Raw genomic sequence first — 65,468 nt, 5'->3', positions numbered from 1 at the left:
ATAATAGTGCATGGCCATTAAGGTTAGATCGTTCTTCAAGATGTTCAAACATTCATAGATGACCAGTGGTTATAGGAGGGTGCAACAGGTCAGCACCTCATGAGAAAATGTCAGTTGGATTTTCATAACCAAGGATTTTAGAGGTACAGTAAACTGAATACAGTAGATTACCGTAGAATGCACAATAAAATACTGTACATTTGTTTTACAGCACACTGTAAGACCGTTCTGTAAATTCAACAGTAAACACTGTATAATGCACAGTAAAATACAGTAAATATGTTTTACAGTATTAATTATATTGTGGGGAAATGTTGTGGGCGGTGAAATACTCTGGCTAATTAACATATTTTAAGGAGTGTCTTGTAAGAGTCCCATGAGTGAGATTGCTGTACCCCCACAGAATATGGTAATATACTTTATTTTAGGAATTCTACAAACCTTGTCCTGAAACTTTACAGTAACTTACTGGCCAATTGATGTTAGTAATTTATTGTAATTCAGAATACACTACCATACCGCATTTTTGGAGTGCCAAAAACATTTTGAACGCTAGTGAGTGCATGGTATTGTTGTTTCTCACGAATACTTTTGAGGTGTGTCTTGTAAGAGGCTGTATCAATTGAAGTGATATGTGGGAGTGGTTCCCTATTAATTCCATGTATTTAGGGGACAGATCAGAGTGGTAGAAAGTCTCAAGACTTTATTGATTGAGTGTCTAGACATGTCCTTTTGATCTGTTTTGACCTGTATTCACTGTCAGTCTAGAAGCCTTTGTTAAGGCCTAAAGTGCAAGTGATATTTTCTTACACCAACATCAGTTGGTATACTGTAATATATAATACAATATTCACTGTTAGCAATTGCTCATTTTATTTACAATACAATTCAACAATAAAGTACTGTATTGCTGTTTTGCTGTATATTTACTGCAGCATACTGTAAATGATGATGCATTTTGGAAAAATATTGTGGGAGGAGAAATAATGGTTGGCTCATTAACATATTTTAAGGCGTGCCTTGTAGGTGGCTATATTTGAGCCCTGTACCAATTGAAGTGATGTGGCATAGTAGTTCTCTAACAATTAAATGTACTGTATATAGGGACCAGATCAGAGTGTATTGGGTTTTAAAAAATGTAATGGTTGATTATTTACCCATTTGATCTGTTTTGCCCTGTAATCAGTTTGGAAGCCTTTGTTAGGCCTCTGGAAATGAAAGTGATATAAAACACATAGTATGCATTCATGTGCTGTAATATGTAAATACCTACAGCCAACCTGCCTTCTTTCTGTAATCCCCTGTAATTATAGTAAAATACTGTAAAAAAAATCGTATAGTTTAATAGTCACTTTTACTGTATCGAGTACAGTTACATGCACACTAATAATACGGTATTAAACTGATTATGGCAGTAGGCCGAGTATGGCAATAGTCATGTAAACACTTTACTCTGTTTATCCTAATCGGCGTAAGGTCATAATCAAAGTAAGCATACGCCGATTAAAACACCTGGTTTTCTAATCAATCTTTCTAATTACTAGGACATGTAAACGGAAATCCAGTGGTGTATTTGATCTGTGCATATGCCTGAACTGGTAGCGCAAGCCTCCCTCTTATGTTATGCACGAGTGAAGTGAGTTCGGAAAAACAGAAATAGCCAGATATACAGTGCATTCGGAAAGTACTCAGACACCTTAACTTTTTCCACATTTTGTCACGTTACAGCCTTATTCTAAAATTGCTTATATCGTTTTTTTCCCTCATCAATCTACACACAATACCCCATAAAGACAAAGTAAAACTGTTTTTTATCAATTTTACCATATAAAAAATATAATAAAAAATGAAATATCACATTTACAGAATTATTTAAACCCTTTACTCAGTACTTTATTGAAGCACCTTTTGGCAGCGATTACAGCCTCGGGTCTCTTGGGTAAGATGCTACAAGCTTGGCACACCTGTATTTGGGGAGTTTCTCCCATTCTTCTCTGCAGATCCTCTCAAGCTCTGTCAGGTTGGATGGGGAGAGCCGCTGCACTGTTATTTTCAGGTCTCTCCAGAGATGCTTGATCTGGTTCAAGTCCTGGCTCTGGCTGGGCCACAGAAGAACATTGAGAGACTTGTCCCGAAGCCACCCCTGCATTGTCTTGGCTGTGTACTTAGGGTCGTTGCCCTGTTGGAAGGTGAACCTTCTCCCCAGTCTAAGGACCTGAGCACTCTGGAGCAGGTTTTCATTAAGGATCACTCTGTACTTTGCTCCGTTCATCTTTCCCTCGATCCTGACTAGTCTCCAAGTCCCTGCCACTGAAAAACATCCCCACAGCATGATACTGCCACCACCAAGCTTCACTGTATTTTTTAAAATTGAACCTTCATTTAACTAGGCAAGTCAGTTAAGATCAAATTATTATTTACAATGAAGGCCTACACCAGCCAAACCCAGGGCCAATTGTGCGCCACCCTATGGGACTACAAATCACAGTCTGTTGTGATACAGCCAAATTTGGTGCCAAGTTGCCAAGTTTCCTCCAGACATGACACTTGGCATTCAGGCCAAAGAGTTAAATTTTGGTTTCATCAGACCAGAGAATCTTGTTTCTCATGGTCTGAGAGTCTTTAGGTGCCTCTTGGCAAACTCCAAGTGGGCTGTCATGTGCCTTTTACTGAGGTGTGGCTTCCATCTGGCCACTCTACCATAAAGGCCTGATTGGCGGAGTGCTGCAGAGATGATTGTCCTCCTGGAAGGTTCTCCCATCTCCACAGAGGAACTCTGGAGCTCTTTCAGAGTTACCATTGGGATCTTGGTCACCTCTCTGACCAAGGACCTTCTCCTCTGATTGCTCAGTTTGGCCGGGCGGCCAGCTCTAGGAAGTCTTGGTGCTTCCAAATTCTTCCATTTTAGAATGCTGTAGGCCACTCTGTTCTTGGGGTGCTTCAATGCTGCAGACATTTTTTTGGTACCCTTCCCCAGATCTGTGCCTCAACACAATCCTGTCTTGTAGCTCTATGGACAATTCCTTCAACCTCATGGCTTGGTTTTTGCTCTGACATGCACTGTCAAACGTGGGACCTTGTATAGACAGTTGTGTGCCTTTCCAAATCATGTCCAATCAAGTGAATTTCCCACAGGTGGTTCAAATCAAGTTGTCAAAACATCTCAAGGATGATCAATAAAAAAACGGATGCACCTGAGCTCAATTTCGAGTCTCATAGCAAAGGTTATGAATACTTACATAACTAAGGTATTTATGTTTTACATTTTTGATACATTTGCAAAAATGTTTTTTTTTTAATGTTTTCGCTTTGTCATTATGGCGTATTGTGTGTAGATTGATGGAAAACATTTATTTAATAAATTTTATAATAAGGCTGTAACGTGACAAAATGTGGATAAAGTCAAGGGGTTTGAATACTTTGTGAATGCACTGTATATCATAAGGTATCTATTTGTAATTACAGTTATTTTGAAGATCAATGTATCCCTAACTACAACAACATTTTGAGTCACTGTTACAGAAACATTTGACTTACTATGACTGTGATATGTTTTTTTTTAAATCAACCTTGGTTGAATGCACTGACTGTAAGAATGCCAAGCTAAATGACCAAAATGTAAATATTAAAACATGCAAAGAACACTGGGTAATATGTTGCTGCCTGGGTAATTCCAGTAATATACTGTAAATTAAATGACCATAAAATGGATTTCTGTAAAATAAATTACAGTAACTTACTGGCCAATTGCTGCCGTAAATTACTGTACATTTTACATTAAATGTTTTACAGTGCAATATCTCCTCTTTTACACTCAGCTCTCGTTGGTATTTTCCAGGGCAGAGGGGAGAAATCATGACTGATTCAGTTTGAAGGTTTTTCTCTGAAAACGGCTGGTCTGCTCCTCAGCTACTGTGATCCTTCAAGATCAGCTGAAGGGCATCAGATAACCACACAGCCATTTAGTGAAGAGAGAGGGAGAGAGAGAGTGTGTGTGTGTGTCCTGAAAAACAGTGGGTTTGTTTATGAACATCAGGATTTTTATTCCAGAAGACAGTATACCTATGAGAGTATAGTACATGTAGTGCCTTCGGAAAGTATTCAGACCCCTTGACTATTTCCACATTTTTTTACATTACAACCTTATTCAAAAATGGATTTTAAAAAGTTTCTCAAACTAGACACACTAATGTACTTGTCCTCTTGCTCAGTTGTGCACCTCCCACTTCTCTTTCTATTCTGGCTAAAGCCAGTTTGCCCTGTTCTATGAAGGGAGTAGTACACAGCATTGTATGAGATCTTCAGTTTGTTGGCAATTTCTCGCATGGAATAGCCTTAATTTCTCAGAACAAGAAGAGACTGACAGGTTTCAGAAGAAAGTGCTTTGTTTCCGGCCATTTTGAGCCTGTAATCGAACCCACAAATGCTGATGCTACACATACTCAACGAGTCTAAAGGCCAGTTTTATTGCTTCTTTAAACAGAACAACAGTTTTCAGCTGTGCTAACAGAATTGCAAAAGGGTTTTCTAATGATCAATTAGCCTCTTAAAATGTATAAACTAGGATTAGCTAACACAACGTGCCATTGGAACACAGGAGAGATGGTTGCTGATAATGGGCCTCTGTATGCCTATGTAGATATTCCATTAAAAAAATATTTAATTGAATATACAACATTAACCATGGCTACACTTTATTTCTGATCAATATGATGTTATTTTAATGGACAACAAATGTGCTTTTCTTTAAAAAATAAATAAATAATAATAATTCTAAGTGACACCAAACTTTTGAACGGTAGTGTAAGTATTCAGACCCTTGCTATGAGACTCGAAATTGAGCTCAGGTGCATCCTGTTTCAATTGATCATCCTTGAGATGTTTTCATAACTTGATTGGACATGATTTGAAAAGGCACACACCTGTCTATATAAAGGTTCCACAAATGTTAGTGCATGTCAGAGCAAAAACCAAGGAATTATGCCGAGAGCTCCGAGACAGGATTGTGTCGAGGTGCAGATCTGGGTAAGGATACCAAAACGTTGCTGCAGCGTTGAAGGTCCCCAAGAACACAGTGGCCTCCAACATTCTTAAATGGAAGAAGTTTGGAACCACCAAGACTCTTCCAAGAGCTGGCCGCCCGGCCAAACTGAGCAATCGGGGGAGAAGGGCCTTGGTTAGGGAGATGACCAAGAACCCGATGGTCACTCTGACAGAGCTCTAGAGTTCCTCTGTGGAGATGGGAGAACCTTCCAGAAGGACAACCATCTCTGCAGTACCACCAATCAGGCATTTATGGTAGAGGGGCCAGATGGAAGCCACGCCTCAGTAAAAGGCACATGACAACCCACTTGGAGTTTGCCAAGAGGCACCTAAAGACTCTTAGACCATGAGAAACAAGATTCTCTGGTCTGATGAAACCAAGATTTAACTCTTTGGCCTGAATGCCAAGCGTCACGTCTGGAGGAAACCTGGCAGCATCCCGACGGTGAGGCATGGTGGTGGCAGCACCATGCTGTGGGGATGTTTTTCAGTGGCAGGGACTGGGAGACTAGTCAGGAATGAGGCCAAGACGAACGGAGCAAAGTACAGAGATCCTTGATGAGAACCTGCACCAGAGCACTCAGGACCTCAGACTGGGGTGAACATTCACCTTCCAACAGGACAATGACCCTAAGCACACAGCCAAGACAATGCAGGAGTGACTTCGGGATAAGTGTCTGAATGTCCATGAATGGCCCAGCCAGAGCCGGACTTGAATCTGATCTAACATCTCTGGAGAGACCTGAAAATAGCTGTGCAGAAACGCTCCTTATCCAACCTGACAGAGCTTGAGAGGATCTGTAGAGAAATGGGGGAAACTCCCCAAATACAGATGTGCCAAGCTTGTAGCATCATACACAAGAAGACTCGATGCTGTAATCGCTAACAAAGGGTGTTTAACAATGTACTGAGTAAAGGGTCTGAATACTTATATAAATGTGATATTTCCATTTTTTATTTCTAAGAAATTTGCAAGAATTTCTAAACCTGTTTTTGTTTTTGTCATTATTGGGTTTTGTGTGTAGATTGATGAGGGGGGAAAAAACGATTTAATCAATTTTAGAATAAGGCTGTAATGTACCAAAATGTGGAAAAAGTCAAGGGGTCTGAATACTTTCCGAAGGCACTGTATATGAGAAACATATAAATGGTAAAATACTGATACTTTATTTAACAAAATGGAGCAGAAAGTTCATACAGTACATACAGCAAAGACTCCTTCCATCTGTTAAGGCAGAAACTGAAAATATTTTGAAAAAAAATCATCTTTTAATCTAGCCTATGGTAGTATTTCAAATAAGATTCATTGTTTCAGATCCACTATTTCAGCTTTCAGTATATGATTTCATCTTAGTTTTATTTTATGGTTCAAAAAGCTCACAAATGCAGGATTTGTGTCGGGACGGATTTTAATCGCAATGTTTTAGACTTCAGTATGATTGAATTTGGGTCTCAGGTCAACTGATCAGTTTTGTCTCTGGGAGACATGATGGAAGTAGGTAGGGTCAGGATCAGGGTTAGAAGACAGGGTTAGAGGTAAGGGGTCAATAAGTGTAAGGACTGAAATAAGAGTTCACAGACAGGTTGAGGGTCCAAGTTAGGATGTAGGTCAAAGTTAGGATGAGGATAGGGTTAGAGGTCAGGGTCAAAGGTTACAGGTCAGGGGTAAGGACAAAAGTATGGGTCCATGGCTGAGAGATGGGGCCAAAAATAGACCCAGTTCCATGTCCCAGTACAAGTTTCAGATCAGGGAAGAGGTTGGGCATAGATGTGGTCAGGGTTAGTGTTAGGGTCAGGGTTTACATCTTGTTAGATGTGGTCAGGGTTAGTCAAGCGTCAAGTTACATCTTGTTCTGGGGACCTATACATTTATAATCAACTCAAATTCAAACCTACGGTCGTTAAATAACATATTTGAATGCAATAAAACAGTAAAAGCTTTAAATCTTACCATCTTTTCTCCATTATGTTTACAAGTTATTTACATATTTGAACAGACTGCTGGTTGGTAGATCTTCGGACTGTTGAACTTGTTATTGTTGAACCATTCAGAGGAATTTGTCCCAGGTGCTATGAATACAGTCTGTCTCTGTCCATCTGTTGTTCTCTGTCTGTCTGTGTGTCTGTCTGTCCTTCAGACTACATCCCTGGCCTGGCTGAGCACAGAGCTACTGCGAACATTGATCCTCTGAAGGATTTCATTGCAATTGAAATATTCTACATTCACATTTCACAGGTTCTTCAAGTTGTTCCCAGAGGGTTCAGTCAGTAGTCTGATCTGGACATCACAGCAGCCCCGCTCCAGGGCAAGTCACGTGGCAACTTCAGCCATTTCGGGACGCAGCTTATAGAAGCAATGTTTCCATGATGTATGGACCAAATTGGCAGCCATATTGGATGTTCTCATTTATAATGTTCTTTTTACTGATGCACATTACTTAATCTCCCAGAGTTCATCACTTCCGCTCCCTCATTGTTCTATTCATGCATCACGGCAGACTGGATCGTTCCGCCATCTTAGGTGCTGGAGAAACTATCCTGCATCGTTCTGCCCCATCTCTGTCTGTGGTTATACACGTGTGGTAGAATGTGTGTGTGTGTTGGGGTGTGTGTGCGTGTGTGTATGGGGCAGGTGAGTGTTACTGTAAGGACTATAGCCCTGCATGGGCTGCACCCCCACAACAGATCCAGGGGTCATGGGGGTGGCAGGGTGAGAGCCAGGGGTCATGGGCAGGGACCTGGGGGTCATCAGGGGCACATCGTCAGGGGAGCGTCTCAGGGTCAGGGTGTAGTCAGGTGGACAGGTCAGTCGCAGGGTGTCCAGAGTGTTGTAGATGTCCTGTGTGTCCAGCGTGTCCAGAGCCTCCAGTGTGTGGTGTATGTTGTGTGTGTCGTGTATCTCCAGCGTGTTGTGTTGGTGCAGAGCCTCAGCCTCCAGCTGCTTCAGAAGTCCCTCCCCCTGCAGTTGGTGTGTGATGTCAGCGTTCATGATGTCACGGCGTGGAGGTGGGCGTGGCAGCCTCCGGTGTTCCATCTTGCGTTTGTCCTTCTTGTAGAGCAGAGCTGCAAAGGCCAGGATGTTGAGGAAAAGGAGTGAGGCTCCCACTGCGATGGTAACACTCAGCTCAGTGGAGTAGTCCTCCATGACGGGGTGGGGGACCTGCAGCTCCTCCCCCTGCAGTGCTGGAGCCTGGGGCGTGGCAGGGGGGTTGGGGTTGGGGTGGCGCGTGCTACCCAAGCCCAGGCCTTTAGACAGCCGCTTGGTGTAGGAGTGGGGGGTGGTGTCCTGGGGAGGGCTGTGGGTTGCAGAGGACACATACTGCAGCAACTCGTTGATGTTGTGGAGGTGGGGCACCAGCTGTAGCCAGAAAGCTGTCTTGGCGGCTCTGGAGTCAGAATCATCATCCATACAAAGAAAAAATACATTTAACAAGGAATCGGATAATATACACAATAACGTAAGATAACATCATACATTATAAATTATAGTTATTATACATTAAACAGTCAGAAGGGGAAAGTGGCAAGTGCTGCTAGCATGAAGTGCTAATACTGCAAAGTGGTTCATTATACATAATTTAACAAGATATGGAAGCAGCAAGATATATATTGCTCTTGGAAAGGTAGGCAAAGGAATATCTACCTGTAGTGGTCTGTGATTATCTGATCTACCTGTAGTGGCCTGTGATTATCTGATCTACCTGTAGTGGCCTGTGATTATCTGATCTACCTGTAGTGGCCTGTGACTATGTGATCTGTCTGAAGTGGTCTGTGATTATCTGATCTACCTGTAGTGTTCTGTAGTGGACTGTGATTATCTGATCTACCTGTAGTGTTCTGTAGTGGACTGTGATTATCTGATCTACCTGTAGTGTTCTGTAGTGGACTGTGATTATCTGATCTACCTGTAGTGTTCTGTAGTGGTCTGTGATAATCTGATCTACCTGTAGTGGTCTGTGATAATCTGATCTACCTGTAGTGGTCTGTGATAATCTGATCTACCTGTACTGGTCTCTGACTATATGATCTACCTGTAGTGGCCTGTAGTAGTCTGTGATTATCTGATCTACCTGTAGTGGCCTGTGATAATCTGATCTACCTGTAGTGGCCTGTGATTATCTGATCTACCTGTAGTGGTCTGTGATAATCTGATCTACCTGTAGTGGTCTGTGATTATCTGATCTACCTGTAGTGTTCTGTGGTGGACTGTGATTATCTGATCTACCTGTAGTGGTCTCTGACTATGTGATCTACCTGTAGTGGCCTGTAGTAGTCTGTGATTATCTGATCTACCTGTAGTGGTCTGTGATAATCTGATCTACTTGTAGTGTTCTGTAGTGGACTGTGATTATCTGATCTACCTGTAGTGGTCTCTGACGCGTGGCTTCAGGCCGATGTGCAGGTACAGCTGTTCCTTGGGGGTGTACTTGGCCCAGGCCACCTCCTCAAAACGGTTGGGTTTGGTGTGGATGAACTTGGTGTCCTGGGGCACCGGCTGGTTAGGATCTCTGAGACACAGCACAAACACAATCAGAAAACGTGATCTTAAACGTGAACTGTTGTTACTTTACCATTCATTAGAGGAAAGTAAGATATTTCTTAGCAAAGAAGTTAGACAAGAGATTTTTCTCACCCTGTCTTGGCGAAGTTGGTCCAGTATGTCATGACCACGGCGCTGAGCATCACATCGTTCTTAGAAAAGTTACAGTTGAAGAGGTCCGTGGGGCCGATCAGCGGCAGACCGAACACATACGGCACCTCATCTCCATGAGCGGAGTCAGCCCAGGCGGGCGACGCGTCACTCTGACAGTGGTGGTAGAAGGAGTAAAAATATGTTGGCGATCCGTACTGGGCATGGAGGTCTGCTGTGGCCACCGCCGGCGCCACCCACTGGTGATCAGTGAACAGTGCGACTAGCGTCTTCCGCCGCGTTTCAGGGTTCTCCCGGTCGGCCCAGTCTGTGTACATGAACTTGATGCTCTCTCTCAGCGTGTCCTGCCGCAAGGATAAAAACAAGGTAAAAAATCATTGTCAATAAAGCACATGAGAGCATAGACAGATTGCAGTATGCAGAGTGTAGTTCTACTTTTTGCTGAACTTATTATTTGCCCTCCAGCACCTTGCTTAGAAACACTGGATGGGCATATATATTTTCCTACAGCCTACCTTCCCCTCTGGGTAGCCGTAGAGACTGTCCACGAAGTCCGACACGGCAAAGTCAAAATCGTCGCTGGAGACACCATCCTCACTGTCCACCATCCCGTCAACAAACTGAAGCCCCTCCCCCTGGTTCACACCCAGCATGATGTCATAGTTGAGGAACTCTCCCTATGTGTGACGAACAGGGTTGACAATAACAACATTATGCATCCTTATCCCTGACTCAGAACCAAATCTTGCTAAATCTAATAAACCATATTTTATTATTAACTTTTATTTAATCAGGGGAGCCCAATTATATTATTATTCTTTTTTTACTCCATATAAAAACTTATACGAACATCAACTTACAGACACACAAAAAATTAGTACATTTCATCTGCCCGGACCAGCATGCTCACACCCCCATCCCTAGTGCCTGCATTATTGTTTGCTAATTGGCCTGCAATTGTATCGATTTGTTTTTCTCAGTCGCCAATGCTATTTATATATTTTAATAATAAATCATTCGATTTTTCCATTGTGTTAATGATGGCGGATTGATTTATTTCCAAGTTTTTACAATAGGTTTTTTCAAGTGATGAGAAGATAATTGTCCAGTCCATTGGTATCTAACTACACCCCAATATGCCATGTCTTGAAATATGCAGACGGATTAAAAGTAAGTTACATTGAAATACTTCTGACAGCAAACTTTATAGCTCCGCCCACAACTTCCGGACTTTATAGCATTCCCAAAAAGCATGGATTATTGAGTCATTATTAGTTTTACACGTAAGACATGAATTTTGCATCTTGTATAAAACATTATATACAGTAGTGTATACCTCCATCTTGTACCATCATCAGTTCTTTATAAGTCTTGGTTGCAATAGTTGATATATTTTTCTAAGAGACTATTTGCCCATATAAAATCTGTAATGACCAAGTATACTTTTTAAAAGAATGTCTTCGGTAGGGTACTTGGTATTAAATCCAAAATCATTGGCAGCCATGCCATTCTAAAGAGGTTTATCCTACCTGTAAGATTTATGGGAAGATATTTCCATTTAATTATACCTGCTTTCATATAGTTGAGTAATGGAATAAAGTTATTTGTTGTTATTTATTAACTATCCTTAATATTTCATATTTTTTGTGGTCCACTTAAAGGATTCCTGTAGATCGTGACTTATTCTTTTACTTTTTCCTAATGCCATTATTTCATTTTTCCCACATATATTTTTGATCCTGAGATTTGAGTATTCATAAAATATTTTTAGCAAAAGGGGGCAGTGAGTTTTCAATATTGGTCAGGTATATCAGGAGATCATCTGCAAATAAGTAAAATGTTTTATTAATGTTTACCAATAATGATACCTGTTACGTTTGGGTCCTGTCTAATTCTTTCTGCAAGTAGTTCAATAGCCAGTGCAAACAGGAGTGGGGAGAGGGGACATCCCTGTCTTGTGCACCTTTCTAAAGCAATTTCAGCAGATAATTTATTATTTGTGTATATTTTGGCTTTGGGACATTCATGCAATATTTTTATAAATGTATTATTTCAGCTGGAAAGTAGAAAGCTTCCAAAGTTGTGAATAGAAAAGACCATTCAAGATGGTTGAAAGCCTTCTCGGCATCAACAGACATTATTGATAAATGTAAATCTTGTATTGAACTGAAACATGTTCTTGTATTTCTTTGTGTATATTTTCAATAAACCTGGTTTAATTAATATATACTGTATCAAGTCTGTTAAGATTTTTGCCATTCTATTGCTTATAAGCTTTGTTATTATTTTATTGTCACAATTTATTAAACTTAAGGGTCTATAATCAGCAGGGGACTCTCCAGGTTTTCCTGGTTTTAATATAACTGAAATATCCGTTTGATACATGAAACTAGGAAGTATTGAATTGAGTGACATGTGCTTTGTCATTTGTGTGGGGCTACAGTGCCTTGCGAAACTATTCGGCCCCCTTGAACTTTGCGACCTTTTGCCACATTTCAGGCTTCAAACATAAAGATATAAAACTGTATTTTTTTGTGAAGAATCAACAACAAGTGGGACACAATTACGGTATTTTGTCCCAAAATGTTGAATAGAATTCTATGTGAAAGCCATCCATTCCTGAAGCTTTTCTCCATGTGAATGTTTTAACAGTATCTAATATTTCTTCTTGGGTGTTATCTGTTTTTTTCAATGGTGTCCTGAGGACATAAAATATAAAAAACAAGTACATCACATTAGAACATCACAGGCATCATTAACAAATTATTAAAGTCAATCAAAACAATTGCACACCTCAGTGAACTTATTCATCATCAGAGTTTTAAACTGCCCTAGTGGCACCAGGGAATCCAAATGTAATTAATTTTGTAAGTGATTCCAAAAATGTGGAGCATTAAAACAAAAAACAGATATACCTAGTTTGGTGGAGACCAGCCCTGTGAACGGGTTTGGTATCTCATGTTTTTATACTTTAAAAAACTAAGTTAGGTAAGTCAAGAGCTTGTATAGTAGAGCTTTGAACACAAAAAGGGACTCATGAAGTGATCTACGGGACTTTAATGAGAACCAGCCAACTTTTTAATACAGGATGCAGTGATGCGTATTAAAACTATCACCTGTGATAAAATGAAGGGTGCTATGGTAGACGGCATCCAAAGAGTTAAGAGTAGTGCCTGCTGCATTCCAATAAATGGTCACCTTAGTCAAGCTCTGGCAGGAAAGTTGACTATACAATCTGCCTCTTGTTGATCAGGGAGAAGCATGATCTATTTCTATAAAAGAAGCCTACTTTAAATGTCAGCTTCTTAACTAGCTCATCCATATGTTTTTACAGACATATTGTCAGTCCAAAAGCCCAGATATGTATAGGTGGGAACCTGCTCAATGACCCAAGCCCAGCTCAGTTAATCCCTACCATTGTGTCGCTGAGTCATCATAATGCTTTAGAAAATGTACATTATACCAGGGGCATTGGTAGACACAATGTAAGTAACCTAATATATGTCCCTCTAACTGCCCTGAATGCCTCTGCTGAACCTACAGCTATTGTATGCAGCAATCATCTGTCTATGAACCAGATTTATGCTGTTAGCAATGAGGTGGTGTGCCCTAGTAGGAAGTCCACTGTGTGCAGCTACCCCTGAACTAACATAAATACCATGAGAATATCTACTTCTGCTAAGCTTCCCAATAAAGCTATGAAAAGAAGCAAGCCTCCCAGAAAAGTGCTCAAAATAGCCCACGTTAACATATGTAGCTTTACCTTTTGCGTGTAGGGGGCAGTATTTTTGTTTTTGGCTAAAAAACGTACCCATTTGAAACAGCCTATTTCTCAGCCCCAGAAACTAGAATATGCATATAATTGTCAGATTAGGATAGAAAACTCTAAAGTTTCCAAAACTGTCAAAAGATTGTCTGTGAGTATAACATAACTGAAAATGCAGGCGAAAACCTGAGGAAAATCCAATCAGGAAGTGCCTCTTATTTTGAAACCTCTGTTCCTATGCATGCCTATCCTCCATTTAAAGGGATATCAACCAGATTCCCTTTTCTATGGCTTCCCTAACGTGTCGACAGTCTTTAGACATAGTTTCAGGCTTTTATTTTGAAAAATGAGCGAGAAAGATCACATTGCGTAAGTGGATAGGTGGGGGCTCTCAGAGTGAGTTTTGCGTAACAGAGTAAAGCGGCCATTGTTTCTCCCGGTTCGATTGAAAAACCTACACTCACGGTTGATATATTATTGAATATATATTTAAAAAACTACCTGAAGATTGATTATAAAAAACGTTTGACATGTTTCTGTGGACATTATGGAAATCATTTGGAATTTTCGTCTGCATTGTCGTGACCGCTCTTTCCTATGGATTTCTGAACATAACACGATAAACAAACGGAGGTATTTGGATATAAAAAAAATCTTTATGGAACAAAAGGAACATTTGTTGTGTAACTGGGAGTCTCGTGAGTGAAAACATCCGAAGATCAAAGATAAACGATTCATTTGATTGCTTTTCTGATTTTCGGGACCTAGCTACTTAATGTGTGTACATAATGTTTTGTTGTGCTATCGATAAACTTACAAACACTTAGATTGCTTTCGCTGTAAAACATAATTTCAAAATCTGAGACGAAAGGTGGATTAACAAAAGGCTAAGCTGTGTTTTGCAATATTGCACTTGTGATTTCATGAACATGAATATTTTTTTGTAATATTATTTGACTGTGGCGCTATTGCTGATGACAATTATCCCGCTTAAGGGATGGGTAGCGTCAAGAAGTTAAGAAACAAAGTTCATGAAATTAATAACTTGTAGTAACAGATTACATTCATTTTCTGACTATCTTTGAAACTCACTTAGATAATACCTTTATTGATACAGTGGTAGCAATACAAGGTTATAACATTTACAGAAAGTACAGAAATGCCAGTGGTGGAGGTGTTGCTGTTTATATTCAGAACCACATTCCTGTAAAGATTAGAGAGGATCTCATGTTAAATGTTGAAATAATATGGCTACAGGTTCATCTGCCTCACCTAAAGCCCATTCTTGTGGGAAGCTACTATAGACCACAGAGTGTTAATTAACAGTCAGTAGCTGGATAGCATGTGTGAAATGCTTGATAATGTATGCAATATCTGTCACGTCCTGACCTTAGTTCCATTTTTATGTCTCTATTTTAGTTTCGTCAGGGCGTGAATTGGGGTGGGCATTCTATGTTCTGTGTCTGTGTTTTCACCATACAGAACTGTTTCGATTTTCATTTCTTTCCTGCACTTTGTTATTTTGTATTTTCTCGTGTTCTGATATAATAAATTATCATGGACACTTACAACGCTGCATTTAGGTCCGATCCTTCCTACTCATCATCAGATGAAGAAGAAGTTTGTTACAATATCAACAGAGAGGTATATTTTCTAGGTGATTAAAATATGTCTTTCATCAAGCTGCCCACTCAAGAAAAAGCTTCAAACTGTAACCAGTGCCTGCAACCTGCTTCAGGTTATCAGTCAACCTAACAGGGTAGTTACAAACAGCACAGGAATGACATTTACAATATGTATCGATCACATCTTTACTAATGCTGCAGAAATATGCTTGAAAGCAGTATTTGGATCCATCAGATCACAATATAGTGGCCATATCTAGGAAACCCAAAGTTCCTAAGGATGGGCCTAATATAGTGTATAAGATGTCATACAATACATTTTGTAGTGATTCCTATGTTGTTGATGTAAATAATATTTGTTGGTCCGTGGTGTGTAACTAAAATGAGGAGCAAACAGACATTGAAATTGAAATGAAATTGCTTATCCCAGTTACTAAGAAGCATGCACCCATTAAAAACATTACTGTAAAAATGGTTAACTCCCTGTGGATTGATGAGGAATATAAAAATTGTATGGTTGAGATGGCAAATAAGTCTGGCTGCATAACTGATTGGCAAACATACTGCAAATTGAGAAATCATGTGACTAAACTGAATAAAAAGAAGAAGAAACTACACTATGAATGATAAATGACAAAGAACACTAGTAAAATGCGTTGGAGCACCTTCAATGAAATGTTGGGAAAGCAAATTCAGCTCCATCATTCATTGAATCAGATGGCTCATTCATTACAAAACCGACTGATATTGCCAACTATTTAAAAACAAATAATTGGCAACAAACGCTGACACTACACATCCAAGTATATCCAAGTATATCTGACCAAATTATGAGAGACAAGAATTGTACTTTTGAATTCTGTGAAGTGAGTGTGGAAGAGGTGAAACAATTATTGTTGTCTATCAACAATGACAAGCCACCGGGGTCTGACAACTTGGATGGAAAATTGCTGAGGATAATAGCGGATGATATTTACCATATCTTCAATTCAAGCCTACTAGAATGTGTGTGCCCTCAGGCCTGGAGGGAAGCAAAAGTAATTCTGCTACCTAAGAATAGTAAAGCCCCCTTTCATGGTTCAAATAGCCAACCAATCAGACTGTTACCAACTCTTAGTAAAGTTGTAGAAAAATTGTGTTTGATCAGATACAATGCTATTTTACAGTAAACAAATTGACAGACTTTCAGCCTGCTTATAGGGAAGGACATTCAACAAGCACAGCACTTACACAAATGACTGATGATTGGCTCATAGAAATTGATGATAAAAAGATGCTGTTTTGTTTGACTGTTAGTCGGCTTTTGACATTATCAATCAGTCTGCTACTGGAAAAACTTTATGTTTTGGCTTTACACCCCCTGCTATATTGTGGATAAAGATGTATCTGTCTAACAGAACACAGAGGGTGTTCTTTAACTTCTTTGAGATAGGGGGCGATCTTTTAATTTTTGGGATAAAAAAACGTTCCCGTTTTAAACAAGATATTTTGTCACGAAAAGATGCTCGACTATGCATGTAATTGAAAGCTTTTGAAAGAAAAAACTCTGACGTTTCCAAAACTGCAAAGATATTATCTGTGAGTGCCCCAGAACTAATGCTACAGGCGAAACCAAGATGAAATTTCATACAGGAAATGGTCCAGAGTTTGAATGCCCTGTGTTCCAATGTCTCCTTATATGGCTGTGAATGCGCCAGGAATGAGCCTGCACTTTCTGTCGTTTCCCCAAGGTGTCTGCAGCATTGTGACGTATTTGTAGGCATATCATTGGAAGATTGACCATAAGAGACTACATTTACCAGGTGTCCGCCCGGTGTCCTCCGTCAAAATTATTGCGTAATCTCCAGGTCCATGCGCGTTCCATTTCTTCAGAGGAGAAACCAAACTGCCACTAATTATTTATCATCGATAGATATGTGAAAAACACCTTGCGGATTGATTCTAAACCACGTTTGCCATGTTTCTGTCGATATTATGGAGTTAATTTGGAAAAAAATTGCTCTGTAATGACTTAATTTTCGGGTTTTTTCTTACCCAAACGTGATGAACAAAACGGAGTGATTTGTCCTACACAAATAATATTTTTGGAAAAACTGAACATTTGGTATCTAACTGAGAATCTCCTCATTGAAAACATCTGAAGTTCTTCAAAGGTAAATTATTTTATTTGAATGCTTTTCTTGTTTTTGTGAAAATGTTGCATGCTGAATGCCAGGCTTAATGCTATGCTAGGCTATCAATACTCTTACACAAATGCTTGTTTAGCTATGGTTCAAAAGCATATTTTGAAAATCTGAGATGACAGTGTTGTTAACAAAAGGCTAAGCTTGAGAGCTAATATATTTATTTCATTTCATTTGCGATTTTCATGAATAGTTAACGTTGCGTTATGGTAATGAGCTTGAGGCTATAAATAGGATCCCGGATATGGGATTGCTCGTCGCAACAGGTTAATGGATGCTTCTCCAACATAATAAAAGGTAGAATCAGGATTTCCCCAGGGCAACTGTCTAGGTCCCTTACGTTTTTCAGTCTTTACTAACGATATTGAGTAAAGCCAGTATGTCTATGTATGCGGATGACTCAACACTATACACGTCAGCTACTACAGCAACTGAAATGACTGTAACACTTAACAAAGAGCTTTCAGAATGGGTGACAAGGAATAAGTTAGTCCTAAATATTTCAAAAACTAAAAGCATTGTATTTGGGAGAAATCATTCACTAAACCCTAAACCTAACTAAATCTTGACATGCCACCAGAGGTCTCTTCAAGTCCAGAATAGACTATTGGAGGTGCACAGTACTACATAGATCCATGACTACATGGAACTCTATTCCACATCAGGCAATTGATTAAAGCAGTAGAATCAGATTTAAAAAACAGATAAAAACACACCTTATAGAACAACTTGGACTGTGAAGCAACAAACATAGGCATATTAAATCACATTTATTTATATAGCCCTTCGTACATCAGCTGATATCTCAAAGTGCTGTACAGAAACCCAGCCTAAAACCCAAAACAGCAAGCAATGCAGGTGTAGAAGCACGGTGGCTAGGAAAAACTCCCTAGAAAGGCCAAAACCTAGGAAGAAACCTAGAGAGGAACCAGGCTATAAGGGGTGGCCAGTCCTCTTCTGGCTGTGCCGGGTGGAGATTATAACAGAACATGGCCAAGATGTTCAAATGTTCATAAATGACCAACATGGTCAAATAGACATAGACCTATGCATACACACATATGATAACATACACACTATACACATGTACACATGTATTTTGTGTTGTAGATATGTGGTAGTGGTGTATGGGCCTGATGGCCCACATTAGTGTGTTGTGAATTCTGTAATGAATGTATTGTAATGTTATTAAAATGGTAAAACTGCCTTCATTTTGCCAGACCTCAGGAAGAGTAGCTGCTGCCTAGGCTTTAAATCGACCCCTGTAGGACACCTTTAGTAATATTGAGAAAACTTGACTTAACACCAACAGAATGCACACATTGTGCAAGTATCCTGGTCAAGGCCCATTTCAGACAACCTTTGAATGAGTAAGGGATGGTCGACAGTATCAAAAGCCTTGGATAGGTCTATAAATATGGCAGCACAGTGATTCCTATGATCCAAGCAATTTAATATAAAATTTAAGACAAGCGCAGCTGCTGAAATGGTGCTATGTCCAGGTCTAACATTTTAAGAATAACTTGTAATACATGTATAATATATATAAGCCATAGAGTGTTCAATATTTTCTCACCTGCTCCATGAGTATCTGGGGGTCATCAGGGATGACATCACCGTCGATGACAGGTCCGAAGGCGGTGTGGTATTTAGCTGGAGTGATATTCTGTTCCACCAGCTCCTGGTAGGTCTTCCCCTGCAGACAGACGATGAGCTCTGATGAGTCCTCCAGGCTGCAGCCCACCTTGTCCCCCAGCAGCCTTGCATACTTCCCTGGCTGGTAGTTGACCGCCCAGCTGGACAGGGCTGTCCCACTCTGGATGATCGCCTTCTGGAACAGATCTGATACACAGCATGCTGACAGAGGTTAGAGGTCAGAGGTTATGGGTCAAGAATTGGAGGTGACTCTTTGAGAAGTGTGACCAGGCTAACAGTTAGAAGTTAAAGGTCTAGGGTAAGGGTTCATGGGTTGGGTTCAGGGGTTAGAGGTTACTTACCCTCAGAGTAGTGGGACAGAGTTAGTAGGCTGACACAGGAGGCTCCAGCCCCGGAGCCAAACACAGTGACTCTGTCTGGGTCTCCGCTGAATGCAGCAATGTTCTCCTTCACCCAGCGCAGAGCCTGGATCTGGTCCAACAGACCATAGTTGCCTTTAGCTGCCTGGTCACCCGTACTGAGGAAACCTGAGGGAATAACACATTTAAAATACACAACAATATAGAAGGAAAGTCTAGTAGATATTAGAGTAAAAAAATATATATAACACAACAAACAGAAATACAGTGCATTCGGAAAGTATTCAGACTTTTCCACATTTTGTTACGTTACAGACTTATTTTTTAAATTGATTGAATTGTAGTTTTTCCTCATCAATCTACACACAATACCCCATAATGACAAAGCAAAAAACCTTTAGTTTTTTTAGCAAATATCACATTTACATAAGTATTCAGACCCTTTACTCAGTACTTTGTTGAAGCACCTTTGGCAGTGATTACAGCCTCGAGTCTTCTTGGGTATGATGCTACAAACTTGGCAGACCTGTATTTGGGGAGTTTCTCCCATTCTTCTCTGCAGATCCTCTCAAGCTCTGTCAGGCTGGATGGGGAGCATCGCTGCACAGCTATTTTCAGGTCTCTCCAGAGCAGAGGTCGACCAATTAATCGGAATGGCCGATTAATTAAGGGGGATTTCAAGTTTTCATAACAATCGGTAATCGTCATTTTTGGACACCAATCATGGCCGATTACATTGCACTCCACGAGGAGACTGCGTGGCAGGCTGACTACCTGTTATGCGAGTGCAGCAAGGAGCCAAGGTAAGTTGCTAGCTAGCATTAAACGTATCTTATAAAAAACAATCAATCTTAACATAATCACAGGTTAACTACACATGGTTGATGATATTACTAGTTGGTCATGCGTTGCATATAATCGATGCTGTGCCCGTTAATTTATCATCGAATCACAGCCTACTTTGCCAAACGGGTGATGATTTAACAAGCTAATTTGCGGAAAAAGTACTGTCGTTGCACCAATGTGTACCTAACCATAAACATCAATGCCTTTATTAAAATCAATACATAAGAATATATTTTTAAACCTGCATATTTAGTTAATATTGCCTGCTAACATTCATTTCTTTTAACTAGGGAAATTGTCACTTCTCTTGCGTTCTGTGCAAGCAGAGTCAGGGTATATGCAGCAGTTTGGGCCGCCTGGCTCGTTGCGAACTGTGTGATGACCATATCTTCCTAACAAATACCGTTATTAATTTGCCAGAATTGTACATAATTATGACATAACATTGAAGGTTTTGCAATGTAACAGCAATATTTAGACTTAGGGATGCCACCCGTTAGATAAAATACAGAACAGTTCCGTATTTCACTGAAAGAATAAACATTTGTTTTCAAGATTTACAGATTTGACCAAATTAATGACCTAAGGCTCGTATTTCTGTGTGTTATTATATTATAATTAAGTCTATGATTTGATAGAGCAGTCTGACCAAGCGGTGGTAGGTAGCAGCAGGCTCGTAAGCGTTCATTCAAACAGCACTTTCCTGCATTTGCCAGCAGCTCTTCGCTGTGCTTCAAGCATTGCGCTGTTTATGACTTCAAGCCTATCAACTCCCGAGATTACGCTGGCAATACTAAAGTGCCTATAAGAACATCCAATAGTCAAAGGTATATGAAATACAAAAAGGGTAGAGAGAGAAATAGTCCTATAATTCCTATAATAACTATAACAGAAAACTTCTTACCTGGAAATATTGAAGACTCATGTTAAAAGGAACCACCAGCTTTCATATGTTCTCATGTTCTGAGCAAGGAACTAAAACATGAGCTTTTTTACATGGCAAATATTGCACTTTTACTGTCTTCTCCAACACTTTGTTTTTGCATTATTTAAATTGAACATGTTTCATTATTTATTTGAGACTAAATTGTTTTTATTGATGTATTATATTAAGTTAAAATAAAAGTGTTCCTTCAGTATTGTTGTAATTGTCATTATTACAAATATATATGTTTTTTTTTTAAATCGGCCGATTAATCGGTATCGGCTTTTTTTGGTCCTCCAATAAATAATTGGTATCGGTATCAGCATTGAAAAATCATAATTGGTCGACCTCTACTCCAGAGATGTTAGTTCAGGTTGAAGTCCGGGCTCTGGCTGGAGCACTCAAGGACATTCAGAGACTTGTCCCAAGCCACTCCTGTGTTGTCTTGGCTATGTGATTAGGGTCATTCTCCTCCAGTTGGAAGGTGAACCTTCGCACCAGTCCGAGGTCCTGAGCGCTCTGGAGCAGGTTTTCATCAAGGATCACTCTGTGCTTTGCTCCGTTCATCTTTCCCTCAATCCTGACCAGTCTCACAGTCCTTGCCACTGAAAAACATCCCCACAGCATGATGCTGTCACCACTATGCTTCACCATAGGGATGGTATTGGCCAGGTGATGAGCGGTGCCAGGTTTCCTCCAGATATGACGCTTGGTATTCAGGCCAAAAAATTCAACCTTGTTTTCATCAGACCAGAGAATCTTGTTTCACGTGGTCTGAGATTCCTTTCGGTGCTACTTGGCAAACTCCAAGCGGGCTGTCATGTGCCTTTTACTGAGGAGTGGCTTCTTTCTGGCCACTCTACCATAAAGGCCTGATTGTGGAGTGCTGCAGAGATGGTTGTCCTTCTGGAAGGTTCTCCCATCTCCACAGAGGAACTCTGGAACGCTGTCAGAGTGACCATCAGGTTCTTGGTCACCTCCCTGACAAAAGCCTTTCTCCCCCGATTGGCCCGGGCGGATTACTCTAGGAAGAGTCTTGGTGGTTCCATACTTCTTCCACTTAATATCATGGAGGCCACTGTGTTCTTGGGGACCTTCAATGCTGCAGACATTTTTGGTAACCTTCCCCAGATCTGTGCCTTGACACAATTCTGTCTCGGAGCTCTACGGACAATTCCTTCGACCTCATGGCTTGGTTTTTGCTCTGACATGCACTGTCATCTGCGGGACCTGATATAGACAGGTGTGTGCCTTTCCAAATCATGTCCAATCAATTGAATTTACCACAGGTGGACTCCAATCAAGTTGTAGAAAAATCTCAAGGATGATCAATGGAAACAGGATCCACCTGAGCTCAATTTCGAGTCTCATAGCAAAGGGTCTGAATACTCATGTAAATAAGGTATTTCTGTTTGGTTGTTTTGATCAATTTACATACATTTCTAAAAACCTGTTTTCGCTTTGCCATTATGGGGTATTATGTGTTGATTGATGAGGGAAACATTTTATTTAAACCAATTTAGAATAAAGCTGTAATGTAACACAATGTTGAAAAAGTGAAGGGGTCTGAATACACTGTATGGAATGCACTGTATTGTATTTAAAAAATACTTTTCATCAAAGACATGAACAGCAGGATATAAATATGGACTTGGAACTAAAGGCCAATCTCCACTTGAAACTAGATTTGATTCCTTACAATTATGAGACTAGTATTCTCACTGGGGATTGGTTAATACGGCAGATACTTATAAATCTCTCATTAGTGATTTTAATAAATCAATAATAACAAGTATTACAGTATGCCGTTATAACCTAAACCTAATCCAGTAAGTGGCTAAAGTTGCACACTAACCCTTATACTGTAGAACAAATGAATTGTCTAAACACAGATTGACAGACATGTTTTACAGTGTAGCCAAACCCTGAGGACCCTGGGTAATGTGGTGACATGACTCAGTGACTGATGATGTCATGTGACCGTTGCTCACCACCCTCAGTCAGACCTGGGGTAGACCTGGGACAGTAGAACATCCATGTGTCACTGAACACATGCACACGCAAAATGAGTGTGTCACTAATTCACACGCCACACTAGGGACATGAGTGTGTCACTAACAGGATGAGCTGGAGTGTGTGTGTGTTACTGAGGGCTGAGCCACAAGATACATGTGACCTTCAATGATTATAAATCCGATCACATAGCACTCTTGTTTTCCTCCTCCTCTCCCACTCTTTTCCTCTTAACCCTTTCCGCACTACCTCTTTCTCTAGATCACCTCCTCTCCTCCCACTCTTTTCCTCTTAACCCTTTCCGCACTACCTCTTTCTCTAGATCACCTCCTCTCCTCCCACTCTTTTCCTCTTAACCCTTTCCGCACTACCTCTTTCTCTAGATCACCTCCTCTCCTCCCACTCTTTTCCTCTTAACCCTTTCCGCACTACCTCTTTCTCTAGATCACCTCCTCTCCTCCCACTCTTTTCCTCTTAACCCTTTCCGCACTACCTCTTTCTCTAGATCACCTCCTCTCCTCCCACTCTTTCCCTCTTAGCCCTTTCCGCACTACCTCTTTCTCTAGATCACCTCCTCTCCTCCCACTCTTTTCCTCTTAACCCTTTCCGCACTACCTCTTTCTCTAGATCACCTCCTCTCCTCCCACTCTTTTCCTCTTAACCCTTTCCGCACTACCTCTTTCTCTAGATCACCTCCTCTCCTCCCACTCTTTTCCTCTTAGCCCTTTCCGCACTACCTCTTTCTCTAGATCACCTCCTCTCCTCCCACTCTTTTCCTCTTAACCCTTTCCACACTACCTCTTTCTCTAGATCACCTCCTCTTGTTTTCCTCCTCCCCTCCCACTCTTTTCCTCTTAACCCTTTCCGCACTACCTCTTTCTCTAGATCACCTCCTCTCCTCCTCTCTTACCCTCTCTCTTATTCCCTCCCCTTCCTTGCCTCACACCCTGCTTCTCTTATCTCAATTAAATTTCATTCAAAGCGCTTTATTGGTAGTGGAAACATATATTTACATTGCTAAAGCAAATTAAATAGATTTTTTATAAGTGAAATAAATGATAAAAAACGAACAGTAAACATTACATTAACAAACGTTTCAAAGGAATAGACATTTCAAATGTTATGTACAGTGTTGTAACGATGCACAAATAGTTAAAGAACAAAAGGGAAAATAAATCAACATAAATATGGGTTGTAGTTTATTATAGTTGTTCTTCACTGGTTGCCCTTTTCTTGTGGCAACAGGTCACAAATCTTACTGCTGTGATGGCACACTGTGGTATTTCACCCAGTAGATATGGGAGTTTTTTTTAATCCAAATTTGATTTGTTTTCAAATTCTTTGTGGTTCTGTGTAATCTGAGGGAAATATGTGTCTCTAATATAGTCATACATTTGGCAGGAGGTTAGGAAGTGCAGCTCAGTTTCCACCTCATTGTGTGGGCAGTGTGCACATAGTCTGTCTTCTCTTGAGAGTCAGGTCTGCCTACGGCCACCTCAGTCAATAGCAAGGCTATGCTCACTGAATCTTTACATAGTCAAAACCTTCCTTCATTTTGGGTCAGGTATTCTGCCACTTTGTACTCTTTATTTAGGGTGAAATAGCATTCTAGTTTGCTCTGTTTTTTGGTTAATTCTTTCCAATGTGTCTAGTCTCTCTCTCTCCTCCTTCTCTCATAAAGCTTCATTTAACCCTACCTACTGTGAGCCATAAACACAAAGCTGATGGCTCCCCTCTAACCAGGCACATTTATGCTGCAGTAGTTTATGTGTCGGGGGGCTAGGGTCAGTTTGTTATATCTGGAGTACTTCTCCTGTCCTATTCGGTGTCCTGTGTGAATCTAAGTGTGCGTTCTCTAATTCTCTCCTTCTCTCTTTCTTTCTCTCTCTCGGAGGACCTGAGCCCTAGGACCATGCCCCAGGATTACCTGACATGATGACTCCTTGCTGTCCCCAGTCCACCTAGCCGTGCTGCTGCTCCAGTTTCAACTGTTCTGCCTTCTTATTATTCGAACATGCTGGTCATTTATGAACATTTGAACATCTTGGCCATGTTCTGTTATAATCTCCACCCGGCACAGCCAGAAGAGGACTGGCCACCCCACATATGCTCTCTCTAATTCTCTCTTTTTTTCTCTCTCTCGGAGGACCTGAGCCCTAGGACCATGCCCCAGGACTACCTGACATGATGACTCCTTGCTGTCCCCAGTCCATCTGACCGTGCTGCTGCTCCAGTTTCAACTGTTCTGCCTTATTATTATACGACCATGCTGGTCATTTATGAACATTTGAACATCTTGGCCATGTTCTGTTATAATCTCCACCCGGCACAGCCAGAAGAGGACTGGCCACCCCACATAGCCTGGTTCCTCTCTAGGTTTCTTCCTAGGTTTTGGCCTTTCTAGGGAGTTTTTCCTAGACACCGTGCTTCTACACCTGCATTGCTTGCTGTTTGGGGTTTTAGACTGGGTTTCTGTACAGCACTTTGAGATATCAGCTGATGTACGAAGGGCTATATAAATACATTTGATTTGATTTGATACACACAGATGAATCTGGCTGTCTACAGGCTGCTAGCTACTCAGTGGTAACACAGACCGGTGACATTTCAACCAGTGAGAGTGTAAGCCAGAAAGGTGGTTAGGCGGAATCCCACTTTGTACTCTTTATTTAGGGTCAAATAGCATTCTAGTTTGCTCTGTTTTTTGGTTAATTCTTTCCAATGTGTCTAGTCTCTCTCTCATAAAGCTTCATTTAACCCTACCTACTGTGAGCCATAAACACAAAGCTGATGGCTCCCCTCTAACCAGGCATACACACAGATGAATCTGGCTGTCTACAGGCTGCTAGCTACTCAATGGTAACACAGACCGGTGACATTTCAACCAGTGAGAGAGTAAGCCAGAAAGGTGGTTGGGCGGAATCTCACGATGATGATGGTAAAGATGACGACTAACCCAGTACTCCCAGTCTGTAGTTGATTGTGATGACAATGACGTTTCCATAGCTAGCGAGGACACTGCCGTCCATCATGTTGCCGCTCCCTTCAGAATAAGAACCTCCATGGACATACACCATCACTGGCCGCAGACCGCCCTCATCATGGATGTCTGGAATCACACACACACACAAGCCAGATTTTCAGAGCGTTCAACAGCTCTTGCAGTATGCAAAGAAACATATGTGGGTGCATGCATAAATACAGTGGGGCAAAAAAGTATTTAGTCAGCCACCAATTGTGTAAGTTCTCCCACTTAAAAAGATGAGAGAGGCCTGTAATTTTCATCATAGGTACACTTCAACTATGACAGACAAAATGAGAAAAGAAATCCAGAAAATCACATTGTAGGATTTTATTATTAATTTATTTGCAAATTATGGTGGAAAATAAGTATTTGGTCAATAACAAAAGTTTATCTCAATACTTTGTTATGTACCCTTTGTTGGCAATGACAGAGGTCAAACGTTTTCTGTAAGTCTTCACAAGGGTTTCACACACTGTTGCTGGTATTTTTGCCCATTCCTCCATGCAGATCTCCTCTAGAGCAGTGATGTTTTGGGGCTGTTGCTGGGCAACACTGACTTTCAACTCCCTCCAAAGATTTTCTATAGGGTTGAGATCTGGAGACTGGTTAGGCCACTCCAGGACCTTGAAATGCTTCTTACGAAGCGACTCCTTCGTTGCCCGGGCGGTGGGTTTGGGATCATTGTCATGCTGAAAGACCCAGCCACGTTTCATATTCAATGCCCTTGCTGATGGAAGGAGGTTTTCACTCAAAACTCACGATACATGGCCCCATTCATTCTTTCCTTTACACGGATCAGTCGTCTTGGTCCCTTTGCAGAAAAACAGCCCCAAAGCATGATGTTTCCACCCTCATGCTTCACAGTAGGTATGGTGTTCTTTGGATGCAACTAAGCATTCTTTGTCCTCCAAACACGACGAGTTGAGTTTTTACCAAAAAGTTATATTTTGGTTTCATCTGACCATGTGACATTCTACCAATCTTCTTCTGGATCATCCAAATGCTCTCTAGCAAACTTCAGACGGGCATGGACATGTACTAGCTTAAGCAGGGGGACACGTCTGGCACTGCAGGATTTGAGTCCCTGGCGGCGTAGTGTGTTACTGATGGTAGGCTTTGTTACTTTGGTCCCAGCTCTCTGCAGGTCATTCACTAGGTCCCCCCGTGTGGTTCTGGGATTTTTGCTCACCGTTCTTGTGATCATTTTGACCCCACGGGGTGAGATCTTGCTTGGAGCCCCAGATCGAGGGAGATTATCAGTGGTCTTGTATGTCTTCCATTTCCTAATAATTGCTCCCACAGTTGATTTCTTCAAACCAAGCTGCTTACCTATTGCAGATTCAGTCTTCCCAGCCTAGTGCAGGTCTACAATTTTGTTTCTGGTGTCATTTGACAGCTCTTTGGTCTTGGCCATAGTGGAGTTTGGAGTGTGACTGTTTGAGGTTGTGGACAGGTGTCTTTTATAGTGATAACAAGTTCAAACAGGTGCCATTAATACAGGTAACGAGTGGAGGACAGAGGAGCCTCTTAAAGAAGAAGTTACAGGTCTGTGAGAGCCAGAAATCTTGCTGGTTTGTAGGTGTCCAAATACTTATTTTCCACCATAATTTGCAAATAAATTCATAAAAAATCCTACAATGTGATTTTCTGGATTTTATTTCCTAATTTTGCCTGTCATAGTTGAAGTGTACCTATGATGAAAATTACAGGCTCTCTCATATTTTTAAGTGGGAGAACTTGCACAATTGGTGGCTGACTAAATACTTTTTTGCCCCACTGTATGTAGAGATGGATGCATCCACCCGCCAACCCCTCTTTACGCTACTTCTACTGTCTGTTCATCATATATGCATAGTCACTTTAACCATATCTACGTGTACATACTACCTCAATCAGCCTGACTAACCGGTGTCTGTATGTAGCCTCGCTACTGTATGTAGCCTCGCTACTGTATGTAGCCTCGCTACTGTATGTAGCCTCGCTACTGTATGTAGCCTCGCTACTGTGTGTAGCCTCGCTACTGTTTTTCACTGTCTTTTTACTGTTTTTATTTCTTTACCTACCTATTGTTCACCAAATACATTTTTTTGCACTATTGGTTAGAGCCTGTAAGTAAGCATTTAACTGTAAGGTTAAATGTTGTATTCGGCGCACGTGACAAATAAACTTTGATTTGATTGTGTGTGTACTGTATATACTACATACCTTCCTCAGTAGGGACGTATATATTGAGGTAGAGGCAGTCTTCACTCTGCTGTGCCAGGTATGTGCTGGCTATGTCCAGATTGGCAGAGTACCAGAGAGGTAACATCTCTGTCAGCAGGCTGTGTTCCTCTACAGGCTGGGGACAGACGGGGGAGAACTGGGTGGCGTTCCTCACCCCTGGCCAGGACAGTGGGGGCTCGGGGGGCTGGAAGCGTCTCTCCCCGGTGGGGGGGCGGGCGTAGGGGACCCCCAGGTACTGGACCACAGGGCCCAGCAGGTCAGAAGGCAGGGGGGTCAACTGACCCCTCAGTCTGCCCTGGGACGTGGTGATGACTGACTGGCTAGCAGCAGGGGGGAGGGACAGGGCAAGGGAGAGGAGAGGGGGGAGGATGCCCCTCAGTCTGGACAGGGACAGGAACATGGAGAGGACACACAGTAGATAGGAGGGCAGAGAGGGGATAGGGGTGGGGGGAGACGGGGGAGACATGTGGGAGTGTCGGCGTTCGGTTTAGATCAGGACTCCGTCTGAGAGTTTAACACACACTCACACAGCCCTGCTCAGTTTTTTGTATGTGTTTGTCTCAGAATATGTCTCTCTCCTCCCTGGGTCAGCCAGTCACCTCCCGGTTCTCTTCGTACAGTCACACTGTTCTGCCTGGAGGGAGGAAGAGAGACAGAGACAGACAGAGATAAAAAGCAGAGACAGAGCTTGAATTATATATACATACTGCATGTACAATGGTTCTCCTCCAAGCATGCGGGCTGAACTGGGAAAATTCCCTCTTCCACTGCCAGTTGAAAAAAAGCATGCAAGTTTTGACACAGCCTAGTCTGAAAGAGTACGAGTACAATACCACAAATAAAGGCGGACTTTGTATAGACATGAAGACCCCATTAAAACAACATGACTGGCCAGAGAGAACAGGCTGCAACCTCTCAGGGTGCAGAGTTGTAGAAACTGAGAGACATTTTCTCCTCTCATGCTCCAACTAAAGAGAAACTGAGAGCAATATTGGTATAATTTTACATAGCAGCCAGTGGCGACCTGTCATTTTGAGCCCCACTTTTTTTTTGTTGCCTGTTTTGCATGTTATTTTGGCAAACAATGTAAAAAAAAAATGTATTGAGTTAATAAAGCCATGTACAAACATGCAAGTGCTTCAGCCTAGCTCAGTGCTTTCTGTGGTGTAGGGGCAGCTAGCGGAAAATACAGAGCATAGGGGTTGGTCATCTTCCCTAGTTGTGCCCTGATTGGCTCAGTGTTCTGTCACTCATGGGGACACTACATCACCTCAAAATCTACAGGGAGAGCTAGAAATTTCAAGCCCTGACGGGTGCTGTCATAGACTTACATTTGAAGTGCACATCCAAGAATCCTCAAGGTCATTGGCCACAGATAAAATGACGTCAAATCACATTATATCTACCGTAGCTTTGATTGAACTGTTCATGTCAACATAATACTTTCAAAATCTTAGCTGCCAAGCTAGACAAGCAGTCATCATCATGACAAAATTTGCCCACAAGAAGGACTGCTGCACCACATTCCTGTTCAAGTGAGCACAGCACAACAGTGATTCCAAAAATGTATTAAATAATAAATAATGTAATTTGCTAGGGAGATATGTATACTGTAGCTAAGAAAGCAATACTACGTGTATGTTGTGTAGTAACCTGTTAGTAGCCCATGTGCCTCACCCTAATTATTTGGCACCTATCCCCCTCAGAACTTAGCCTACTGTTCTGACTTAGTGGTGCACATGTAGCCTATAGCCTGTTTCATTGAATATTGAAATATCTTTCATTGTCTGCTCATATGCCCCCTTTATTTATTCTAGGTTCTGACTTGATGTACAGGGAGAATACGTTAAGAACGGCCCATGATCTGAATTCTGTCGCTATACATTTCAAAAGTGCTGAACAAATAGTTGTATTGACTACGTCCATCTTAGCTCATTCATTAAATGTCTTAATCAAAATTACGATTACCTCTCATCCGCTCATCGTTCCTTTATGCCATAGTTTGTACATCTCAATTGTCAGAAGAAATCACATTTGTTTAAGCAAGTCAACCATAACAGCTATGTTTTTTAAAAAGGCAGTAAATGAGGCTGAATGAACTGTTTCGCTGCCAGACAAGGCTCAGCTGATAGCCAGGTGTAGTGGTGGTAAGGATTCACTCCATGGTGCTGAAAAGAAAGCTCTGCTGTTGGGACAGCTTTATGTAGGCCCTAACAGTTTGTGGGCCCCGTTTGTCACCGTTATAGTGCAATTAATGTATTGTTTAGTGTTGTGTTGTGTAGTGGCTTTGCTGGCATGCATCTAAAAAAAAAAATGTGTGGAGTTAGCCCCACCAAGACTTACATGCTTAAATCACCACTGACTACAGCACAGGATAAAATGGTAATAGCATTGCAATATCATGGTAACAAGTTATAGTTACTCACCATTAGGGCATTATTTTGCCCAGTTACCACTTAACTTCAGTGTAATAATCTATACTATTATTTCAGTGGAATAATCATTTGTGCCTTCATTCAAAATCGACATGGCAACAGTCTTGGCGCTGGCAGCACAGTATGTGCTAGTTATTGCAATTGTCATTCATTGAATTTCCTTAGTGTAATTTTTGTAAAATATCAGTCTTTGGTTTCTAAATCTCAGAAACCCCCTGCCCTTTTGGGGAAATTAGTATGAATGTTTAAAACGTCCGCACAAGTTGTTGTTGTTGCTATAGCATTGATCTTGTATTGGTCGTTCCCATTCGTGCCAATAAAGGTAATTTGAATTGAATCGATTTTAGAGAAAGAGATGGAGAGAGCGCGTGCGAGAGAGAGAAATTAATATGTAACATTTAAATGTTATCTCTTGGCTGTGACTGGTACTGCAGCTGCATCATCGGTTATCCTATATCTGGACCTGTATCAGCGGCATATGGCTGGATATTTTAATCAGAGCCCATTCCTCTCCATTCGCTGCAGTGACACCCCCCAGGTGCTACAGGGGCCATGACACGGGTTGTGTTGCTTAAATCATGACGTTTAGACTCAGGACATGTCTAAAGACAATCAACCTGTTATCCATCTGAAATCCAGCTATTTATCTATTATATACAGCCAATAGTGAAATACATTCTATAGCGGGGTTTTAGTCACTAAAATGTGACTGTGAAGCGCAACATCTGATGAATAGTAATGAGCGTACTGTAGCATACAGGACCCCCCCCCCCCCCCCCCCCCCCCCCCCCCACACACACACACACAGTAGAACATGGTGATAAATGAGACTCACCGACACACGTCATTGCTCCATTGGTCTGTTCACGCAGCTGCTGCAGTAAAAATGTCAGCTGACAGAGCGTTTCATCCCTCACTGCGAAGAAAACTGAAAAGAAGATGGGGAGAGAGGACAGGAGAGCGGTGAGAGAAATCCTGGGACCGTGTGTCGATGACTGCAGAGCCTCGTGCACCAGCGACGTGCCTGGGGTAAATTCCACCGTTGCCGTGAGCTCCCGGGAATAGCCTAAGTATTTGTGGTCTGAACCCCGCAACAACTGAATACCGTACAGGACGTGATTATCGTTAACAGAAGAAAAAACTACGACGTTCACATCTTTCTCGCTCTCTTTCTCTCTCTCTCTCTCTCTCTCTCCAGATGCTATTGGACAGTGTTGAATGGAGCCTGCAGCCAATAGATTCATGCACCCTCATCAGCTGGGACAGACACACACATACACACACACACCACAGGACAGGCTATCAGTAATCACAACAACACAGCCCATCTTAACTTCTGAATCCACGTTGGGAGAACTGTGTCTCAGACAAGATGGAACATAAATGGAATGGGATATCTTCAAAACACTAGGCTTTGCCAAAACTACACATTGTATCATTGCAGCACCAACAGTAAAATACATACAATCACACACACACAACTTTGTGACAAACAACCTTCAATGAAACTAAGTCACAAGATGACATCACATTAGTGTGTTTTTCTGTCTCTAATAACTACCCTATGTCTGTATTCTTTCCTGGGGCCATTCCGGTGGACAGTGTGTGTGTATGAGTGAGAGAGACATGACATGACTCACCCAGTCACCTCAATCCCTAACCCTTAATGTCAGCTCAGTGATTCATGTCCCCTCCCATGACGCTACCCTAACTCTAACCCTAACCCACGATGCCACACAACAAAGCTGATTCTCCCTACATAGACGATCTGGTTCTATAAACCATTATTAAATTATACACTGCACAAATCTGACTTTGCGGCCCCCAAGAGCTAGAACGGTAGGCCTCAGTATGGATGGGATCCTGAAGACGTAGAGGTGTAAATGGTAACAGCTATACTAGAAATACTGTTGTGTGTGTGTGTGTGTTGTTCTTTCAGTGTGTTTGGGAACATTCACCATGTCAGACACATTTAGTTTCCTCCACACGTTCTCTCCATCCTCTCAGATCCCTGTGTTCCCGCCATCCTCTCTTCACCTTCTCAGCAAACAGAAAAACATTCACCAGAAACAGGGTATGCAAACATAAGCCCAAAACAGTACAGTGCATGAGGGTACTTTTATAAACACACAAATCCCTAAAAGGGGTGCCTAGGAGGACAGAGTGCAGTCCTTGTCATTCAGTAGCCTGATATGTCTTCCAATATCAAGCCTGCCTCAGGTGTCTGCTATGAGGCAATGTGAGGACTGGCTCCCTGATGTGGACGTTTAGGAACGCTCATCTCATCTGCAGGTGTCACACACACACACACACACACACACACACACACACACACACACACACACACACACAGGCTGTATCACAACCGGCCGTGATTGGGAGTCCCATAGCACGGCGTACATTTGGCCCAGAGTTGTCCGGGTTAGGGCTTGGCCGGGGTAGGGAGTAATTGTAAATAAGAATTTGTTCTTAACCAACTTGCCTAGTTAAATAAAGGTTCAATAAAAAATGTAAAAAACACCTCTTCCCCCTCAGGAGGCTGAACAGATTTGGCATGGGTCCTCAGATCCTTCAAAAGTTATACAGCTGCAGCACTGAGAGCATTTTGACTGACTGCATCACCGCTTGGTACGGCAACCGCTTGGCATCCGACCGCAAGGCGCTACAGAGAGTAGTGAGTACGGCCCAGTACATCACTGGGGCCAAGCTTCCTGCTGTCCAGGACCTCCATACCAGGCAGTGTCAGAGGAAGGCCCAAAACATTTTCTGAAATTCCAGCCACCAAAGTCCTAGACTGTTCTCTCTGATACGGCACAGCAAAGCAGTATCGATGCTCCAAGTCTGGAACCAACGGGACCTTAAACAACTTCTACCCCCAAGCCATAAATCTACTTAATAGTTACCCAAATAGCTACCCAGACTATCTGCATTGACCCTTTTTGCACTAACTCTTGACTCCTCACATATGCTGCTGCTACGGTTTATTATCTATCCTGTTGCCTAGTCACTTTATCCCTACCTACAGTTGAAGTCGGAAGTTTACATATACTTAGGTTGGAGTCATTAAAACTCGTTTTTCAACCATTCCACAAATTTCTTGTTAACAAACTATAGTTTTGGCAAGTCGGTTAGGACATCTACTTTGTGCATGACACAAGTAAGTTTTCCAACAACTGTTTACAGACAGATTATTTCACTTATAATTCACTGTATTACAATTCCAGTGGGTCAGAAGTTTACATACACTAAGTTGACCGTGTCTTTAAGCAGCTTGGAAAATTCCAGAAAATTATGTCATGGCTTTAGACATCCACAGGTACATCAATTGGAGATGTACCTGTGGATGTATTTCAAGGCCTACCTTTAAACTCAGTGCCTCTTTGCTTGACATCATGGGAAAATCAAAAGAAATCAGCCAAGACCTCTGAAAAAAATTGTAGACCACAAGTCTGGTTCATCCTTGGGAGCAATTTCCAAACGCCTGAAGGTACCACGTTCATCTGTACAAACAATAGTACGCAAGTATAAACACCCTGGGACCACGCAGCCGTCATACCGCTCAGGAAGGAGACGCATTCTGTCTCCTAGAGATGAACGTACTTTGGTAAGAAAAGTGCAAATCAATCCCAGAATAGCAGCAAAGGACATGGTGAAGATGCGGGAGGAAACAAGTACAAAAGTATCTACAGTATATCACAAAAGTGAGTACACCCCTCACATTTTTGTAAATATTAGAGTATATCTTTTCATGTGACAACACTGAAAAAAATGACACTTTGCTACAATGTAAAGTAGTGAGTGTGCAGCTTGTATAGCACTGTAAATCTGCTGTCCCCTCAAAATAACTCAACACACAGCCATTAATGTCTAAACCGCTGGCAACAAAAGAGAGTACACCCCTAAGTGAAAATGTCCAAATTGGGCCCAAATAGCCATTTTCCCTCCCCAGTGTCATTCATGTGACTCGTTAGTGTTACAAGGTCTCAGGTGTGAATGGGGAGCAGGTGTGTTAAATTTGGTGTCATCGCTCTCACACTCCCTCATACTGACTGGTCACTGGAAGTTCAACATGGCACCTCATGGCAAAGCACTCTCTGAGGATCTGAAAAAAATAATTGTTGCTCTACATAAAGATGGCCTGGGCTATAAGAAGATTGCCAAGACCTTGAAACTGAGCTGCAGCACGGTGGCCAATACCACACAGCGATTTAACTGGACAGGTTCCACTCAGAACAGGCCTCGCCATGGTCGACCAAAGAAGTTGAGTGCACATGCTCAGCGTCTTATCCAGAGGTTGTCTTTGGGAAATAGACGTATGAGTGCTGCCAGCATTACTGCAGAGGTTGAAGGGGGGGGGGGGGGGGGGGGGGGGGGGTCAGCCTGTCAGTGCTCAGACCATACGTCGTATACTGCATCAAATTGGTCTGCATGGCTGTTCTTCTAAAGATGATGCACAAGAAAGCCCGCAAACAGTTTGCTGAAGACAAGCAGACTAAGGACATGGATTACGAACCATGTCCTGTGGTCTGATGAGACCAAGATAAACTTATTTGGTTCAGATGGTGTCAAGCGTGTGGTGTGGCAACCAGGTGGGAGTACAAAGACAAGTGTGTCTTGCCTACAGTCAAGCATGGTGGTGGGAGGGAACCATGAATGCCAACGTACTGTGACATACTGAAGCAGAGCATGACCCCCTCCCTTCAGAGACTGGGCCGCAGAGCAGTATTCCAACATGATAACAACCCCAAATACACCTCCAAGACGACCACTGCCTTGCTAAAGAAGCTGAGGGTAAAGGTGATGGACTGGCCAAGCATGTCTCCAGACCTAAACCCTATTGAGCATCTGTGGGGTATCCTCAAATGGAAGGTGGAGGAGTGCAAGGTCTCTAACATCTACCAGCTCCGTGATGTCGTCATGGATGAGTGGAAGAGGACTCCAGGGTCAACCTGTGAAGCTCTGGTGAACTCCATGCCCAAGAGGGTTAAGGCAGTGCTGGAAAATTATGGTGGCCACACAAAATATTGACACTTTGGGCCCAATTTGGACATTTTCACTTAGGGGTGTACTCACTTTTGTTGCCAGCGGTTTAGACATTAATGGCTGTGTGTTGAGTTATTTTGAGGGGACAGCAAATTTACACTGTTATACAAGCTGTACACTCACTACTTTACATTGTAGCAAAGTGTCATTTCTTCAGTGTTGTCACATGAAAAGATATACTCAAATATTTACAAAAATGTGAGGGGTGTACTCACTTTTGTGATATACTGTATATCCACAGTAAAACGAGTCCAATATCGACATAACCTGAAAGGCCACTCAGCAAGGAAGAAGCCACTACTCAAAAACCGCCATAAAAAGCCAGACTACAGTTTGCAACTGCACATGGGGACAAAGATCGGACTTTTTGGAAAAATGTCCTCTGGTCTGATGAAAAAAAAAATTGAACTGAATGGCCATAATGACCATTGATATGTTTGGAGGAAAAAAGGGGAGGCTTGTAAGCCGAAGAACACCATCCCAACCGTAAAGCACAGGGGTGGCAGCATCATGTTGTGGGGGTGCTTTGCTGCAGGAGGGACTGGTGCACTTAACAAAATAGATGTAATCATGAGGAAGGAGGATTATGTGGATATATTGAAGCAACATCTCAAGACATCAGTCAGGAAGTTAAAGCTTGGTCGCAAATGGGTCTTCCAAATGGACAATGACCCCAAGCATACTTCCAAAGTTGTGGCAAAATGGCTTGAGGACAACAAAGTCCAGGTATTGGAGTGGCAATCCCAAAGCCCTGACCTCAATCCTATAGAAAATTTGTGGGCAGAACTGAAAAAGCATTTGCGAGCAAAGCCTACAAAGCTGACTCAGTTACACCAGCTCTGTCAGGAAGGGGCCAAAGTTCCCACAACTTATTGTGGGAAGCTTGTGGAAGGCCACCCGAAACATTTTACCCAAGTTAAGCAATTTAAAGGCAATGCTACCAAATAATAATTGAGTGTACGTAAAATTCTGACCCACTGGAAATGTGATGAAAGTAATAAAAGCTTAAATAAATCATTCTCTCTACTATTATTCTGACATTTCTCATTCTTAAAATAAAGTGGTGATCCTAACTGACCTAATACAGGGAAGTTTAACCAGGATTAAATGTCAGGAATTGTGAAAACTGAGTTTCAATGTACTTGGCTAAGGTGTATGTAAACTTCCGACTTCAACTGTATAAGTAAAGTACCAGTCAAAAGTTTGGACACACCTACTCATTGAAGGGTTTTTCTTTATTTTGACTATTTTCTACATTGTTGAATAAATATATGAAATAACACATGGAATCATGTGGTAACCAAAAATGTGTTAAACAAATCAAAATATATTTTCGATTTTCGATTCTTCAAAGTAGCCACCCTTTGCCTTGATGATAGCTTTCACCTTCTTGGCGTTCTCTCAACATGATTCCTGAGGTAGTCACCTGGAATGCATTTCAATTAACAGGTGTAAGTTGCTAAAAGTTCATTTGTGCATTTTCTTTCCTTCTTAATGCGTTTGAGCCAATCAGTTGTGTTGTGACAAGGTAGATGTGGTATACAGAAGATAGCCCTATTTAGTAAAAGACCAAGTCCATATTATGGCAAGTACAGCTCAAATATGCAAAGAGAAACGACAGTCTGTCATTACTTTAAGACATAAAGGACAGTCAATCTGGAAAATTTCAAAAACTTTGAAAGTTTCTTCAAGTGCAGTCGCAAAAACCATCAAGCGCTATGATGAAACTGGCTCTCATGAGGACCGCCAGAAGAAAGGAAGACCCAGAGTTACTACCTCTGCTGTAGAGGATAAGTTCATTAGAGTTACCAGCCTCAGAAATTGCATCCCAAATAAATGCTTCACAGTGTTCAAGTAACAGACACATCTCAACATCAACTGTTCAGAGGAGACTGCGTGAATCAGGCCTTCATGGTCGAACTGCTGCAAAGAAATCACTACTAAATGACACCAATAAGAAGAAGAGACTTGCTTGGTCCAAGAAATACGAGCAATGTATATTAGATCGGGGGAAATCTGCCCTTTTGTCTGTTGAGTTCAAATTTTAGATTTTTGGATCCAACTCCCTTGTCTGTCAAACGCAGAGTAGGTGAACGGATGATCTCCGCATATGTGATTCCCACCGTGAACCATGGCGGAGGTGGTATGATGATGCTTTGCTCGTGACACTGTCAGTGATTCATTTAGAATTCAAAGCATACTTAACCAGCATGGCTACCACAGCATTCTGCAGCGATACGGCATCCCATCTGGTTTGCGCTTAGTGGGACTATCTTTGTTTTTCAACAGGATAATGACCCAACACACCACCAGGCTGTGTAAGGGCTATTTGACCAAGAAGGAGAGTGATGGAGTGCTGCATCAGATGACCTGGCCTCCACAATCACCCGAAGTCAATCCAATTGAGATTTGGGATGAGTTTGACAGCAGAGTGAAGGAAAAGCAGCCAACAATTGCTCAGCATATGTGGGAACTCCTTCAGGACTGTTGGAAAAACATTCCAGGAGAAGCTGGTTGAGAGAATGCCAAGAGTGTGCAAAGCTGTCATCAAGGCAAAGGGTGGCTACTTTGAAGATTCAAAAATATATTTAGATTTGTTTAACACTTTTTTGGTTACTACATGATTCCATATGTATTATTTCATAGTTTTGAAGTCTTAACTATTATTTTACAATGTAGAAAATAGTACAAGTAAAGAAAAACCCTTGGATGAGTAGGTGTGTCTAAACATTTGACTGGTACTGTACACATCTACCTCAATTACCTCACACCTTTGCATATCAACTCGGTACTGGTGCATTGTGTATATAGCCAAGGTGTTGTTAACAATTGTGTATTTCTTCCTTGTGTTATTATTGTACTCTCTGCATTGTAGGCAAGAGCCGGAAGTAAGCACTTCATTGTTCATCTACACCTGTTGTTTTCGAAGCATGTGACAAATAACATTTTACTTGATGACACGAGTGGAGCGATGCTGCACTCTGCTGGATCATAAACGTAGAGGCAGTTGATATGTGTTACATGAAAATTCAAATCTATGAAACTTTTTAACCAACATTTCAACAGACTCAACAATGTATGCAACAGAATAAACTCAAAACTTGATTCAGTAAAAAATAAATACACTTGTGACTTGATTAATAAGGACATTCAATTTCTGATGCAAAATATTTTGCTATGTATTTTTTACCATTCCACTAATTCCGCTCCAATCTTTACCTCGAGCCCGTCCTCCCAGATTAAGGTGCCACCAGCCTCCTGTGATCTTCACTGACAAGTCACATGCTCATGATATCCAATCAACCCTCTCACCAATACCAGGCTGGGAGTCAAGACCTACACACACAATCATCAGACCACACAATATTAACACACAATCATCAGACCCCTCACAGGCACACACACAATATTAACACACGCAATCATCAGACCCCTCACAGGCACACACACAATATTAACACACGCAATCATCAGACCCCTCACAGGCACACACACAATATTAACACACACAATCATCAGACCCCTCACAGGCACACACACAATATTGACACACGCAATCATCAGACCCCTCACAGGCACACACACAATATTAACACACGCAATCATCAGACCCCTCACAGGCACACACACAATATTAACACACGCAAGCAGTGGCCCCATTTAGACACCATGGCAGGCTGGTACTGAACACACACAGACAGAGATGGGATCCCATCATTCTGTAGATTGACATACTGAAGGCTAATGTGTGAAAGATATCAAAGTCGTTGTGTTATCTTGATGTTCTCGTTGTTGACTCCGGCGTGGGCAATGGACTGGAAGCATCCATCTATATTGCTGACCTCAGCGGTCAGATCTCTGACCACCTTCAGAACCTCAACACGCCTGTCCACTGTCCGGTACCACCAGGTCCACCTAACACACACACAATAAGCACAATTACACACATACACAATAATCAACACACACGATAACCACGACACACACTACATAGCAGCATATGATCCTCACTTGATTCAAGAGGTAGTGGTCCAGCCTTTCCTCAGAAAAGTCTGTCATTTTCACTAACTCTTGAGAACAGTTCAGCTCTGATCTCTCCACCAGAATTGGGGCTGACGAATGAGTGTGTGACCCGTTTTCCTGGCACTATGGTCCGGCTGTCGAAAGTGTTCCACCATCATTGTTGTTTTTTTAATACTAAAGAGCTTCCATGAGCCTTTGAGCCACCATGGTCACAACGGCATGATCATAGCTGGGGTGTATTCATTAATTTGATTCTGTTGCAAAATATTTTGCAACAGAAACCGTTTTTTTCTCAAACTGAAAACAAGTTTCTATTGGACAAATTCAGGTAGGTCCCTCAATTTTATTTTGTTTGTCGTTCTTGGTTCCTAGAATAAACGGCTAATGGTTATCGTTGCAACAGTCTGAATAATGAATACACCCCTGGCCCTGCTCTGAACGTGCGGTCTGAAAAGCCCAAATAAGGGCCAGTAAAACAATGAACTGTGGATCTTTAGAACCCAACGAAGTGCAAGGCAGAAGGACCTCCAGTGCCTCAGGACCCATTAGCACTAGATCCCTGGCTGAGGTCAATAGGGTTGTCCTTTGGAATGGGAAAGAGGTTAAACTTACTTACATGGCTCAGAGTTAGTCATATAGCTGTGAGGTCAGAAATAACAAACAGGAGCAAAGTTCAATACGTTTTTATGTTCGGAAAATTCAAATGAACGGAAACGGTGCAGTACTGAACCACCAGATGAAAAACAGGGAGGGGTTGTGGAATACTGGCAGCATGGCCACTGCCTTTTAAATACGTCACTCATTGCTTCAAGCCACACCTCGCTACACTCACCAAATGGGAGCAAACGTACCTCAAAGTCTGTTCAAGAACATTTTGGTGGAAAGTGTCGTTCACTAGAAACTGTTTCAAAATGTAGCAAGCATTCAAGCAAACTAAAAAAAACTTGTGTTCCAGGTCTGAATCAGTCTCTGATTAGAATCAAAGAATATATAGTACATCAGGGGTAATTAATCCAAACAATTAAAACAAGTTTCTATTGGAGAAACATTTTGCAACAGAACTGGCATAATGAATACACCCCTGCAGTACTGACCACAAGGTATAAAGATTTAGAAAAAAAAGGGGACCTTGACAGTTAGGCTCCTACATAAAGAACATTTGACAACAGGTGATTTTCTGGTTTCCTTTAATAATCAACATATTATGTACAAAGTCAGCCAAATAATATTCTACTACTGATCAAGGAAATCCTAAAATGCATTTGTTATTAAAATAGCTAAAGATTACATCAGTTAATATGTAGAGAAGTGAAAACATTTAGAGTGCATCCTACAAAGACCTGATAAGTTTGTCTTCTCAACGGAGAGACCTGGTCGTCTGCCCGTCACTAAAGGCACACCTGACCATCATATTACTGATGTGTGTATTTGTGTGCCCGTGCGTGCTGAGGGCAGACCGAGCAGTTCACTTAATTACAGGTTAAAATGGCACTAAAGGAACAATGAGGTGGAAATATTATTACTGAACACAATAAAAAAGGAACAGAAGTTTAACATTAGAAAGGGTTGACAAAACATTGAAAATATGTTCCTATATCATTTTGCTTCAGTCATTGTCCAGAGAGCTCTGTCTGAGCAACGTGTAGAAGCTAGGGATAACCACACTGTACACACTGCAATCCATCCAATGACACACAAGAACACTCAGGCCAGTCTGTCCAATGGGACACAGGATCACTGACGTTTCAAACACTTCCCCAGACAGCTAGAGTACTGATGGGAGGGGTTTGGGAGGGAATGATTGTCCAGAGAACAAGGGCTGGCAGTATCTGATGAGGTTCCTGCTCTATAACCACAACAACCTTGACACCTGGTGATGGTATCCATGGGGAGTACCTCTGATGCGCCCCAAAGAAAGTTACTGCGGAATAGAGAGAAAAATGTATGTTAATAAATCACTCTACTACTCATCATGCATCTAATATGGGTGAATGTTTGAATGTATAGTGGATGAATGCTAGAATGAAGCTTGGGAGTTCTTACACTTAAGCTCTTGCCACAGGGCTTCCTGTCCTCATCCTCGTCATCAGACACATGCGGCTTCGCTATGGCCATCTCCTCTTTACTTGCTGCTATCATCTTACATTTCTACACACACAGAATGATATTAGAAACGTAAACAAATCATTGTGAAGTCAACACAGTCAGAATAATACAAGAGAACACCCCAAACAACACAGTTGTTTTCACATTCGAGTCTTGTCGTGCTTGTAACCTTAAGACACTACATAAAACATCTGGAACCGGTTGACTCGTCAGTAAGATGCAGGTTCATTCTCTTCACGTTTTGTAACCTTTAAGGATACTTCGCGATTTTAGCAATGAAGTCCTCTTTACTTCCCCAGATCAGGTCTCTGCATCCAGTATGAAGTAAGTTCGAGGTAGTTTTGTGAGCCAATGCTAACTAGAAATAGCACAATGGACTGGAAGACTATGGCATCTACTAGCATGCTAGCAGTTACCATAGACTTCCAGGCATGACGGTAACACTAGTTAGCAATTGCACAGTTAGCAAATTCCTTCAAACTGCATGCAGATACATAAAAATGGTATCCATAAGATCATGACTCTGGGGAAGCAGATAAAGGGCTTAATTGACAAAATCATTACATAAAACAATACAAATGGGAGTCTGAGCTAAAGTTTGACGCTTGCTGTAATACATCATGGGGGGGTCTACATCCACAATTGATAAAGTAAGTCTTTGTTATTACATGCAGTACAAGTCTCTTGTAAGTCTTACCTCAGTGAGCTCCTTGATGCTGTAGATGTTGGCCTGCTGAGTCACCTTCCTCTTCACCTCCTCTATGTGGTCCAGGTTGAGGGGGGGAAGGGTTGTTTGGGGAGCCTGGCTAGGAGGGGGCTTGTTGGTGATGGTGGGGAGGGGAGCCATCTGGGGCATGTTTGACATCTGAGCCATGTTGGTGAGGGCTGCAGTCATGGTGGCAGCTTTCATACTGGCCATGGCAGCACTCATGGCCATATTGGACATGTTAATGTTGGGCATGTTCATGTTGGGCATGTTCATGTTGGGCATGTTCATGTTGGGCATTCCCATGCCGGGCATGTTGAGAGGCAAGGGCAGGGGAAGAGGCAGATTCAGAGGGGTTGGGGCTGGGTTGGGCAGGGGAAGCTGGAGGATGGCCTTGGGTCTCAGACTCTCTGGAATGGGCACACCTGCTTTAGCACACATGGCTGCTGCATTGGCCTTCGCTATCTCCAGTAGCTGGTCTTTGTCTGTGAAGAGAGAAAGGGGAGAAGAAAGTGGAGAATAGACATCTGTCAACAGTGGTATTTTAGACTACATAATCACACCTAATCTGTTCTAAGGTGCCTAGAACAGCCACCATTAAACCGAGGGTACAATACATTGGATTGGTGTATGTATTTACGGAGTGGCTGCGGATCCAAGTTCTCTGGAACCCTTTTTCCGACAGCTAAAGGTTCTAAGCTTCTGCGCATGTGTGGGATTCTCTACTTTACACCCAGTCTCTGCTGTACTTGTTCAGCTGTCCAGAGAACAGGCTACTCTTGCGAATGGTGCTTGTTTAATAAAGTTCGATCAAATCTGAAACAATGTCTGCTAGACAGCATGATAGTATTCTACATAACAGAACCAAATATAATAGCATAGTATAACGTTACTGTAAGACAAAAAACACCCTAAAATATTAGAAACTAGGTGTGAGAATTCTCACATTCAAGTTTTACTGATGAAACGTCCATGCAGCATCAATTAGTTTCATGGGGATATGCATTTATATCTTCTTGAGCTAGCAACAGTGTTGTTTGAAGTAACCTACAGTGTTGTTTTGAATGTACGGTGAGCAAATTTTATTGCACATTTTTGTTAAACTGTAGCATACCTGTGTTTTGTTTCAATCAAAGCACATATTTTGCCTAGTGGTGCACTCGGTTGAGTTTTGGCTGCATGAGAGAATTGAGACCATTCGCACAATCGTCCAAAAATCTTGTAAGAAATTAGGTGATTATTTTTGTCTTACAGTAACGTTATACTATGCTATTATATTTGGTAAAACACTATCATTATGTGATCTTGCAGACATTGATTCCGCTTTCGCCAGGGTAGCCTGTACTCTGGGCAGCTGAACAAGTAGAGCACAGATTGTGTGTAAAATAGAGAATCCTGCACATGCGCAGAAGCTTCGTAGCTTTAGCTGTCGGGAAGAGGGTTCCAAAGAACTCCATACTTGTAGTCTTACCCAGCTCAGTGAGACGAGGAGGGGTCTTGCTGGCACTGCGGCGGGTTCGAGATGTGGACCGGCGCTTGCGGAGGATGAGGATGGGTGAATGGCTTGGTTCCCGTTTCCATCGGTCGCGGCGGTCAAATGAGCGATTTCGCATGATGGGCCGGCGCCGTCGCGACACGGACCTTCTCCTCCGGCCTGGAGAACGAGACTTGAGGCGTTTGCGCCTGTCTGTGGATTTGGACCTCTTCCTTCTGGCCGGGGAGCGGGACTTTGAGTGCTTGGTCCTGGAATGTGACTTCCTGCGCCGTGCCGGTGACTTAGAGCGTGATCTCCTGCGCCAGACAGGACTTCTGGACTTGGACCTCTTCTTCCGTCTGGCAGGCGGGGAGACAGACTTCCTTTTCCTGGATGGGGACTTGGAACGCCTCCTTCTGGAGGTAGACTTGGACTGAGAGGGAGAGGTAGACTTAGACCGGGAGCACCTCCGTGAGGGAGAGGTGGACGTCTTTCTGCCGGCAGGTGAGTGGGACTTTCTGGCAGGTGATGCTGATTTTGAGGACTGACGTTGTTTCGAGGATGATGCCTTCTTGGTGGAGGATTTAGAAGATGATGCCCTGTAGCGACGATCAGCACAAACGGTCTCTGGTGACACAGACCTGGAGATAGCATGCTCATCTGGCTCTTCTTCAGAGGAGCTTGTTGGGCTTCTTGCTCCCTTTGGCTCTTCTGCTGCGGAGTCGTGGTCTTCAGATGGAATCTCAGAAATGCTCTCGTCACCCTGCCCAGCCACTGGCTTGCCCTGTATGATAGAACTGGAGGGTGCAGCCCAAGGGAGGGGCTTCCAGGGCCCTGTTGCAGCTGTTGCTACAGCCTCCCCAACAGGCGTGTCTGCAGGCTTGTCATTCACAGTCTTGTCTGCAGTATGTTTGACTGATTTCAGAGACTTCAGGTCAGTAGACCTGGATCTTGAGCGTTCTGGGGATACGCTCTCAGATTGCCTATCGCTTAAGACAGACCTAGATTCCGATATGTCTCTTTTGGGCGATTTTGACAGTGAACACTTGTTTCTTTTCAGCGATTTGGATTTAGGAGTACAGGACCTGTTACATGGGGATGGTGATCTTGATGGTTTACTGCGTATTGGGGATCTGGACTTTGTCCTGCTCCGCTTTGGTGATCTAGAAAGTATTTTCTGTACTGGTGAACTGGATTTCCTGCAGCTCCTGGAGCGGGACTTGGTGTTCTTGCCTGTTGGGGATTTGGACAGTGAGCCTTTCCTGTTCCTCTTCAGGATCACGACAGAGCGGGACCGAGTACGCTTGCCTTTCCTGACCGGAGACCGGGACCGTCGTGTCCTGGGGGGGGACCTCTTCCTGTGAGACGGGGAGCTGCTTTTGGAGCGCCGGCCTCTTCTCAGGGACCGGGAATGACGGAGCCGTCTAGATTTGGAACGTGAGCGGCGAGTCAGCCTCACAGGCGAGCGGGACCTCGAGGGTCTACCACGACGAGGGCGAGGGGTTCTGGTCCTCGACCTCCTGACACGACCACGAGGCCTGGACTCAGACCGCCGCCCTCGTCTTGGAGACAGTTTGCGTCCCCTCCTGGGGGACAGAGGAGACGACTTGCGTCCCCTCCTGGGGGACAGAGAAGGGGACTTGCGTCCTCTCTTGGGGGACTTGCGTTCTCTCCTGGGGGACAGAGGAGAAGACTTGCGCCCCCTCCTGGGGGACAGAGGAGACGACTTGCGTCCCCTCCTGGGGGACAGAGGAGACGACTTGCGTCCCCTCCTGGGGGACAGAGGAGACGACTTGCGTCCCCTCCTGGGGGACAGAGGAGACGACTTGCGTCCCCTCCTGGGGGAAAGAGGAGACGACTTGCGTCCCCTCCTGGGGGACAGAGAAGGGGACTTGCGTCCTCTCCTGGGGGACAGAGAAGGGGACTTGCGTCCTCTCCTGGGGGACAGAGAAGGGGACTTGCGTCCTCTCCTGGGGGACAGAGAAGGGGACTTGCGTCCTCTCCTGGGGGACAGAGAAGGGGACTTGCGTCCTCTCCTGGGGGACAGAGAAGGGGACTTGCGTCCTCTCCTGGGGGACAGAGAAGGGGACTTGCGTCCTCTCCTGGGGGACAGAGAAGGGGACTTGCGTCCTCTCCTGGGGGACAGAGAAGGGGACTTGCGTCCTCTCCTGGGGGACAGAGAAGGGGACTTGCGTCCTCTCCTGGGGGACAGAGAAGGGGACTTGCGTCCTCTCCTGGGGGACAGAGAAGGGGACTTGCGTCCTCTCCTGGGGGACAGAGAAGGGGACTTGCGTCCTCTCCTGGGGGACAGAGAGGGGGACTTGCGTCCTCTCTTAGGAGTCAGAGAATGGGACTTACGTCCTGTCCTTTTAAGGGACTTGGACTGCTTCCTCTTGGGAGTCATGCTCTTTGAGAAGGATCGAGACCTGCCCCTGCTAGACACAGGCAGACCAGACAATTGCTTGGGGCTTTGTGAACGACTGCGGCTTGATCTGGACCTCTTGGAGCTTGTCGAATGACTAACACTCGATCTGGCTCTTTTAGTGTCCGTCAGTGACTGTGACCTTGACCGTGAGGGAGCATGGTTATTCACCTTTGACCTCTGCCCTGCGTTTGTCTCCTCTCTCTGGCCGCCTTGCTTGGGGATGATGTCCGGAAGCTCCTGGGAGTGACTGAAGCACCTGTTGCTCCGTGAATCTTCTGCCTTTATGACGGAGACGGTCTGTTCCTCCCTGTCAGCAGGGGGCGCCTTCTCTTCTGTCTTTCCTCGTGCATCCGCAGACTGCTCATCCAAGGTTTGACACATTTTCAGAGATCCCTCTTTTTGGCCGAGAGTTAGGCGTAGGGAGGACACCCTTTCCTCTTGTCTGGCCTTAGACAGGATGGGAACTGCTTGCACATCCGTGCCAGCTGGCTTCTCCTCAGACTCAGAATCTGACCCTGACATAGATTCGCTCTCTGATGGGGAGTGTAAAGGTGAGTTCTTCTCCTGCTTCTCTTCCCCTTTTCTCCTCCTCTTTTTCTTCTTTTTCCCAAAATGTCTTTTGTGTTTTCTGGCTTTAACATCACATACCTCAGGTTTATCTGCTTGGACCGGTACACAGGCATTAGCAACAAATAACTTTAGCATCTGTTAATTTCCTACACCCGAACCCAGAGCCACACTCCTTACCTGTGATCAAGCCCTTTGTTGCCTCATCTTTTGTGCCTGCTGCTGCATCAGAAGCCACAAGGCCAGCACTCCTCAAACTAAAAACAACAAAGAAAACATTTGTTATTACAGCAAATATTCACAATCGTCCCAGTAGTATAAAGACAAACAAGAGCCTGTTGGCTGATTAGTGCAACATTTCTGCTGCTTTGTCTCCTATATTCCAGTGAGGAAACCATCTAGAGGTGACCAGGCACAGCACAGGTCTGGGTGTAATGGACAGAGTCTAGCAGTGAGTGCATTCAATTATTTGGCCCATGTTGCTCTGGTGGGAGGAGTATGCCGGGTGAAAAGTAATTGCATTCGTTTTGGAACTGCGCTGCCTTCCGGGTGTGAGCCAGATGCCCTGCTTTGGCTGACGGCGAAGTCTTCTCAAAACAAAAGTGACATAGGTTAAGCACGTGCACAGCAGTTAAGCTTAATCTAACTTCCTCATTGTTGTGGTTCTAACGGGAGGAGTCAAACAATGTTCTGGGTCTAATGGGAGGAGCCTCACCCTGCTCTGGTTCTGACTGGTGGCTTCTCTACGTCGGACTCTGGGACCGACTCTGAGCTGGTCTCCCGCTCTCCCTTGCCACGTTTCTTCTTCTTCTTTTTGCCCTTGTGTTTTTTGTGCTTCTTGTTCTTCTTGTGCAGCATCTCACTTCCTTCTTTTGCAGACGTTTCCTCTAGAGTGTGTTCACACTCTGCTGCCTCGTCCCCACCTGCACAGATTAACCAATCATATTCCTTATTTACAGATTAACCAATCACATTTCTTTGTCTGGATAAATTACGAGTTTGGTGAATTTCATCAGCAACATGGGACATACAATCCTAACGAAAGGTGGCTAGGAAGAGAATTGGCAACCTCTGGTGTGTGTGTCATTGGCATTTCAGGATCTAGCCAATACAGCTCGAACCTCCAGCGGCATAGCTATAGCTATCTTGAGGTCGAGATGATAGTCTACCGAAAGCACGGCAAAGAAACTTTCAACAAACATTTACTTGGGGCAGGGTTTCCTCTAGGTTCACTTAAGTGTTGCACTGCTCCACGGCAGAATAATTTCCACCACACCAAAATAAATACCAAACATAGTTTCAATATAGTTCTGTAAAGCACATTCACTTTTCTTGGTAAAAAAATAATCTGTCTGGGTTCAACACAGTTCTGAAGGTTATTTAGCTCTGTGAGCTGTGGCAGGCAGCCTACAATTCAAGAAACACCCGTGCCAGTGACACGTGCACGAGTGGCCCATGCTCGATACAGACGCTCTATGGCGCGAAACACAATTCACTTGAATCACTTCAGAATACACCTGTGCGAGAAACCAGGGACCAGTATACGAGTGAGCAGTGCGCAATACAGAAGCCCTGCGGCTTGAAACACAATTCACTTGAATCCCCTCAGAGTGATCCTGCATGAGAAACTGCAAGAAAGGTAAGTTAGGTTGTTTGACTAATTTTAGCTAGCCAACTAGTTAACTACATAAGATAGATATAACCTAAAAACTAACATAATTTAGTTCTATAATATTGGTGCCACAATTGTAATGGGAATTAGCTAACAGATATCCAAAAGTATGTTGATGATAGAAACATGATTAACTAGAGTTACTAGTCTAGCAAGTTAGCTAGCTAGTTTGTTTGGAACTGTATAAAGTGCAAGCCAGACAGCTACATTTATCTGTCTTCAATTTTTTTAAATGCCTCAGGTGAGTTTGAAATATTTCCAGCCAAAGCAGCAGAAGAAAAAAGGGGAGCAGGGACAAGAGTGTCAGGTAACGTTGTTCAAAATTCTAAAAGATGTGCAACATAAATAGCGAAGACATAAAAACTATGAACACATATTGAATCATGTAGTAACCAAAAAAGTGTTAAACAAATCCAAATATATTTTAGATTCTTCAAAGTAGCCACAGTTTGCCTTAATGACAGCTTTGCACACTCTTGGCATTCTCTCAACCAGATTCATGAGGTAGCCTGGAATGCATTTCAATTAACCTCCCTGCGCACGGAACCCGCTAGCGGGCTGAAATTCCACAACATACGGTGATCGCTACATAAATAGTCATCTTAAACATTCATGAAAATACAAGTGTCTCACATGTATCGAAAGCCTAGAATCTTGCTAATCCAACTGCGTTGTCAGATTTAAAAAAGCATTTACTGCAAAAGAATACGATGCGATTATCTGAGCATAGAGCCCCATTAAAAAAAAATTTTTTTACCAGCACAGGCGTAACATAATCACAACTGCATTAAAATAAATTGTTTACCTTTGACAATCTTTGTCTGTTTGCAATTCCAATGCTCATTGTTACACAATGAATGATCCTTTGTTTGATAAAAATCCGTTTTTATAGCCTAACACGAAACATTTTGTGAAGCGCTTGTGTCGTGAATTCCGTCTCATTCCATTTTCGATGACACATTCCAGGTAAATAACCCACACAGAACGTGACTTTTCCAGTCATGTTTGGTTTCACTGCAATCAACTGGTTTGTTTGTAACACAATCAAACATGATGGGCCATTTCGCAGGATGTATTGACTGAAAGAAACCGATTTGAAGACAACAAGTCATGACATCATTGTGCACCAATGATTTGCCCGCTGTTTCGTTGATTGACTGTCTTTTAACCCAATGACCACTGATCGTCTTGAAATCTAGCTGGGTAGATAGCCAATGAGCTGAGCTAAACGGCAATACGCCATGTTTATGTGTTGCAAGACCAACCCATGTAGTAAGCTCCAGCATAAAGTGAGTCATTCGCTATTGAAGTTTCATACCGGAAGGAGAAACACGTAAACGCACTGCATTGTTTGGTGAACAACGCATCACCGGGGGCAAACTACCTGCCCTCCAGGACACCTACACCACCCGATGTTACAGGAAGGCCATAAAGATCATCAAGGACATCAACCACCCGAGCCACTGCCTGTTCACCCCACTATCATCCAGAAGGCGAGGTCAGTACAGGTGCATCAAAGCTGGGACCGAGAGACTGAAAAACAGCTTCTATCTCAAGGCCATCAGACTGTTAAACAGCCACCACTAACATTGAGTGGCTGCTGCCAACACACTGACACTGACTCAACTCCAGCCACTTTAATAATGGGAATTGATGGGAAATTATGTAAATATATCACTAGCCACTTTAAACAATGCTACCTTATATAATGTTACTTACCCTACATTATTCATCTCATATGCATACGTATATACTGTACTCTATATCATCGACTGTATCCTTATGTAATACATGTATCACTAGCCACTTTAACTATGCCACTTTGTTTACATACTCATCTCATATGTATATACTGTACTCGATACCATCTACTGTATCTTGCCCATGCTGCTCTGTACCATCACTCATTCATATATCCTTATGTACATATTCTTTATCCCCTTACACTGTGTATAAGACAGTAGTTTTGGAATTGTTAGTTAGATTACTTGTTGGTTATTACTGCATTGTCGGAACTAGAAGCACAAGCATTTCGCTACACTCGCATTAACATCTGCTAACCATGTGTATGTGACAAATAAAATTTGATTTGAACAGCAGATTCAGCTTTTTATATATCAATCATTATGGCGACTAAGTCAGGGAAAGCTAAATCTAAGTCTAGATATACAGATGTACACACAATTTTAGAATAAATTGATTGGGAAGGTGAGACAGAGACTCTTGTAGGACGATTCATTTAGCGATTGTGGAGGAATATTTTTTGAACGGGAGAGGACATCGTTTTGGACTGGTAAGTTCTTATCATTTAGGGGCGGCAGGGTAGCCTAGTGGTTAGCGCGTTGGACTAGTAACCGGAAGGTTGCAAGTTCAAACCCCCGAGCTGACAAGGTACAAATCTGTCGTTCTGCCCTTGAACAGGCAGTTAACCCACTGTTCCTAGGCCGTCATTGAAAATAAGAATTTGTTCTTAACTGACTTGCCTAGTTAAATAAAGGTAAAAGAAAAATTTAAAATCATGCTAATGCCCTTGTTTGAAATTAATAATATAAAATATTATTTGTGATTTTTTTTTTACATTTTAGAAGCAATATATAAACATGTAATGTCATGAAATGTGAGATGCGTGTGTCTGCCGCCCCACCCCAACCCACATGAAATAGCCTATTTGACCTTCAACTCTCTATATATATCTGTTTATTATACCTGTTGATACAGGGCTCATATGTGAAACTATTCTAACTGAACATTTTCTTTCACAGTGACACTGACTCCGAATGGGAGTCTTATCCGGTGTTCTGTGTTAATTTAAGTATGCTCTCTCTAATTCTCTCTCTCGGAGGACCTGAGCCCTAGGACCATGAGTCAGGACTACCTGGCATGATGACTTGCCGGTGTTCCAGTTTCAACTGTTCTGCCTGCGGCTATGGAACCCTTAACTGTTCATTTTAACTCGAGGTGCTGTCCTGTTGCACCCTCTACAACCACTGTGATCTCCACCCGGCACAGCCAGAAGAGGACTGGCCACCCCTCATAGCCTGGTTCCTCTCTAGGTTTCTTCCTAGGTTTTTGCCTTTCTAGTGAGTTTTTCCCAGCCACCGTGCTTCTACACCTGCATTGCTTGCTGTTTGGGGTTTTAGGCTGGGGCTATATAAATTGATTTGATAGAGGACCGAGGGTCTTCCAAATATTGAAAGTGTGTAAATAGTTACATGTTATTTTATAAATGGGGGGGGGGGGGGTGTTAGAATACCATTTTGGTATTTTGTATATAGTTATTTGTTTTAAAATGTATACCTTCACCAATTTGGCCACTTGGGTACATTTGGGTTACTTGTGTGGGACACCTGGGTGACTTCATGATAAATGTCATGTAGCACACTCATTTTAGAAGTTATCATTCTGAAACTTTGCACAAGTACTGTTGCCCTCTTATATTTTTCACTGAAATTGTCCGCATCATCCTATCTTGTTCATTTTAAAGATGATAGAACAATGAAAAAAAACATACGTTTTTTATTTTTGTATCTAAACCAGATCTATTGTGTTATATTCTCCTACATTCAATTCACATGTACACAAACTTCAGAGTGTTTTCTTTCCAATGGTATCAAGAATATGCATACCCTTGGTTCTGTGCCTGAGCTACAGGCTGTTAGATTTGGGTATGTCTTCAGGCGGAAATTGCACAAAGTAGGGGGGGAGCTGTAAGAGGTTACAGGTGTGCCTTTGTTAAAAGTTAATTTGTGCAATTTCTTTCCTTCTTAATGCATTTGAGCCAATCAGTTGTGTTGTGACATGGTATGGGTGGTATACAGAAGATAGCCTTATTTGGTAAAATACCATGTCCTTATTATGGCAAGAACAGCTCAAATAAGCAAAGATAAATGACAATCCATCATTACTTTAAGACATGAAGGTTAGTCAAACATTTCAGGAACTTTGAAAGTTTCTTCAAGTGCAGTCGCAAAAACCATCAAGCGCTATTATGAAACTGGCGCTCATGAGGACCGTTAGTCTTAATTTGAGATTTTGGGTTAAATCCTCTGTCTTTGTGAGACTAAATGGATGATCTCTTTATGTGTAGTTACACTGTGAAGCATGGAGGTGGTGGTGTGATGGTGCTTTGCTGGTGACAGTGTGTGATTTATTTCGAATTCAAGGTACACTTAACCAGCATGGCTACCACAGCATTCTGCAGAAATTCACCGTCCCATCTGCTTTGCGCTTAGTGGGACTATCATTTGTTTTTCAACAGGACAATGTCCCAACACACCTCCAGGCTGTGTAAGGGCTATTTTACCAAAAAAAGAGTGATGGAGTGCTGCATGAGATGACCTGGCCTTCACAATCACCAGACCTCAACCCAATTGAGATGGTTGTTTAACACTTTTTTGGTTACTACATGATTCCATATGTGTTATTTCATAGTTCTGATGTCTTCACTATTATTTTACAATGTAGGAAATAGTGAAATAAAGAAAAACCCTAGAATGAGTAGGTGTGTCCAAACTTTTGACTGGTACTGTATATACTGCACATTTACACATGAAGCCCAAAGCAAGCGGGAGGTCTGAAAAACACTTACTAGCCACCAAAGTTTGAGCATGTCTGGGCATGGGTGTCTGTTTCCAGTTGCTGGTGAAACTCAGAACCAGAGAATATTCAGAAAGATATTAAATCCACCTTTTGTACTGAGTGAGGCGATACCTCGTCATTTTAGCTGCCAGACATATCACATTTCCCAACATCTAAACTGGAACTAGTTATTTCTAAAAGACGTGGCCATGTGTATAAATAGGTGACAGCACACACAACAACCCAAACAAAGATCTACGTCACACACACAAGAAGCATCTCTCACTTGGTACAAAACGTGGATTTAATATACTTCTGAATATTTCCTAATTATTGGAGTTCCACCAGCAACTAGAAACAGGCGTTTATAAGACACCGGTGCTTTCCAAATGAGAATTTAAGAAGCATTGCCAAGTAAAATTGTTTGTTTTGGTCATGAATTTCCTGTATTTAGGTATAACCCTCTGTGAGGATAACCATCCATCGTATTACAGGCATATTTCTATAGTAAATCTTGATAACACACCTTGCCGAGTGTCCATTGCACACTCCATTTTATCAGCTCTGTGTGGGGGGTGAGTGATGGCCTGAAAACCTCTGGCCACTAGCACTGTTCTCCTGGCCCTCGTCTCTCACTCTATAAGGAAAAAAAGTAGTTACTCCAGGGCACTCAACAGGGATGTGTTGATTAGTCAGATTCCGTTGTTAAATGTTCCATCTGTTGCAAAACCGTTTATAGGTCTTCTCTGAACTGAAACCTTTTGTAACGAAAATCTGTGTTTCTATTGTACAAATTCAGGTAGGTCCCTTCCCTTTTCTGTGGTTCCTACTTTCTATAATAAACGGTTTCCATTGCAAAACGTTTTGCAACTGAATCTGACTAATGAATAACCCCTGCCAGTTTCAGAATATCAAGACAATACAAATTAATTACATTACTACCGTTAAACAAACAGCCATGAATGTCCTCTTGGTTACACTGAGTCTGGGCACACAACAAAAAGAAACACTGCAGCAGTATTACATAACCAATGACCCACTTACATGCAACCTTTTTGTAATCGTTCATCTCAACTGGCAACAACATTTGCTCTGTAACGTTAGATAAAAACAACTGTGCTGAACACTTGCTAAGAGTTAGAAAGGTACTTTGCTGGGCAGCTACATAGCAACCAAAGTAGCTAAGTAAAGTAACGTTACCCCGCTAGCACTAACGTTAGCTAGTTGGCGTATAGTTAGCTAACGTGGCACGCTAATGCTAGCTAGTTATCAAGGAGAGGATTGTGTCGTTTTTAATCCCACCCAATGGTCCAAAAAAAGTTAAGTCTTAAGCGTAACAATTTTTAAAACTTGTGAACTTTAAAATGACTAAGGTAGCTAGCTAGTTATCCACGACGTGTTATCTAACAAAGACACGCCGTATCAGCACCCGCGGCCTCATTCATTCGACTAGCTTGCTAACAGTTTGCAGATTACTTAACTCGTCGCACAAAACCAACAATACGTAATACAGACAACCGATGCTTGCGCTATAACACATATGCACACCTTTTTTTGTGTTATTTTTTTTTACCTATGTCTCCAATTCCTTGAATTTAAATAGTTAGGAAATCCAGCAACGCCTGTTTAATGGTAGTCGCCATCTTCACAGGACGCCATGATAGTTTGGGGAGACCCAGTAATCCCAGAATGCCGTCCTGGGCGGCAAATTCCTAGAGGAATCTCCATGGCAACTCAGAGATGAAGGCTCTTCTTTAAAAATCAACAAAGAATAATCAAAGAAATCATACATTCTATTATTAATTCGACCAATATATTCTATCTATTTCTATGACAGAGGCATAGGGCACAGGGGCCAGCTAAAGACACTTTAGCTGAGACAGGTTGTACGTTTTTTTCTCTACAACCCAATATGTAGGCCTGTTCTATACAGTAGCCTATATACAGTGTATTGCATTGGGGCATTGGGCAGAGTAAAAAGCCATGCAGCAGACCGTGTCCCTCAAAAATGTCACTCAAAAACAAAACATATTTGGTTAGTAGAGACCTCAATTAATAATTACCACGCCAGTTTAGCTGAGACTAAACCAGGTTTCCATCCTACATTATATGTGAGTAAAGTAGGCCTAAAAGAGGCCTGGTGGAAACAGCACATTTGCCAGTAAAATTTCCAAATGTTGACAAAATAAAATACGCTAGATAAGGTGGGTTCTTTTTGTGTAGATAAAATAAATTATACAAGAACAAATGTTGATATAATATGTTGTGTGGTCCTCCCACTTGACTCTGTCAAGCATGGAGTTTATTAGGCTACATATTGTAACGGCGTTCGTCTGTTGAAAGAGGAGCGGACCAAAATGCGGCGTGGTGGTTACTCATGTTCTTTAATGAAGGATACATGAAATAACTTAAATTACAAAACAACAAACGAAACGTGAAAACCTATACAGCCTGTCTGGTGCTAACTAACACAAAGACAGGAACAATCACCCACAAAATACACAGTGAAACCCCGGCTACCTAAATATGATTCCCAATCAAAGACCACGAGAATCACCTGACTCTGATTGAGAACCGCCTCAGGCAGCCAAGCCTATCCTAGACACACCCCTAATCAGCCACAATCCCAATTCCTACAAAAAAAACAATACGACAACACAATAAGCCCATGTCACACCCTGGCCCCCCCCCCCCCCCCCCCCAAGGTGCGGACTCCCGGACGCACCTCAAAACCATAGGGAGGGTCCGGGTGGGCGTCTGTCCATGGTGGCGGCTCCGGCTCGGGACGTGGACCCCACTCCATTAATGTCATAGTTCCTCCCCTTCGCGTCCTGGGATAATCCACCCTCGCCGCCGACCATGGCCTAATAGTCCTCACCCAGAACCCCACTGGACTGAGGGGCAGCTCGTGGCTGAGGGGCAGCTCGGGACTGAGGCAGCTCGGGACTGAGGGGAAGCTCGGGACTGAGGGGCAGCTCGGGACTGAGGGGCAGCTCGGGACTGAGGGGCAGCTCGGGACTGAGGGGCAGCCCGGGACTGAGGGGCATCCCGGGACTGAGGGGAAGCCCGGGACTGAGGGGAAGCCCGGGACTGAGGGGAAGCCCAGTACTGAGAGGAAGCCCAGTACTGAGAGGAAGCCCAGTACTGAGATGAAGCTCAGGCAGGTAGTTGGCTCCGGCAGATCCTGCCTGGCTGGCGGATCTGGAAGAGTCTGGTTGACTGGCAGATCTGGAAGAATCTGGTTGACTGGCAGATCTGCAAGATCATGGCTGACTGGCAGATCTGGAAGAATCTGGTTGACTGGCAGATCTGGAAGAATCTGGTTGACTGGCAGATCTGGCTGCTCCATGCAAACTGGCAGCTCTGGCTGCTCCATGCAGACTGGCAGCTCTATGCAGACTGACAGCTCTGGCTGCTCCATGCAAACTGACAGCTCAGGCTGCTCCATGCAGACTGACAGCTCAGGCTGCTCCATGCAGACTGACAGCTCTATGCAGATTGACAGCTCAGGCTGCTCCATGCAGACTGACATCGCAGGCTGCTCCATGCAGACTGACAGCTCAGGCTGTTCCATGCAGGCTGACAGCTCTGGCTGCTCCATGCAGGCTGACGGCTCTGGCTGCTCCATGCAGGCTGACTGCTCTGGCTGCTCCATGCAGGCTGACTGCTCTGGCTGCTCCATGCAGCCTGACGGCTCTGGCTGCTCCATGCAGGCTGACGGCTCTGGCTGCTCCATGCAGGCTGACGGCTCTGGCTGCTCCATGCAGGCTGACGGCTCTGGCTGCTCCATGCAGGCTGACGGCTCTGGCTGCTCCATGCAGGCTGACGGCTCTGGCTGGTCCATGCAGGTTGACGGCTCTGGCTGCTCCATGCAGGCTGACGGCTCTGGCTGCTCCATGCAGGCTGACGGCTCTGGCTGCTCCATGCAGGCTGACGGCTCTGGCTGCTCCATGCAGGCTGACGGCTCTGGCTGCTCCATGCAGGCTGACGGCTCTGGCTGCTCCATGCAGGCTGACGGCTCTGGCTGCTCCATGCAGGCTGACAGCTCTGGCTGCACTGAACAGGCAGGAGGCTCCGGCAGCGCAGGAGAGGAGACAGGCTCTGGCTGCGCTGAACAGGCGGGAGGCTCCGGCAGCGCTGTAGAGGAGGAAGGCTCTGGCTGCGCTAAACAGGCGGGAGGCTCCGGCAGCGCTGTAGAGGAGGAAGGCTCTGGCTGCGCTAAACAGGCGGGAGGCTCCGGCAGCGCAGGAGAGGAGAAAGGCTCTGGCTGCGCTAAACAGGCGGGAGACTCCGGCAGCGCTGTAGAGGAGGAAGGCTCTGGCTGCGCTAAACAGGCGGGAGGCTCCGGCAGCGCAGGAGAGGAGAAAGGCTCTGGCTGCGCTAAACAGGCGGGAGACTCCAGCAGCGCAGGAGAGGAGGAAAGCGCTGGCTGCGCTGAACAGGCGGGAGACTCCGACAGCGTAGGAGAGGAGGAAAACGCTGGCTGCGCTGAACAGGCGGGAGGCTCTGACAGCGCTAGAGAGAAGGATGGCTCTGGCTGTGTTGAACAGGCGAGGCGCACTGAAGGCCTGGTGCGTGGTGCTGGAACTGGTGGTACTGGATCGAGGACACGCACAGGAAGCCTGGTGCGGGGAGCTGCCACCGGAGGGCTGGTGTGTGAAGGTGGCACAGGATGGACCTGACCGTGAAGGTGTACTGGAGAGCCTGAGAGCAGGGCTGGCACAGGACGTGCAAGGCTAGGTAGGTACACAGGAGGCCTAGTGGGTGAGGCTGGCACACTCTTCACCAGCCGACTAACACGCACCTCAGGACGAGTATGGAGCGCTGACCCAGGTGCCATCAAATCCCCGACACGCTCCGTCGGACGAATATCACATCTAAAGCACCAAACTAGCAACTCCCTCATAACTCTCTCCTCCACTTTCCCCATTAACTCCTTCACAGTCTCTGCTTCGCTCACCTCCAACACCGGCTCTGGTTCTGGTCTCCTCCTTGGCTCCTCACGATAAACAGGGAGAGTTGGCTCAGGTCTGACTCCTGACTCTGCCACTCTCTCCCTGAGCCCCCCCCCCAATAAATTTCTGGGGCTGACTTTCGGGTTTCTTTCTGCGCCGCCGTGTCTTTCTCTTCGACTCCATTCTCCTATAGCCCTCTTCGCACTGCTCCAGCGAATCCCAGGCGGGCTCCGGCACTCTCTCTGGGTCGACCGCCCACCTGTCTATATCCTCCCAAGTAGTGTAGTCCCGATATTGATCCTGCTGCCGCTGTTGCTTCTCCTCATACCAGCGCCTCTCAGCTCTCACCGCCTCTAGTTCTTCTTTGGGGCGGCGATATTCTCCCGGCTGTGCCCAGGGTCCTTTACCGTCCAATATCTCCTCCCAAGTCCAGAAGTCCTTTGATCGCTGCTCCTCATGTCGCTGTTGCCTGTTACCACGCCACTCGGTCCGGGTGTGGTGGGTGATTCTGTAACGGCGTTCGTCTGTTGAAAGAGGAGCGGACCAAAATGCGGCGTGGTGGTTACTCATGTTCTTTAATGAAGAATATGTACGATACATGAAATAACTTAAATTACAAAACAACAAACGAAACGTGAAAACCTATACAGCCTGTCTGGTGCTAACTAACACAAAGACAGGAACAATCACCCACAAAATACACAGTGAAACCCCGGCTACCTAAATATGGTTCCCAATCAGAGACCACGAGAATCACCTGACTCTGATTGAGAACCGCCTCAGGCAGCCAAGCCTATGTTAGACACACCCCTAATCAGCCACAATCCCAATGCCTACAAAACCCCCAATACGACAACACAATAAGCCCATGTCACACCCTGGCCTGAACAAATAATGAAAGAAAACACAAAATACTAAGACCAAGGCGTGACACATATGAAATATGTTATGATGAACTTCACGGTGGTGAAAATTGCACGCTGTTTAGCTTGATGCTCCTTTCCAAGAAATATTGAGGGTCTTATTCTGGTGACATGATGTCGATGCTTGAATAATCTCTCTCTTTTGTCCATAATAATCTTATCATGTATACTATTGGCTTTATATGCAGTGTAGTCTATCTGCGAGCTGTTGGCTAGTGCAGCGCCAATCCCGGATGGGCGCATTTACTAGCCTGTATAAGGCAACATTTTTTGAGACAAACCAGTGGAGTTGAAAATGAGATGGAAACCCAATTACCTAGTATTTTTTATTCGGTAGGCTACTTGGAAATGTAACCACACCATGCGCTGACCAACTGGCAAGTGTCTTCACTGACATTTTCAACCTGTCCTTAACTGAGTCTGTAATACCAACATGTTTCAAGCACACCACCATAGTCCCTGTGCCCAAGACTAAGGTAACCTGCCTGAATGACTACCGACCCGGAGCACTCATGTCTGTAGCCATGAAGTGTTTTGAAAGGCTGATCATGGCTCACATCAACACCATTATCCCAGAAACCCTAGACCCACTCAAATTTGCACACCGCCCCAACAGATCCACAGATGATGCAATCTCTATTCCACTCAACACTGCCATTTTCCAACTGGACAAAAGGAACACCTATGTGAGAATGCTATTCATTGACTACAGCTCAGCGTTTAACACCATAGTGCCCTCAAAGCTCATCACTAAGCTAAGGATCCTGGGACTAAACACCTCCCTCTGCAACTGTATCCTGGACTTCCTGACGGGCCGCCTCCAGGTGGTAAGAGTAGGTAACAACACATCTGCCACGCTGATCCTCATTACGGGGCCCCTCGGGGGTGTGTGCTCGGTCCCCTCCTGTACTCCCTGTTCACTCATAACTGCATGGCCAGGCACAACTCCAACATCATCATCAAGTTTGCAGATGACACAGTGGTAGGCCTGATCACCAACAACGATGAGACAGCCTATAGGGAGGGGGTCAGAGACCTGGCCGTGTGGTGCCAGGACAACAACCTCTCCCTCAACGTGATCAAGACAAAGGAGATGATTGTGGACTACAGGAAAAGGAGGCCCGATCACAGCCCCATTCTCATCGACGGGGCTGCAGTGGAGCAGGTTGAGAGCTTCAAGTTCCTTGGGGTCCACATCACCAACAAACTATCATGCTCGAAACACACTAAGACAGTCATGAAGAGGGCACGACAAAGCCTATTCACCCGCAGGAGACTGAAAAGATTTGGCATGGGTCCTAAGACCCTCAAAAGGTTCTACTGTTGCACCATCGAGAGCATCACTGGTTGCATTACTGCCTGGTATGGCAACTGCTCGGCCTCCGACTGCAAGGCACTACAGAGGGTAGCGCGTACGGCCCAGTACATCACTGGGGCCAAGCTTCCTGCCATCCAGGACCTCTATACCAGGCGGTGTCAGAGGAAGGCCCTAAAAATTTTCAAAGACTCCAGCCACCCTAGTCATGGACTGTTCTCTCTGCTACCGGAGCGCCAAGTCCAAGTCCAAAAGGCTTCTTAACAGCTTCTACCTCCAAACCATAAGACTCCTGAACAGCAAATCAAAGGGCTACCCAGACCCCTCTTTTACACTCCTGCTTCTCTCTGTTTATTATCTATGCATAGTCTCTTTAACTCTACCTACATGTGAATATTACATCAATTACCTTGACTAACTGGTGCCCCCGCACATTGACTCTGTACCAGTACCCCTGGATATAGCCTCGCTATTTTTATTTTACTGCTGCTGTTAAATTATTTTAAATTTTTTACTTAACACTTTTTTCTTAAAACTTCGTAAAGCATTGTTGGTTAAGGGCTTGTAAAGCATTTCACTGTAAGGTCTACCTACACCTGTTGTATTCGGCGCATGTGACAAATAACATTTGATTTGATATGCACTACGGAATTACGCACAGGCAATTTTATCCGCAACAAGTCAATTTGATGGAAACACATCACTAGCTAGGTTTCCATCCAATTGGCTGCAGATTTTCATGTGAATATTCAAAAAATCTGTATTTTTACACCACAAAATGTAACCTACTTTTGCGCTTAAGTTTTCATGTAGCCTACCGAACAAAAATCTAAAGTTCAATGTGTTTCCATCACCTTTTCAACTCTAATGATAGTTCTGTCACAAAAACTGTGTCATTGTGTCAAATAGCAAATGTGCCTACTCTGGTCCTGGCACGTGCGCTCTAGCCAGCAACTCGCAGATACAGGGCGGTTAGGCTAGTCTACATAATGACATTTTTATGGATATAGGCCTAAAAACAAGAATATTGGTATTTGTTAAACGGCAATCAAGGATCAATCATCGTGTTACTAGAAACAAACTACCCTTCTCAAACATCTTTCTCATAAATACAGGTATTTCATCAACCAGCACATTTGAGTTTAGCCAGAATATTTGTTGTAATATTTGTTCTATCTTTTCAGGTCGATGAAATTGAAATTGTAGCCAGCTCTGTAATGCTTGTTTGAAAAAGAGAGATACTTTGAAAAAGTATAATTTTCAATAAATCGAAAATTAGACATGGCAATCTGCACAAAGGCAAAAAGGACATTTTTAAACAATGGATGAGCTTTTCTTAGTAATCTACTTGAGAACCATTTAGGGTACAAGTGTCATGTCCTGACCATAGAGAGCCCTTATTTTCTATGGTAGAGTAGGTCAGGGCGTGACTGGGGGTTAGTCTATTTTATTATTTCTATGTGGGGTTCTAGTTTTGTTTTTCTATGTTGGTGATTTATGATTCCCAATTAGAGGCAGCTGGTAATCGTTGTCTCTAATTGGGGATCATATTTAGGTAGCTTTTTTTCCCACCTGTGTTTTGTGGGATATTGTTTATGTGTAGTTGCATGTTAGCACTCCATTGTCATTTCGTTTAGTCTTTATTGTGTGGTTCACTTACTTTAAATAAAAAGATGTGGAACCCAGATCACGCTGGTCCGAGTATGCTTCCAACGATCGTGACAACAAGTAAAACTTTTGAATAAGTGAAGCTTTTAGAGAGAGGTTTAGTGCTTTTATATTTAATCATCTCAACCCACCCAATTCATATTCATTATATACAGTAGATAGGCACGCTTTATTTTGTCTGGTTTAGCATCGCAAATAAAGCAAAATAATTTTTGCTCATATGATTTGAAAAACTAATCATCAGGAGTAGGCAGCGCCATAAGTAAGTGAGTAAACTGAGATATGACTAAGGAGTTAATCAGGGAACATTTTTCCAAAAATAGACAGGTATTTACCTCTCCACGGTTGCAGGATCTTGTAAACATTTTACACGTTTTCTATTGAAATTCATTGTGGAGAGCTCATTAATATATTTTGTGATATGAATACCAAGTATGTCTACTTCACCGTCAGCCCATTTTATAGGTAAACTGCAAGGTAATGTAAAAAGTTGTATTTTTTAAAGATCCAATACATAATATTGTACACTTATTATAATTAAGGTTTTATGTCCAGAGAGTCCAGAAAAGTAATCTAGATCTTCAATGAGACATTGCAGGGATCTAGCTTGTAGACTTAATATAAAACTTGAGTCAATGGCATACATGGACACCTTTGTTTTTAAGCCTTGGATTTCTAATCCTCTAATGTTGTTATTTGATCTGATTGTAATAGCTAGCATTTCAATGGCCATAACGAATAGAAATGGTGACAGCAGACACCCTTGTTTAACTCCTCTTGACAATTCAAAACTCTCTTGAGAAGTAGCCACAATTTACTATTTTACACCTGGGGTTGTTATACATTACTTTTACCCATTTTATAAGAGAATCACCAAAATTGAAAAAAATCCAGGCATTTATAAATAAAATCCAGTCTTTATCAAAGGCCTTTTCAAAATCCGCTATAAATACCAGGCCTGGCTTCTTAGATGTTTCATGATGTTCTATTATTTCTAGTAGTTGTATATTATCGCCAATGCATTGTCCATGTAAAAACCTGTCTGATCAGGATGAACAATACATGGTAAAACCTTTTTAATTCTGAGTGCTATGCATTTCACTAGTATTTTTTCATCACAACATTGAAGTGTAAGAGGCCTCCAGAATTTTATATATACTGGGTCTTTATATTTGCCATCTGGGTTTTGTTTTAATTATAGTGAAATCAGACCTTACTGCTGAGTACCTAACAGACTACCATTTCTACAGGAGTAGTTAAAACAAGCTAGCAATGGAACTTTGAGTTTATCAAAAAAGACTTGATATACATCTCCCAGCATCCATCAAGCCCTGGGGTTTTTCCAGATTGAAATGGTTTAATAGCCTCAAAAAGTAATTCCTCTGTAATTTGGCCTTCACACTGATCTTTGTGTAAACTTGTTAATTTTCATTTTTTTAAATTATTATTTGGAAAGAATTCCTTACAATAATCATAATTCAGTGGTTGAGGATGAGAAGGAAAAGAGAACATCTGCTTAAAATATTTAGCTTCCTCTTTTAAAATATAATTTGGAGAATCATAGATGACTCCCTTTTCAGTAATGAGTTTCTGCAAATTATTTTTGTTAGCGTTCCTGTGTTGGTGATTCAGGAAGAATTTGGTGCATTTTTGTCCATATTCCATCCAGTTTGCTTTATTTATATAATAGATTACATTAGATCGTTCTTGAATAAGTTCCTCCAGTTCTTTTTGTTTTTCCTTTAACTTATTTTGTATCTCTGTAGTATCGTTTTTATTGCTATTGTAACAGTTTTCTAGGTGTGAAGGAGAGTCGGACCAAAATGTAGCGTGTAGATTGCGATCCATGTTTAATAAACAAACGTAAAACACTAATCAATTATAAACATTACAAAACAAAGAACGTAATGAACATAACGAAAACCGAAACAGCCTATACTTGTGTAAACTAACACAGAGACAGGAACAAGGACACTAAGGACAATCACCCACAAAACCCAACACAAAACAGGCTACCTAAATATGGTTCCCAATCAGAGACAATGACTAACACCTGCCTCTGATTGAGAACCATATCAGGCCAAACATAGAAATAGACAAACCAGACACACAACATAGAATGCCCACCCAGCTCACGTCCTGACCAACACTAAAACAAGGAAAACACATACGAACGATGGTCAGAACGTGACAGTACCCCCCCCCCCCCCAAGGTGCGGACTCCGAACGCACAACCTAAACCTATAGGGGAGGGTCTGGGTGGGCATCTGTCCGCGGTGGCGGCTCTGGCGCTGGATGTGGACCCCACTCCATAATTGTCTTAGTCCACCTCCTTAGCGTCCCTTGAGTGGCGACCCTCGCCACTAACCTTGGCCTAGGAAACCTAACAACGGACCCCACTGGACTGAGGGGCAGCTCCGGACTGAGGTAGCTCAGGACTGAGGGGTAGCTCCGGACTGAGGTAGCTCAGGACTGAGGGGTAGCTCCGGACTGAGGGGAAGCTCAGGACTGAGGGGTAGCTCAGGACTGAGGGGTAGCTCAGGACTGAGGGGAAGCTCAGGACTGAGGGGAAGCTCAGGACTGAGGGGAAGCTCAGGACTGAGGGGAAGCTCAGGACTGAGAGGAAGCTCAGGACTGAGAGGAACCCCCGGCAGGTTGATGGATCTAGCAGATCCTGGATGGCTGGTGGTTCCGGCAGATCCTGGCTGACTGGCAGATCCTGGCTGAATGGTGAATCCTGGCAGACTGGTGGATCCTGGCAGACTGGTGGATCCTGGCAGACTGGCAGTTCTGGCAGATCCTGGCTGACTGGCGGATCCTGGCAGACTGGTAGATCCTGGCAGACTGGCGGATCCTGGCTGACTGGCGGATCCTGGCTGACTGGCGGCACTGGCGGCACTGGGCAGACTGGCGGCACTGGGCAGACTGGCGGCACTGGGCGGACTGACGGCACTGGCGGCGCTGGGCAGACTGACGGCACTGGCGGCGCTGGGCAGACTGACGGCACTGGCGGCGCTGGGCAGACTGGCGGAACTGGCGGCGCTGGGCAGACTGGCGGCACTGGAAGAGTCTGGCTGACTGGCGGATCTGGAAGAGTCTGGCTGACTGGCGGATCTGGAAGAGTCTGGCTGACTGGCGGATCTGGAAGAGTCTGGCTGACTGGCGGATCTGGAAGAGTCTGGCTGACTGGCGGATCTGGAAGAGTATGGTTGACTGGCGGATCTGGAAGAGTCTGGTTGACTGGCGGATCTGGAAGAGTC

The 65,468-nt window shown here is 43.4% G+C and overlaps 2 protein-coding genes across 5 annotated transcripts; both read right to left on the bottom strand.

The window, feature by feature from the left end:
• Positions 1-6,086: 6,086 nt before the first annotated feature.
• Positions 6,087-31,948, bottom strand: LOC109902902 (neuroligin-4, X-linked). Its single transcript, XM_020499596.2, has 9 exons — positions 31,589-31,948; positions 28,298-28,952; positions 26,024-26,176; positions 19,266-19,451; positions 18,845-19,110; positions 10,210-10,371; positions 9,677-10,038; positions 9,405-9,551; positions 6,087-8,429 (listed from the first exon to the last, which is right to left on the bottom strand). The coding sequence occupies exons 2-9, from the start codon at positions 28,782-28,784 to the stop codon at positions 7,613-7,615; spliced, it is 2,580 nt and encodes an 859-aa protein (XP_020355185.2). The 5' UTR covers positions 28,785-28,952; positions 31,589-31,948; the 3' UTR covers positions 6,087-7,612.
• Positions 31,949-40,989: 9,041 nt separating this feature from the next.
• On the bottom strand, positions 40,990-55,053 carry LOC109868826 (serine/arginine repetitive matrix protein 2). Of its 4 annotated transcripts, XM_031798342.1 has the most exons (9): positions 54,921-55,053; positions 53,874-53,984; positions 47,813-48,020; positions 47,278-47,354; positions 45,974-47,192; positions 44,103-45,754; positions 42,623-43,116; positions 41,863-41,967; positions 40,990-41,740 (listed from the first exon to the last, which is right to left on the bottom strand). In XM_031798342.1, exons 2-9 carry the CDS (start codon positions 53,899-53,901, stop codon positions 41,738-41,740), a joined length of 3,786 nt encoding a protein of 1,261 aa, XP_031654202.1. In that variant the 5' UTR covers positions 53,902-53,984; positions 54,921-55,053; the 3' UTR covers positions 40,990-41,737. The 4 variants fall into 4 exon arrangements, with proteins under 4 accessions (XP_031654202.1, XP_031654184.1, XP_031654197.1 ...); XM_031798324.1 differs by having other exon boundaries at positions 44,103-47,192; XM_031798337.1 differs by having other exon boundaries at positions 44,103-47,189.
• Positions 55,054-65,468: the final 10,415 nt, after the last annotated feature.

The sequence above is a fragment of the Oncorhynchus kisutch genome, linkage group LG2, assembly GCF_002021735.2.
Source record: "Oncorhynchus kisutch isolate 150728-3 linkage group LG2, Okis_V2, whole genome shotgun sequence".
Classification (NCBI taxonomy): domain Eukaryota; kingdom Metazoa; phylum Chordata; class Actinopteri; order Salmoniformes; family Salmonidae; genus Oncorhynchus; species Oncorhynchus kisutch.
This window is presented reverse-complemented; position numbering and strand designations above follow the sequence as displayed.

Excerpts from the sequence above, each read along its gene's own strand:
- LOC109902902 (XM_020499596.2), bottom strand. The coding sequence starts at position 28,784 with ATGTCTCCCCCGTCTCCCCCCACCCCTATCCCCTCTCTGCCCTCCTAT. Across the intron at positions 19,452-26,023 it reads CTACAGACTGGGAGTACTGG|GTTTCCTCAGTACGGGTGAC; the intron begins GTTAGTCGTCAT and ends TTATTCCCTCAG. Across the intron at positions 8,430-9,404 it reads CGCGTCAGAGACCACTACAG|AGCCGCCAAGACAGCTTTCT; the intron begins GTAGATCAGATA and ends TTCTGACTCCAG.
- LOC109868826 (XM_031798324.1), bottom strand. The coding sequence starts at position 53,901 with ATGGAGTGTGCAATGGACACTCGGCAAG. Across the intron at positions 47,193-47,277 it reads AACAAAGGGCTTGATCACAG|CAGATAAACCTGAGGTATGT; the intron begins GTAAGGAGTGTG and ends TACCGGTCCAAG. Across the intron at positions 41,968-42,622 it reads GCATCAAGGAGCTCACTGAG|AAATGTAAGATGATAGCAGC; the intron begins GTAAGACTTACA and ends CTGTGTGTGTAG.